Here is a 72,089-nt window from a genome sequence, read left to right on the forward strand (position 1 = left end):
ATTTATATGCAAATGAAGTAACTTTACCAATGTCCCATTTGGACATGAAGGGCAATGAAAAGACAAATTTGTATGCATACAAGCATAATTGTTATGTGCAGGCAAATAACTTCATTATTTTTAATGACAGGAATTATGGGGTAGAGAGAGGATCATGTACAGTTGGCTAAGATTTGAATTCAGAGGGTCAACAGGCCTAATAGAGCTAAGTGAAAATTAATAACCAGATCACCAGAAAATATAAATACAGAAGATCACCAGAAAATATAAATAAAGATTTACAAGTTACCTTGGGGACTTTTAGTCTTTCTGATACATCTGTTTTGGCCACAAGCACCAAGTCAGACTTGTTAATGCACTCATTAGAATAGAGTTGAGAAGGAAGAATAATACCTGTGAAAATTTACTTGGGATCAGTGGAGGATATAGGATGAGTCAGAGATGATAGGAAGGCAATAATGAAAAACTAAAACTGAGAAATTAAATACCCCCAGGGAAAGTAGCCCAACAGAATTCAACAGAGATATGACTAGTCAGTTCAACACATTATATAAAATGGATAAAAAGGGAAATCTTGAGAAATCACTTCTTTAAAGACAGGTGGGCAGTGCATGACTAAGCCTTTATGTACATTATTTCATTTAATCCTTATTTAACCCAAAGATCTCCTGAGGTACTTAGAGAAATGAGAGATTATGGCTATAGACTAGTGAATATCACACATATGACATATTGGGTGATTATGGTGAATTGCTCTCCCCTCGCCCTCTCTTTAGAATCTTCACATGCTAAGTGAAGGTTGGGGAGGAGAGGAAGGAAAGGAACAGCTTACTGGGATTATGAATGACATCTGGATCTTTAGTCAAGAAGGCATGAGTCTGAATCTTGCTTTGATCATTTCCTTGTTGTGTTACCCTGGGCAAAGAATTTAATCCTTCTTGTATTCATTTTTCTTATCTGTAAAATCAGGATGACCCTAATAAGACCTATCTCACAGGGTTATTGTGAGAATCAAATGAGATGATATATCTTAAAACACTATATAAAAGTTATTGTTGTTACTTGGAAATGAAGGCAATATAGCAAGATTCAATAAAATATATACATATGTATATATGTATATATATATAAATATAGACTCCTACTATATGTAAAGTACTTTATAAATATTTCTTTTGATTCTCACAATCTCTATTTTGCAGCTGAGGAAACTGAGGCAAATGGGACTAAATGACTTGCCATGGGGCAGACAGTAAGTGTCTGAGATCAATTTGAACTCAGGTCTATCCTGACTCCAGGCTGAGTGTTCTATCCATTGCTCCACCTACCTGTGAAAGAAACAGATGAAAAATTTGAGACCAAGAGAAGTGAGAAGATAAGCTGAGATTTAAATCCAAGTTTTTCATAATCATAGTTTAATGGAGAGTTTGTTAGATTAGGAGAGGATGGACCTGGGTTCAAATTATGTTGTTGTTTGTCCTTCATTCTCAAAGAAGACATAAAGGAAAGTGATGCCATAACTTAAAGAAAATCAAATTTAAGTAATGGAGAGCTGTGCAGTCTTTCTTTAATAATGATTAAACTGACTAATTTATTAATTGACTGCTAATATAATAGCAAAATAATAATTTCTCTCATCATCAAGCAACCTATTTTATTTGGAATTCCTAGCACTTTGTTGCTGAGAAGATGCTTACTATTACTTCTCTGGAGCCATCTGTCAGCGGACAGATATAGATCAGAATGACTGGAGATAGAACTGGACGCAATGGGAGACCTTCTGCTACTCACTAGCTAACTCATAATTGGACAAGACACTCAATGTCAATAACCTCAGTTTCCTCATCCTTAAAATGAGTAGTCCTGGGCTTTTCAAACTGATTTTCTTCTGATAACCACATTCCTTTCTCTTGGCACCTCCGTAAAATAACTATACCAGACTCTGAAGATATATGTACCTCATAACAGCTATCTACATATCTAAAAAAGACATACATGATTATTATAAAGCTAGGTAAGGGTGATAAGATGTTTCACTTGGGCTTCTCAGCATTGGATATCTTGGCAGAATTATTGTGATCCAGAATCTTTTGCCTCATTTGCCTCATTTCTAGATATCTTTATATTTAGTTCATCCAAAAGTGAGCAACTTTGATATAAATATTGATTCATAACACACAATGTTGATTCATAAACCAAAATTTCTTCTAGAAATTTACATTGCTAGATGAAATTATTTTGCTATTAAGTCAATTATTAAATTAGTCAGTTTAATCATTATTAAATTAAATTACTTTTTTCCTTATTCAAGAACCAGCCCCTATAGAACAGTCAGTCAATCTCTGAAGGAATGACTGATAGAAAAGATTGCTCTAATCCTTGGGGAATATGCTCCTCAATCTTGGGTAGGACTCCACCCAACTAGAACATCTTATTTCTGAATAGAATGTAAAAAGAATCTAATCAAGGTAATTTCTTGCCCTTAGGAAATAAGACCATGCCCTTATACTCCTTCATTGGAGTTTAAAATGACCCTGTTTATGGAGGAGAAAACAATTGGAATGGTCTGGGTGGAATTATATTCCTCTGTGTAAATTGTTGGAGGTTGCTGAGTAACCTGATCAAGCTACAGCTCTAAGCAGGAAGAGTTGAAGATATCACACCCACATCCTCATTAAGGTTGATTTTTTATTTATCAGGGTTGTCCCTTTTCCAAAAGTATATTGACTTTTTCCATGGTTTTGTCTTTGGATACTTAGAGAAATCATTGACCATAATTTGCTTATTAGCTATCTCAATTAATAAATTGATTATGATTACCCAGAAACCCTGTCTCTCAGGTTTTTCATTCATCATAGTTAACTTAAGCATCAAGGAATCAAAATATTATTAAGGGGTATTTTCATGAACATGATAGTCTGTATAGTGAAAATTTTTATTACCATGGTAAGATAGTAGGAATGAGTTTGTCAACTTAACATAACTGACATCATGTTGTTTTGTCTGAATTTTTTAATTGAGTTGTTCTGAGTATATTAGTTTTTCTATAAGTTACTTTATAAGATAAGAATTTGTGAATTCTGGTACAGTAAATTACATGCATGTGGTCTTAAGTGATAAACATATGTCAACTCTCTGATAGGAAAGACATTGAGAAAATATAAACAACTTTATCAGTATTTTGTGTGATAAACTACCAATCAGTGCTATCTTAGGGCAAGAGGACAAAAGAATGGGAAGGAGGAAAAAAAATTACAAAATAAACATTGAAAACCATTTTTACTTATAATCAGAAAAAATAATAAATAAAATAAACCACCAATTTGTTTATCAATTATGTGGTAAACAAAATAAGACCATCCATAGCTAAATTTTAAGAAATTCCCTTGAAACCTCAGTCATCAGCCCACTCCTATATTGTGAATAGGACAGGATTCCACATTTCTTGTACTTGGGGGGTCTAAAAGAGTTTACCTGAGAGCAGTGTGGACTTGCTACAGACCTTTTTCAGGGACAGCTAGCCTCCAGATGGCAGAGAAGTGCAGATGTCCTGATATGATACCAGGATTTCTAAGAAGCAGGATGGTGGTTTGTTCTTTAAACAGGGAGCTGAAGTTTGAATTATTTGTATGTATTGATTAATAAAATTGGATCACATGTGTTGAAAATGCTAGTCTAATTAGTGTTGCTAGTGCACTTGTTAGCATATGTAATCGTAAATTAATTATAAGCTTGCAGGGTGCATTACATCCTGCTGAAATGAAATGAACTCAGTAGGGAATTTTATGGGCTCTCAAAGACTAGCCTCAACCCAATAGCCAGTTTCTCTTTCCTTTTATTATTCTGACTTAACTTGTTCCTTATTGGCTGGTGCCCCTGGGCAACAAGAGTCTTTTGGTTCACTACCATAAGCAACTCCATGGTTGTCAAACTTTTGTTGACACATGGACCCATTAACATGCTCAAAGTGCACATTCTTCTAATAGATGTCTGTGTGTACACTAAAATAAATCCAATATCAATGTCATATTGAAATATATATGGGCATACTGAGCATTATTTAGAGGACAACTTATGGTCATGTAAAAGAGGCTAGATCTAAAGTGAGAAGATATGGGGTAAAATCCTTGTTCTGAAACTTAATAGATTTGTGAACAGGAGCAAGGCACCTTTTCTGGCCATCCTCATCTGTAAGATAAGAGAAGGGATCTGACAGGGTTTGTTGGGGATAAGGAGGTTAGATAGAGATGTAGGTGATCTCTGAGGGCTCTCCCTTTTAGTTTTAATGTTGTATGAGACTCCAACACTGTCATTCTTCACATCATTTTATATATTTAGTCATTTATGAAGTTAAATCAGATTCATACTGTAGTTTTAAAAATAATTTCCAGCAGACCCAAGATGGCAGTGCAAACACAGGAATTCCTGGAAACTTATTTCCCCCAAAACTCCAAAAGCCATCAAATTATGACTCTAGCCAGAATTTAGAGGGGCAGAACCCACAGAAAGACTGAGTGATACAATTTTCCAGTCCAAGACAACTTATAAGTTCCACAGGAAAGGTTTGTTTCATTTGGACAGGGGGTTGGAAAAAGCTGCTGCGAGTGCAGCCTGTTCAAGTAGCTAGATTCCTGGGGGCCCTGAGTCTATGGCAAAAGGGGGAAGTTTCCAGACTTCCTGGTCTCTGAATCACTGGGAAAAGCTTAAAGGTAGGTGAGAGAACTCTGCTGCACCAGAGTGAGTGTGGAGTGAGCGCTGGCCTCAGTGATGAGAACTTGCAGCGGGAATCAGAGAAGCAAGCCTGCACCTCCAGAGCACAGCCCACAGATGGTAAGGGGATCAGGGGAGACTGCAGAGGTCCCTCTGCTCTCCCTGGTGCAGGATTCAACTGTTTGCCCACACTGAGATCCAGGATACAGTTCGGGCTCCCATGCTCCTATAGACCAGGGACTGTCCTCCATGGCAGAGGGAGCACCTGAGATCATCTACATACTAAAGCACAGGCAAGAGAGCAGTCAAATCCTCTCATAAGACCTTGGAAAAATTAAAGTCCCGGAGGGGTGTCCCCAAATCCCCTCAAAGTCTTGGAAGTACAGTAAATCAGTCATAGGCTGAGGAAATGAGCAAACAAAAGAAAAAGAAGAATCTGACCATAGAAAATTACTTTGGTCTCATGGAAGATTCAGAAGATGACAAAATCAAAGCTTCTGTATACAAAACCTCCAAGAGAAATAGAAAATGGGCTTAGGCTATGGATAAGCTCAAAAGACTTTGAAAAGCAATTAAAGGAGATAGAAAACATTGGGAGGAGAAATGAGAGCAATACAGATAAATCATCAAAATAAAATCAGCAGCTTGGTGAAAGAAGCCCTCCCCCCCCAATACTGAAGAAAATAATATGTTAAAAACCAGTTTAGGCCAAATGGAAAAGGTAACACAAAAGGCAAATGAGGAGAAGAATGCCTTAAAAAGCAGAACTGGCCAACTGGAAAAGGAGATAAAAAAGCTCTCCAAAGAAAATAACTCCTCCAAATGGAGAATAGAACTAAAAGAAGCTGATGAATTTACAAGAAATAAGGAAGAAATAAAATTATTCCCCAAAACCTCTGAAAATTAGAAGAAAATGTGAAATATCTAATTGGAAAAATAACTGACCTCAAAAACAGATCCAGAAGAGATAATTTAAAAATTTTGGGGCTACATGAAAGTCACAACTAGGAAAAGAACCTAGACTTCATTATTCAAGAAATAATACAACAAAATTGGCCTGAGATCCTAGAAGCAGAGGGTAAAATAGAAATTGAAGGAATTCACTGATCACCTCCTGAAAGTGATCCCAAAAGAAAAACTTGGAATATTATAGCCAAATTCCAAAACTCCCCATTCAAAGAGAAAATACTAAATGCTGCCAGAAACAAGCAATTCAACTATCATGGCTCTATAGTCAGGATCACACAGGATCTAGTAGCATCTACATAAGGGTTGTAGGGCTTGGAATATGATATTCTAGAAGGCAAAAGATCTTAGTTTATAACCAAGAATCAACTACGCAGCAAAACTAATCATCATCATCATCATCTTTCAGGGGAAAAGATGGATTTTAAATGAAGCAGGGGTCTTCCAAACTTTACTATTGAAACAACAAGAGATGAACAGGAAATTTGATCTCCAAGTACAGGACTCAGGTGAGCCATAGAGGGGATGGACAAAGAAGACTATGAGCAACTTAATGATGTTGAACTGTCTATATTCCTGCATGGGAAGAAAATACTGATAACTTATATGAACTTTCTCATTTATAAGAGCAATTAGAAGGAGCATATACAGACAAGGCACAGGAAGAAGCTGAATATAATGATATAATATAGTAAAAAGATGGAGTCAGTGAGTGATAAAGGAAAGTACTTGGAGGAAGAGAAAAGAGGAAGGAGGAGATAAGATATTTCACATAAGAGTCAAGAAAAAGCTTTCTCAATGGAGTGGAATGGGAGAAGGTGAGGGGGGGAATGAATAAGCCTTCAGACTCATCAGAAATGGCTTAGAGAGGAAATAACATACACACTTCATAGGGTAAAGAAACCTATCTTACCCTAGAGAAAAATAAGAAGAAAGGGATGGGATAAGGAGGAATGGGGGAATAGGGGAGGGAAGTGGGGGTAGGTGATAGAAAAGAGGGAAGACTGTGGGAGAGGGTACTCAGACACAACACATTTTTGAACAGGGATAGGATGAAAGAAGAGAGAGAGTAGAGTAAATGAGAGTTGGAAGGAATAAAGTGGAGGGAATACAGCTAGTAATAGCAACTGTGGGGAAAAATATTGAAGCAACTTCTTTGGTGGACTTATGATAAAGAAGGCAGCTCATCCCAGAGACAGAGCCATTGGAATTTGAACTCAGACTGAAGTACATTTTTTCTCTCTCACTCTTGAGGTTTCTTATCTTTTGGGGGGAGGGAGGTGAGGTTTATGTTTACTCTCATAACAAGATTATTATAATATAAACCAAAAAATAATTTCAAAGCAAAAAACATAGGACCACTAGCCACTACAAAGCTCAAAGGTGTCTTCCTACAATTTATTTTATATCAGTGAATGAATCCAGATTCTTTCTTGGATCCTACATGTAATAAAAATGGCCTCCTCCAATTCTTCCCTGGTATCTCTATAATTTAACATTTCTCTGTGTAGCTATTAAAGTCTTTCATAATGTGGCCCTAATCTCTCCTCCTCCCTCATTGTATAATTTCCCTCTCCAACATCCTACAATTCAGCCAACCTACTCTAACACTCATCTCTCATCTTTCTGCCCTAACCCTAAATTTAGCACCAAGAGAAAATAAAAATGGCGTAAGTGAAAGGTATTTAAAAACAGCATAGTTAAGATACAAGCAGTTGAAAGGATCAGAAAATGTTTTATGTAGAAAGTGTTGCATGAGTTGACTTTTGAAGAAAGAGTGAGAATTTTTGAGACAGAGGTGATGAAGGAATTCGTTCTAATCATGCAAGTCAGCCAGCACAAAATCATGCAGATGGAAGATGGGATATTGTTTGTGTCAGGATTGTGCTGGAATCAGCCAAACCAGCTTAAGAGAGCTGATGGTTAAATTTTCAGGTGGGCATTTACACCTCAGAAATTAGTCAATGCTAGAACTCAAGACTAGATTTATGTTGACTATCTAGACTTAAGTGATGGAGAAAATGTTAATAGTACAGATTAAATTTACAAGAGTGAAAGCTCACCAGTTGCTAAACATTTACCAGCAAACCCTTGACTGGATTGTAATGTCTAGGAAAGTACTAGAAAAAAGTAGATTAAGGGCAGGGAATATAAGGCTTTTAAAAAACAGAATAATTTTATTTTATCAGAGACACAATAGGGAAATAATTGAGTTTGAGTAGAGGGATGACTTGGTGAGATCTATGATTAAGAAAAATCACTTTAGCAATAAGTAGTATTTTTCCTATTATGTTAACAACCAATTATTAAATTAGGATCCAGGTATTTTCCTCTTCTATTTCTTCATTGAGGCTCTATCCATTCTATCCACTATCCACTAGCTGTCCCTCACAATCTTATTTTTTTAAGGCTTTTGTAAGGCAAATGGGGTTAAGTGGCTTGCCCAAGGCCACACAGCTAGATAATTATTACAATCTTATTCTTTATTACAATCTTATTCTTAAGGAACAATACTGATTTTTGAAATTCCTCCATAGCTTGACTTCATTTTCATTTCCGTGATTGTAGTTGAATTGATTAATCAATTATATTGGTTATTCTAGTACTGCTTTTTTAAACTATGACCTTGATTTTTAAAAAGCTTCCAATTTTTAATTCCTTATGTTCAATGAAATAAATTTATTCCTTTTGTTAAACATTTTTGAATAATATCTTGTTTTTCCCAATTACATGTAAGAACAATTATTAATAATCATTTTTAAAAAATTGAGTTCCAAAATATCTCCTTCCCTTTCCTCCATTCTTCCTGAAACAGTAAACAATTTGATATAAGTTAAACATGTGCAATCATGCAAAATATTTCCATATTAGTCATGATGTGAAAGGAAACAGAGTAAAAGTAAAAGTAAAAAGTAAAAAGTAAAAGTAAAAAATAGTATTCTTTGATCTGCATTCAGAATTCTCATCAATGTTTTTTCTGGAAGTGAAAGGCATTTTTCATCACATGTCCCTTGGAACTGTCTTACTGAGAATAGCTAAATCATTCACAGTTGATCATTGTGCAATATTACTGTTACTGTGTACAATGTTCACTTGGTTTTGCTTACTTTGCTTTGTATCAACTGATCTGTCTTTCAGAAATCTTCCTGTTAATCATTTCTTAAAGCACAATAGTATTCCATTAGTTATGTACCATAACTTGTTCATTCATTCCATACTTGATGAATATTCCCGCAATTTCCAATTCTTTGCCACCATAAAAAGAACTGTTGTAACTTTTTATATGAATAGGTCCTTTTTCTCTTTTTTTGGTACTTTTCCTTTTTTTAAAAAAAATCTCTTTGTGATATAGCTCTAGTAGTGGTATTACTGGATCAAAAGGTATACAGTTTTATAATCCTTTGGGCATAGTAATAAACTAAATTTTAAAAGTTCAATTCTAGCTATTTGGGTTAGTTTACAGTATAATCAAATTATTTCATCTTTCTTTAAGAAGCAAGCATGAAAAAGATTCCTTTTACATGTGAAATGAAACCAAAGTTTATGGTTCTTGTTCCCAACATTTGTACCTTGTAGGAAGTCTACAGATGATCAAACAATTTCCTTGCAATAGTAATTTACAGTTCTCCCATGAGGACACTTAGTTTACCTGAAAGCATTTTTATTTTTCATGGTCCTCAATTTCAAGGTGAAGCATGACAGGCTTCAAGTCAATGATGTTAACAGTTAAATGATCTTATATTTTAGGTCACAGCTAACAAGATCACTGATATAGAGCAGGAAGAAAACTCATTTTACAGATAAGGAAACAAATTTTGGAAGGTTTACCCATATAGATCACTATAGTCATGAGAGATATAATTTTAACCCACATCATCTGCCTTGAATCAGTGTTCCTTCCCCCATTGTATCACTATTGCACAGGTTAAAGTAAAATTACCATATATAAAATGTATTCACATATATGTATGTACATATATATTTTTATATGTATGTATATATATATAATGGCTAATGTTACCAATGTTAGTAATTTTCAGTTATGTCTAACTCTTTATGACCCCTTTTGGGATTTTTCTTTGCAAAGATACTGGAGTGATTTGCCATTTCCTTCTCCAGTTCATTTTACAGAAGAAGAAACTGAGTAAACATTGTTAATTGACTTTGCTAGGTCAGCTTGTAAGAGTTTGAGGCTTCTATATATATTCCTGACTTCAGACCTTCCATTCTATTCACTGTCACTTAAGCAGCCATTATTATGTTTGTATTTCCCTAATTAAAAACAAGAAGCCTCAATATGACTTATAATTATTCCTGTTTCTCATTTTAGTCATTTTTAAAGTTTAGTAGCCATTTAAAAAATAAGTAAAGAAATTCAGAATTTTCATGTTCCTAGCTCATAGTGTGAAAAATTTGTTTCAACCATTATGACCAATCATTTTGCATATGTCTTTACCAGACTTCATTTTGAAATAACTTATTGTTCCCCAATACTGAAACAAAACAACATCAGATCTTTTGAATAGCACAACTGTGTTATATACTTGCAGGGGAGTTAGCAAAAGTTATTATTATGCAACAGTGATTGTACTCATTCTACAAACTGTACAAGATGTATCCCATTGTTGCTGACATGAGACTTTGACAGTGTTCTAAGGAGTTATTGATGAAACAAATAAAAAAGCCTATATCCAAGTTATACATGAGCTGTGGGCAGAAGCAGCTACATGATACAGAGAATACAGTGTTATACTTAGAGTCATGAATACCTGAATTCAAATCCTACCTCAGACCCTTACACTCTGTATGAACATATCAAGCCACTTAACCTCTGTGAGCCTCAGTTGCATCATTTGTAAAAGAGGATAATAAACACCTATCTCATAATAGGACTATTATGTGAAATAGCATATGGAAAGTACTTTGAAAATCATAAAGGTCCAAATAAATGCTAGCTGTTATTTGTAGAGATGTCTCAGAATAATGTGTTGGTAACTGTTTGGATTTAAAGGTTATAATAAAAAGAACAACTAAAAGTTACACAGCCCTTTACTATTTGCAAAATCTCTTAAAGGCATTGCCTTTAGCCACACATACCTTAAAAATGTCTCCTCCTTTATTCCAATCTTTGATGAAGATATTAACAGTGAGGACGACTCTTCTACTTGTGTTCTTTATCCCATCTCCAGTGACTTGTACTTCATCCCTATTGTCTAGTTTTGGTTTAATATAATAATACCATCCCTGGATGATCTCACTTAATTCTAGTGACATCTCTCTGTTGGTTTTCACATTTATTTTGTCTTTACTTTCCTTGCACAAAACTAATCACATGTCTCTATTAGACTGTGAGTTCCTTGAGACTGTATGCTGTCTTTTAGTTTTCATTGTATTCCCAGTTCTTGGCATATGATAAATGCTAAACAAACAAACAAAAAAGTTGTAGCCTGATGCTCACTAATTTTTAGTCTCCAAATCATCTGTGTACACTGCCCATGAAGAAAATAAAATGAAATATTGGTTAATTTTACATTACTTCCACTGTCTTCTTCCCTTTCACAGTTAAGTTTCTAGAAAAAAATCTGTCTTCATATGTTTCCTTTGATTCCGTAGCTACTATTTCCCAACAATCTTTTAATGGACAAATCTAAAGGCCTTGTCTCAATCTTCAGCCCTTTTATCTGCCTGTTGCATTTGACCCTGTTGATTATCTTCTAGATACTCTTTCCTTTCTCATTTTCCTGGGCCCTGATTCTCCCTATTTCTCTAGCTGATACTCAGTATCCCATCTTGCCTCACTTTGTTTGGGTATACATGAAGTAATGAATTAAACCCTTTCCCTTTCTCTCCTCTTTCTCTCTTCATTCTATCCTATTGTGCTCTCTTTCATCAGTTCTCATGGGATTCAATTATCATCTCTATGTTGATGATTCCCAGACACAGAGGTGGGTACACACAAACACACACATATTTATTTATTTATATACACATATTTATTTATATATACATATGCAAATGATGCCTATATGCATAAATTATGTGTATGCATATGCATATACATACCCATATGCACACAAACATATATCCTGAGTATCTCACCTGAGCTTCAGTCCAACATCATGAACTTTTCCATTAAATATTTCTAAATAGGCATCTCAGACTAATTAAGTCCAAAACAAAACTCCTCAACTTTCAGACAACACCCTTGTCTTTCTTCACGTCCCTCTTTCTGGTCAACTAAGTTGGGAACCTTATAATAATCCTCAGATTCCCTCTTCTTTATCCTCATATCCAGTCAAATACCAAGTTTTGTTTATTCTATTCCACAGCATCAAACCTTCATCACCTCTCACCTTGCTTACTACAATAGCTTTCTGTTATCTGTATCTTCAGTCTCTCCCCTAACTCCCTCTTGCTACAAAATGATGCTTCTAAAGCACAGACCTGGGCAAATTACTTTCCTGTTTAAGATCTTTCAATTGTCTATTATAAAACAGACACTTCTCTCTTTAGCATAAAGACCTGCACAGTCTGTCTCCAGTTTATCTTTCCAGATTTATTGCACATTAGACTATTTCAGTAAGATGAAGTATGATATGGGAAATAATTTTCAAAGTGTGGTCCACAGATCCCTGAGAGTTCCCAAGATCTTTCCAGGGAGTCCACAACATCAAAATATTAAGAAGTTATTTGTCTATTACAATACTCATCCCTTGTAGGGGTGAGGCCAGATTTTCTTCATATATTTCAATCAAAACAATATAACACAACAGATTGAATGCAGATACAAATATGAGAATCCAGCTGTCTTCTATTAAGCTAGACATTATAGAGACTTTTTAACAAAAAAAATATGTATAGCAATGCTACTCTTTTACTAATTGTTTTTTTGTTTTAGAAAATGTCATTTTTCATTGAAATATTTTATTTATATTAACATATAATGGGATATTATTTTAAGTGAATTAAAAATATTTTAAATGATCAATTTTAATTTCTTGTAGAATAAATATTCATGATTACAACCTAATAAACAAAAGCTCTTTGTTGTTCTCAATAATTTTTAAGAACATAAAGGGGTCTTGAAACCAAAATATTTGAGAATTATCCATCCTACTTCATGTACTCTACATTTTAATAAAAATTGTTGAATTTAATGTTCTTTTACCCACAACATTCCATCTCCCTTCTCTGTTTTAGCCTGGGTTACCTCCCATACTTAGAATGTACTTCCTCCCCTTCTCTTTAAACATTTTTTTCCTTGATATGTTTTGTTTTCATATGAATAACACTGAAAGATCACCCTTTGTGAGAAATCTCTTATAATTAACAATCCATTGACCTGGGGGAAGCTAGGTGACACAGTAAATAGAGTATTAGTCCTAGAATCAGAAGGAGCAGAATTCAAATTTATCCTTAGACACTTGACACCTACTAACTGTGTAACCCTGGACAAGTCACTTAACCCCAATTTCCTCAACAAAAGCAAATAGTAATCTAATGACTTCATCTAAAGGGCATGCAATATTTCACACCCTTAGTCCCATATATCTCTATTAAAAAAACTAAAACTAAGAAGTTTATTTTCTTTCCCTTCCACCTCCTGCTTGAAATAAATTTCTTGTAACAAAATCCTTCAAAGACTATATATAAAAATATGTGTCTCATTTCTGCAACTTAAATAATTCAAATCTCCAACTCATAAAATCATTAGCTTTCTTTAAGAATTAATTCAAGGGGCAGCTAGGTGGCATAGTGGATAAAGCACCAGCCTTGGAGTCAGGAGTACCTGGGTTCAAATCTGGTCTCAGACACTTAATAATTACCTAGCTGTGTGGCCTTGGGCAAGCCACTTAACCCCATTTGCCTTGCAAAAAACCTAAAAACAAACAAACAAAAAAAAGAATTAATTCAAATGCCTCCTCTTATTCAAAGCATATCCTGAACTGAGTTTTCCCTTCAGAAATTTTCATGTGTTTTGAATTTATCTGTGATGTTCTCCCTCAAAAAAAAATATTTCTTAAAGGCAAGGTTTGCATTGTTTTTCATCTTTTTATTTCTGTGCCTAGTTCAGTGACTGACTGATTTAGGTGTTAAATAAGTGATTATTCAATGAATGAATGAATTTTTAAGAACATGATCCTTGATCCTCACAACTTGATCCTCACTTAATCCTCACAACTGGAGATAACTGTATTTTATGTATTACTGTCCCCATGAAGAAACTGAAGCCTGAAGAAGTCAATCTTCTTGTTCATGGTTCCAAAGCTAGAAAGCATCAGAGGTAGAAATCAAAACCAAATCTCCCTGAACATTCCAGGACTTTTGCTAGTGTATTATCTTTCAGCACCTGCAAAACACCTTCAGAAATTATCTCACCCACTTGAGAACTACTTAGCATTGGAAAAGACTTATGTGGTGGAACACATTGAGCAAGGAAGTGCTTCACTCAACTTTACTGAACACAGGAAGTAGGGCAAAACAATTCCTCCTCTGGTTGCCTCCCTCCTCTTCCTTTGTACTGCATGGATATGAAAATAGTAATCTTGACATCAATAATCTCTGTAACCCTGAATACTAACAGTGGAACCAAGCAATACATATCATTGCCACTGGATCAATTGCTGCAGTAAAGTCTATAGAAGGAAAGTAAAGGGTAGAGCAAGGACTTAATTTTTTAAGAATGAGAGAAATAGACTTCCGGCCAAGATGGCGGAGAGAAGACAGGCACAGTTCTAAAGTCTCCTGATCTCTTCCCCATCTATCACATGAAACAGACCTCTTAAAAGAAATCTGACCCACAAAACCCAGAAAGAAAAGCCAGGAGAAAGAACATCTACTTCAGGATTTGTCTCCAGCAATTCGGGTGGGTGAGTCTGGTCTCAGAGGGAGGATCAGCCCTGGACCAGACAGATCAACATCTGAATTGGAACGAGGAATCAGAGGGCCCGAGAGCCTGACATGGTGGAGCAGCAGTGGGGCTGGATGCCAGGGGCTTGGGTCGGCGGGAGAGCAGAGGTGCTGATGTTGGTGCTGTCCCCCTGGAGCTTGGGGATGGGGCTAGGGGGAGAGTGTTGGTGGAGGAGAGCTGTGGACACCATCCCTGGGCTACTCTGTTCTGAGGAACTCTGAGTCCACGCCTCCATTGCAGCTGAGGCCTCTTCCCAAACAAACAAATGCAAACTACTTCTGCCTCAGGCCCAGGTGTGTGAGCAGAAGAACCAGCCCAGCTGAGGAATGACCTTAGGTCAGGGTAATGCCCACCATTGATTGAAGGCAAAAGAATTCAATAGCTCCAACCCCTCCCTTCAAGCAAAGGGAGAAGGCCTCAACCAAGGTCACAGACACTCCAGAGAAAGCAACCAACACCTCCTACTGGCCAGCCAGAGAAACTGCACTCAGTGAGTAAAGCCTTTAGCGATCCCAAGCCCCAGTGAACCAGCCCCCCCCCCCCCAACTCAAGGTCTTAGCAAAATGAAGGAGGGTCAGCAGAAAGGTGGATCCATAGAAAAATTCCTGGAAGGGAAAGACCCTAACTCAGAGAGACCTGGAACCTCTGAGGAGAATACAATCTGGTCTCCAGCACAGAAAGTCTTCCTTGAAGAAATAAGGTAGGAGTTTAAAAATTTGGGAGAGACAATTAATACCTTGCAACAAGAAAACAAAACTTTAGAAAGTACAATTGAACAAATACAAAAGGAGAATAAATTTCTCAGATCATCATTTGGACAATTACAAAATGAGAATAATTCTCTCAGATCCTCAAATGAGCAAATGCAAAAAGAAATTAATTCTCTCAAAAACCTCAATTGGTCAAATGGAAAGCTCTTTCAAAAGTAGAATTGACCAATTGGAAATGGAGTTGCAAAAGGATAATGAAGAAAACTCCTCCTCCAAAAAAAGAAAGGAGTCTACAGAAACTAATGACTCCATGAGACAATAAGAGTCAGTTCAACAAAATTAAAAAATGGAAAATAGAAAAAATAGCAGCAAATGTAAAATACCTCATCAACAAAACCACTGACCTCGAGAATAGATAAAGGAGGGCAACCTGAGAATTATAGGACTTCCTGAAAACACTGAAGAGAACAAAAAGCCTGGACTTAATATTACAGGATCTAGTGATGGAAAACTGCTCTGATATCATGGAATCGGAGGGCAAAGTAGTTATTGAAAGAGTACATCGATCCCCAACAGAAAAAGATTCTAAAATGAAAACACCAAGGAATGTTGTGGCCAAACTCTAGAACTATCAGATAAAAGAGAAAATCCTGCAAGCAGTCAGAAAGAAACAATTTAAATATCAAGGAGTCACAGTAAGGATCAGGCAGAACCTGGCTGCATCAACATTAAGGGATCGAAGGGCCTGGAACGAGATATTTTGAAGAGCAAGGGAGCTTGGAATGCAGCCAAGAATCCACTTTCCTGCAATGTTGAGCTTCTCTTCCAGGGAAAAAGATGGACATTTAATGAAATGGAAGAATTCCAAAAATTTCTGATGAAAAGACCAGAGCTAAACAGAAAATTTGGACATCAAACAGGAGGTTCAAGAGACACATGAAAAGGTTAAAAGGGGGGGGGGGCAGTAAAAGGAAAAAAATGCAATCTAGTAAGTTAAAACTGGCTATATCCCAGCATGGGGGGGGGGGGGGAGATTCTCATAAATCTTGAGAATTGTAACTCTAAAAGAGAGAATACACCTAGCCAGAAATGATGGACCTATCCATGAGACTGCTATCTAATGGAATATAACTGACTTTAACGCCACTTGGGAGAAAGACTCTAATAACTCTCAGGAATTTTGACTCCATTTGATAGAATATACTGAACTAGAAGGGACAGACACTCAGAATTTTCTATGACTTAGATAGAATGATTAAAAAAAACACTACTTCCTTAAAAAGGGGGACAGGAAAGAGACTGGAGGAGGGAGGAGATTGAATGGGGTAAATCTCATTACACTAAGAGGTACAAAAAACCTATGGTAATAGAGGGGAAGAAGGGAGCAGAGGAGAAACACCTGAATCTTCTTCTCATCAGACTTGGCTTAAAGTCAACCTACACATACTCAGTTAACTTATAAAACATCTAGCCTTTCAAGTATTAAAAGGGGAAAAGGGGATGGGGGGATGGAGAAAGGGAAGGAGAGTGGGGGAAATAAGGGAAAATAACAAAAGGAAGGGAAGGGAAAAGGAAAAAAGGAAAAGGGAAAGAAAGGGGAGGGTGTGATATAGGAGGGCAAACACACTGAAGGGGGTGGTATTCAGAAACAAAATACTGGGGAATATGGATAAGGGGGGGAAGAGGTAAAATACAAACAGAGGGAAGATAGCACAGAGGGCAATAAAAATTAGTAATCATAACCTTGAATGTGAATGGGATGAACTCTCCCTTAAAACGTAAGCGAATAGCAGAGTGGATTAAAAACCAGAATCCTACAATATGCTGCTTACAAGAAACTCATTTGAAGCAGAGAGATACATATAGAGTAAAGGTAAAAGGTTGGAGCAAAATATATTTTGCTTCAGCTGAAGTAAAAAAAGCAGGAGTAGCAATCCTTATCTCAGACAAAGCAGCAGCAAAAAAATAGCAGTAAAGGGGATAAGGAAGGAACCTTTGTCCTCCTAAAAGATACCATAGACAATAAAGTCATTTCAATATTGAATATATATGCACCCAGTGGGACAGCACCCAAATTCTTAGAGGAGAAGCTGAAAGATCTACAGGAACACATAGACAGCAAAACTCTACTAGTGGGAGACCTCAACCTCCAGCTCTCAGATCTAGATAAATCGAATCATAAAATAAAAAAGAAAGAAGTTAAGGAGGTGAATAGATTGTTAGAAAAATTAGATATGGTAGACTTGTGGAGGAAAATGAATGGGGATAGAAAGGAATACACCTTTTTCTCTGCAGTACATGGAGCTTATACAAAAATTGACCATGTACTAGGACATAAAAACCTATTGATCAACTGCAGAAAGTCAGAAATAGTGAATACATCTTTCTCAGATCACAATGCAATAGAAGTCATATGCAATACTGGGCCAAGGAGATATAGACCCAGAACAAATTGGAAACTGAATAACCTCATTTTAAAAAATGAGTGGACCAAAAAACAAATTATAGAAAGAATTAACCATTCTATCCTAGATAATGATAATAATGAAAAAATATACCAAAACCTATGGGATTCATTCAAAGTGACTCTCAGGGGATATATTATAGCTCTAAATGCTTACATGAATGAATTGGAGAAAGAGGAAATCAATGAACTAAACATGCAACTAAAAAAATTAGAGAAAGAACAAATCAAAAATTCCCAATTAAATACCAAATTAGAAATTCTAAAAATTAAAGGAGAAATTAATACAAAGAAAAGCAAAAAAACTATTGAATTAATAAATAAAACCAAAAGTTGGTATTATGAAAAAAACAATAAAATTGGTAAACCTCTGGTCAATTTGATTTAAAAAAAGAAAGAAGAACACCAAACTGCTAGCATCATAAATGTAAAAGGTGAACTCACCACCAATGAGGAGGAAATTAAAGTAATAATTTGAAATCATTTTGGCCAACTCTATGCCAATAAATTTGATAATCTAAGTGAAATGGATGAATATTTACAAAAATATAAGTTGCCCAGGTTAAATGAAGAAGAGATTAAATACCTAAACAGCCCTATCTCAGAAAAAGAAATTCAACAAGCCATTATTGAACTCCCTAAAAAAAATCTCTAGGGCCTTATGGATTCACAAGTGAATTCTACCAAACATTTAAGCAACAATTGGTTCCAATCCTATATAAACTCTTTGGAAAAATAGGGAAAGACGGAACTCTGCCTAAATCTTTCTATGAAACCAATATGGTACTGTTACCTAAACCAAGAAGAGTTAAAACAGAGAAAGCAAATTATAGACCTATTTCCCTGATGAATATAGATGCAAAAATCCTAAATAAAATCTTAGCAAAATGATTACAACAAGTCATCACTAGGATAATACATTATGATCAAGTAGGATTTATTCCAGGAATGCAGGGTTGGTTCAATATTAGGAAAACTATTAGTATGCTCAATTATATCAACAACAAACCTATCAGAAATCATATGAGCATATCAATAGATGCTGAAAAAGCTTTTGACAAAATACAGCATCCATTCCTATTAAAAACACTAGAGAGTGTAGGAATACACGGACTGTTCCTTAAAATAATTAGCAGTATCTATTTGAAACCATCAACAAGCATTATATTCAATGGGGAGAGGCTAGAGGCATTCCCAATAAGATCAGGGGTGAAACAAGGGTGCCCATTATCACCACTACTATTCAATATTGTATTAGAAATGTTAGCATCAGCAATTAGAGAAGAAAAAGAAATTGAAGGAATTAAAATTGGAAAGGAGGAGACAAAACTCTCACTCTGCAGATGACATGATGATTTACCTAGAGAATCCCAAGAAATCATCCAAAAAACTATTGGAAACAATTAGCAATTTTAGCAAAGTTGCAGGTTATAAAATAAACCCTCATAAAGCCTCAACTTTTCTATATATGTCTAGCAAGAAACAGCAGGAAGAGCTAGAAAGAGAAATCCCATTCAAAGTAACCTCAGACAATATAAAATACTTGGGAGTCTATTTGCCAAGACAGACTCAGAATCTTTTTCAAAACAATTATAAAACACTTCCTCACACAAATTAAATCAGATTTAAATAACTGGGCAAATATCAACTGCTCAGGGATAGGTAGAGCTAATATAATAAAAATGACAATTCTACCAAAACTAAACTGTTTAGTGCCCTACCAATCAAAATTCCAAAAAAATTTACTTTAATGAGTTAGAAAAAATTGTAAGTAAATTCATATGGAGAAATAAAAAGTCAAGAATTGCCAGGAGCTTAATGAAAAAAAGTGCAAAAGAAGGTGGTTTAGCCCTACCTGATCTAAAATTATATTATAAAGCATCAGTCATCAAAACTGTTTGGTATTGGCTAAGAAATAGAGTGGTAGACCAGTGGAATAGACTAGGTGTAAAAGCAGGAGATGATTATGGTAATCTGCTGTTTGATAAAAACCAAAGAATCTGGCCATTGGGATAAAAACTCCCTCTTTGATAAAAATTACTGGGATAATTGGAAGTTAGTATGGAAGAAACTTAGATTAGAGCAATACCTCATGCCCTTTACCAAGATAAGATCCAAATGCTTACAGGACTTAGACATAAAAAAAAATACTATAAGCAAATTAGAAGATCAAGGACTAGTTTACCTGTCAGATCTATGGAAAGGGGAGCAGTTTATGACTAAGGAAGAGTTGGAGAACATCACCAAAAACCAATTAGATAATTTCAATTACATCAAATTAAAAAGCTTTTGCACAGCTTTTGCACCAATATAACCAAGATCAAAAGAAATGTAGTAAATTGGGAAACAATCTTTACCACTAATGATTCTGACAAAGGACTCATTTCTAAAATATACAGAGAACTGAGTCATATTTTTAAAACAAAAAACCATTCCCCAATTTATAAATGGTCAAAGGATATGCAAAGGCAATTTACAGATGAGGAGATCAAAACAATATGTAGCCATATGGAAAAATGCTCTAAATATTAGAGAAATGCAAATTAAAGCTTCTCTAAGGTACCACCTCATACCTCTCAGATTGGCCAATATGACCAAGAAGGATAATGATCATTGTTGGAAGGGTTGTGGGAAATCTGGGACACTACTACATTGTTGGTGGAAGTGTGAACTCATCCAACCCTTCTGGAGAGCTATTTGGAACTATGCCCAAAGGGCAACAAAAATGTGCATACCCTTTGACCCAGCAATACCACTACTGGGTCTATACCCTGAAGAGATGATGAAAAAGGGTAAAAACATTACTTGTACAAAAATATTTATAGCAGCCCTGCTTGTGGTGGCAAAGAATTTTGAAATCAAGTAGATGTCCTTCAATTGGGGGATGGCTTAGGAAACTGTGGTATATGTATGTCATGGAACACTACTGTTCTATTAGAAACCAGGAGGGATGGGAATTCAGGGAAGCCTGGAGGGATTTGCATGAACTGATGCTGAGTGAGATGAGCAGAAGCAGAAAAACACTGTACACCCTAACAGCAACATGGGAGTGATGTTCAACCTTGAAGGACTTGCTCATTCCATCAGTGCAACAATCAGGGACACTTTGGGGCTGTCTGCAATGGAGAATACCATCTATATCCAGATAAAGAACCATGGAGTTTAAACAAAGTGCAAGGACTATTCCCTTTAATTTAGTAAAAAACAGATATCTTATTGTCTGATCTTGTTACCTCTTAGACTTCTCTTCTTTAAGGATATGATTTCTCTCTCATCACACCCAATTTGGATCAAGGTACAACATAGAAACAAAGTAAAGACTAACAGAGTGCTTTCTGTCGGGGTGGGGGAGGGAAGCAAGATTGGGGGGGGGGGGAGATTGTAAAACTCAAATAGTATCTTTAATAAAAATAAATTTAAACAAAAAATGAAAATAAAAATAAAAACAATGAAAAGCAAAAAATAAAAAGAATTAGTAAAACAGCACATAGATAGCTTAAAATGTCTAAAGTGGACCAGACTTCATCCAAGTTCATTAAACTAACCTGATAGTTACTCATCAAATCAAAGCATTTCTACTTAATTTCATTTAAGTAGTCTCACTTTACCCAGAAATGACAATATTTGATTTACCCCACAAAACTCTTTTCTCTGCAATTCTTGACAACAATTTATGCCCCAAAGTGCAAAAAAAATTCCAAAGTCCAGGCAAGTTAGTGTATTTATCTTTGTTGCTTGGTTGTGTTTTCTTTATTTAACAGGTACATTAAAATATCAAAAATAAGGCTTATATGTAATTAAAGATAAAATAAAATAACATTTAAAAAATAAATTAAAAATAGGGGAATGTAGATTAGGCCCCTAAGAGGATCACTGGTACATCAGAATACATCATCAGCAGTATTATAGTGCACATCAGACTCTACAACCCCAAAGACTTCATAACTTTGATTCATTTCATTTGATGCCATATTGTCCTTCCCAACACTCTTTTTTCTTTTCACTTGCCTTCCTGTTTCTATGGCAGAGTGCTGAAACACAGCAGAGTCTGTAGCATTAAATTCTTTAATGGGAGCATCATTCTTGTTCAGCTCTGCTGTGCTTGAAGGGATAATTGGTGGCAAAGGTCTGTCACTTCTCAGCCTTTTTTTCATTTCTTCACCTTTAACCTGCAGAATAGTTTTGAAGATAGGATAAATAAGTGAATAGCTCCTTCTAGAGTTTCAGCATATTGCCCTACCCATTCTGGCCCCTAATTAACATTACATTTTGAAGTGTCATAAAAAATATTTCATTTGCTTTCTAGCATTATATTTTAGAAAGGATGTTGACAAGCTAAAGAAATAAAGCAAAAAAGATGAACTGGTCATATAGTAAGAACAAAGGAATATCATTGGACAGTCTATGGGCTCCATTGAAATATTCACAATATAAAGACAAAATGAGGAAAGCCTCTAGCATTTTTAGCAGACTGCCTATTTCAAATTAATTGGAAGACCACAGACAAGAGTCATCAAAAAACGGACAACCATGGATGGATCACAGTTGATATCATTGGACACCTACATGAGATCACAGATCCATTTGAGTTTACGAGATAACAAAATAGAGAATTTCCAGAAGAGTATGATCAAGTAGGTTGGTGTTCAGCCTAGAGACTATTACATACATAAAATCCTTTGAAAGTTCTAAAATTAAACTGCAAAAAAGATAATATATGGGGCATATGAAGTTTGCCTTTGACCGAAAGGTTGCCATGTGGAAGGTGAATGAAACTTTTTCTGCTTGACCCCAACAGCAAACTAGACAGAAAATTTCAACTACTTAATAAGAAGACTTTCTAACAATAAATTGCAAAACAGTGGAATGGACTGGCTTAGAAAGTAGTGAGTCATTTTTCATTTAAAAAAAAATCCTGGGGCAGCTAGGTGGTGGCGGCGGCTAGGTGGTGCAGTGGATAAAGCACCAGCCCTGGAGTCAGGCGTACCTGGGTTCAAATCCGGCCTCAGACACTTAATAATTCCCTAGCTGTGTGGCCTTGGGCAAGCCACTTAACCCCATTTGCCTTGCAAAAACCTAAAAAAAATCCCAAATTGCATGGGATGCAGTGGTATGTGTTCGGTCAGATGGAAGTTAAACTAAATTACCTCTGAGGTCTCACACAATTGTGAGATTTTTGTGAGATAATTCCAGAACAAAATCTGTTTGGTTGCTAGTTTTGCTTTAGACCTTTAAAAACTTTTTTTTTTCTCTAGTAGAAATGGTGGTGGGAGTGAAAGAAAGTGGAGGTACTCCTTGAATGCAGTAGATTAGGGCTTTCCACATTTTATGGTTCAATGACTGAGTATACCACTCATTTTTTTTAACTTCAGTTTCCTTTACATAAAATGAGTGAAAGGGACTAAATCATCTTCCTCAAATAAATTTCTAGGGTTTTGAGAAGGGAGTGATGGCTCTTCTTAAAGAAGCATGCTTCTAAAACCATGATCCTGAGAGAGGCATCAAAGATCAGCTAATTCATTACTCAATGTAACTTGGAGATTATGAGTCTTTGGTATTGAAAACATTATTTTTATATTTTTATATTTTCACAGATCATTTTCATGTCCATGCAATTCTGGGTATCCGTTTGGTCTTTGATAAAGCTCCACTTGCAGTTCAGTTTATTTGTAGGGACATTTTAAGGTCTATATTTATACTAGGGGAAATTTTTCCTCTGTCAGTTTATGAAAGATAAGTTTATCATTGCAATTATCATCATCATCATCATCATCATCACTGTCATTGCTATCTTTATTATTCCAGGCTCAATCCTTGTCTGAACATTCATCCTAATCCATTTTCATTCTTTTCCTTCTTTGCCTCCTCTTTTTTCTTCTCCTCCTTTTCCTCTAATAGCTAACACTCCTTTCATTTAGTTCCCTAAGGACTTGAAAATTTAAGTCCAAGATAAATAGACCATATTCCTCAAAGTCAAACTTCTACTCATTTATGTTTTTCTCTTCTATTTACTTACACTAACTCTCTATTCTTCAAACAATCATAATGTTTCTTGGGGCAAGAGCCTAGAGTGAGAGGGAACCTGTCAAATGGAACAAATCCATTTCCTCTAGCAGTTCTCAAACTTTTTGGTATCAAAAACACCCCCCCTTTATGCTACTGAAAAATTAATTAGGACCCCAAAGAGCTTTTGTTTATGTCATATCTATCAATATCTACCATGTTAGAAATTAAACCATCTTAATATTATTATGAAAATAGTTTTGATGCTGAAAACCTCCTGAAATAGTCTCAGTGATTCCCAAGTGTCTGAAGACTTCACTTTAAGAATCTCTGTTATGACAGGTCCAATGTCTCAGAAATCTGGGTCATATATCCAGGCATAGAAGCCTCGGGAAGTTGTCCCTCTCTAGCCAAAATTGGAGATATATCTAACAAATATAAAGGAGTACAGTTTGAATGAAACTCAGATGATGACTAAACTTCCTTCTACTTATGAAATCTGGTATCATATAAATTTGTGCTCCTTCTCCAATTAGTCTCCTAATTAATACTTCACAGTACTGAGATTTCTCTCTTAATACTTCCACATAAAGAAAATTCTATTTTTGGATGGGAGAATGGAGGGAAGTTACATATCCTTAAGCTAAAAAGATAACAATTCCCCACCCCCATCAAATCCATGATTATATTGTCCTAGGGAAGTTCTGGTGAGGAAATTGCCAGGCATCAATGCAGATCAATAGCTGATAATAACAATTTATAATCTATAGCCTGGTAATTGAATGTTTTGTTTTATGAGGGGGTTGGGACCCAGATATTCCTGAATTCAAAGCCAATTCTCTATCTACTACACTACTTCTCTCAGGTAAAATGAATATAATCAACTTAAAATTGCTTCATGCTATTTTAAGTTTAAAAAAAAGTTAAGAAAGGAGAAATCTGTTAAAACACAAGCATTTTTATAATATTCAACCTAAAGTCGGAGATATCTCAAAAGGACAAAGTCCTACCAGAAAAGTTGGGAAGGACTGATTTTACTAGGCAGATTCCATGAACCTCTCTGATACATATGAGAATGAAGTTACCTTCTTCCTTTCATCTGCGACCTTCATCTTCTCTTCTATACTTTTTATTGTGAAACCATTTGTTTCCCTTTTGGTTTTAAGTTTTTCTAGTCTGGCAGGTGGTTTCCTGAGAGGCTTCTCATCCATGCTCACCTGGAGAAAGACAGTTTTTGAAATGAAAAATTGAAGAAAAAAACACATTTTGGTAGCAGGGGAAGAGAGGGGAAGATGACTGGCAGGTACCCAAGCTTTGCCCTTCTATATTCTTGAGGAACCCAAAAACTAACAGCTAAGATTATCTAGGAGTAAGAGCCTAAGAAATGAATGTTGCCAAGAATGAAAAGTCCTAAAGAGGAAGTTGAGAGAAAGCTTCCAGTCTTAAAATTACAAACTATATGTGAAAGGGAAAAAAAGACAAAAGGGAAAAGTTTTTCTGAAACTGGACTGGGAAGAATTCATATGAAAGTAGAAAGGAATCCTGAGAATAAGCATAAGATAGTGAAATGAGATGAGTTAGCATATGATTTATTATTGTTCAGTTTTATCCAACTCTTCGTAACCCCATTTTGGATTTTCTTAGCAAAGGTAGTGGAATGGTTTGCCATTTCCTTCTCAGCTCATTTTCACAGATGAGGAAACTGAGGCAAAAGACTTAAGTGACTTGTCCAGGGTCAAATAGCAAGTAAGTGTCTTGAGGCCAGAAATGAACTTGTCTATCTTCATGATTCCAATCTGGCACTCTATTCATTGTACCATAGCACATAGTCCTTTCCTTTGACCTCAATCAAGATGACTTTAGATCTTTAAATTGGTTTAGATCCATATGTTGATTCATCTAAGATGGATTATGGTCTTTTGGACTTTTAGACACCAATGCCTGCATATTCTCCAGAGGGACTTTCAATGTAGTCCTTAGTACCTCTTCCTGTAAGAAACCTTTATGGTCTTAGAGAAGCCAGATGATTCCCTGACCTCAATCTTTGGATGTCCAAGTTTGGTCAGTCTTTGGATTGATCTCTATAGCCTTATTTCTTGAGTCATTTCTACACCAGGAGTTAGACTCTTGGACTATGATTACTTGTAGGGAAAGTAGTGTACTGTAATAGTTTCATAGGCAGAAAATCTGTTTTATTTATTCTTTTCTTACATGACAAATTATCTAATTTTAACTACATCCTCTCTTCTTACCCTAGTAACCTCTCCTTTATGCTTTGTCCCTTTTCTAGAAGCCCACATATATCTGGAATTTTCCATTTGAAACTAGATAATCTAGTTTCCTAACTGACTGACATCCCCATGCAATCTCAAAGATGGGGAAGCAATGAAACCCATCTGAGAGGGATCCCTTTCCTCCCCTTTGATCCAAGAGCTTCCCTAAAGCATGGAATGAAGATATATCCAGGAATCTTTGGAAGAAATCTCTCCCAAGATCATTAGGGACTTGCTCATGATGCCATGGCCTTTTAACTAAAGTACACTGCTTGTGTCCATTCTGTACCCTTCCCAGTTTCACAGTGAAGGAATTCTAACACCATGTTAGGAGGCAGTAGGCTTGAAGGTATCTTGTTCTAGTTTGGAAAAAATCATGGAACTTGAGATATCAGTTTTAATCAGTAAAAATGTTGATTATAAGCACAATGATAAAATCACAGCTATACTATATTTGCCAAAAAAGGAAAAGTGAAAGTCAAAAGAAAGACATGGGAGCCAAGAGCCCTGGATTCCAATGGTGAATGACACATTTTGTGTGACTTTGAACAAATCTCTTATCTTTCTTGGATCTCAGTTTCAAAGTGATTGAATTACATGCTTTCCCAGGTCTTTTCAATATTTTAATTATTTCAGTAAAATTTTATGATTCTGTGAAAGTGGTTGTTTTTTTTTTTAATAAAGGAGAAAAATCCTATTGCTTTTTGGCTCAGTTACAGCTATTGGAGAGTTCATGTGGTGAGAATTTCTTCACCACATATAGACCGTGGGATGTGTTTGACAAACCAGGGTGTTTTCTGTTGTTGTTTTTTGTTGTTTTTTTCCTTTTTTTTCTTTAATAACAATTGGCACTTAGGCCTCCTGATGGTGAAAGCCATCTGCTGAAAAAGAAACTATTTGTTACTCTAACAATATGAGGGCTTAGAGAAATTACAATCTGTATTAGAATGAACTACAAAAAGAGACAAATTTGTAATTTTATTGACAAACTCCCCAAAAAGAAGATACTCTAAGATTTTGGATGATTTTAATTTAGCAACATGAATCTGGAAGGGGTGAGGAAAGCATACTTTGGATAAAATTTGGACTTTTTAACCTCATTGAACATAAAAATTTGATTCCATTCTGATGGATATGACATTTCACTTAATTCTTAGTTCATTCTTTCTAAGAGAAAGGCCCTCACATTCCTTCTATCTTGAGCTTACCTTTTAAAAGCCATTTCTGGAGTGTTTTTCTTTTCTGTTTGCATGCTATGCTAGTCCTTGTATTAATAGAACACAAATTAGTTTGGAGTCTAAGAATCTAGATTCAAACTTTACCTCTACTGATTACTATCTCTGTGATTACTATCATCTCCCTGGCCTCATTTTCCTCTTCTATAAAATGAGGGTTGTCTCTGTTGTCCTTTCAACTCTAAATATTTGATCTTATGTTGGTTTCTTTTCTTTTTTTCTTTTTCTTTCTTTCTTTCTTTCTTTCTTTCTTTCTTTCTTTCTTTCTTTCTTTCTTTTTTTTTTTTTTGGCTAGAACAATGGGGTTAAGCAACTCACCCAAGGTCACACAGCTAGGTAATTATTAAGCATCTGAGGTCACATTTGAACTCAAATCCTCCTGACTCCAGAGCCAGTCCTCTATCCATTGCACCACCTAGCTGCCCCGCTATGTTGGCATCTTAAAATAATTACCAAAAAAACTGGCTATCACCTATTTAAATACTTTTTAAAAAATTACTTTCAAAACCACCCCCAATTTATTAGTAGGGGTCATTTCTCATTTTTTTTTTGTATCACCTTGCATCTTGCACAGTACCTGCATTAGTAAATGCCTCTTGATTGATTAATGGATCAGTTTTTCAATAGTCCAACAACCTGGAATAACATTTGGTTTTTATTTCTCTAGTCAACTGAAATTTTACATGCCTCTTTCTGAATCTCCTAGGCATTGCTCAAAGGGCCTTCTAATTGACTATTGACCTAAGTCTGAACCTACCTTAATTCAAGGGCTTAACAGGAACCCCATGCACAAAATGGCAATGGGCCAGAGCTTCTCTTAAGAGGTTTTTAAATCATGTTCTGCTGCTCAAACTTTCTTGGGAAGGTCACTGGGCTTTAGTTGGCTTGATTCATTGTGGGTCCTGTTAAACTTCCTTCCTCTTAGAAATCTCCCTGTGAGATTCAGTAAAGATAAGTTGATACAAGGTCACTGAATTTAATCATGATTATGACAATTTAATTTATTTTGAGAGGGATTAATATTTTATCCTTTTCTTCCCTGACTCACAACATCCAGTAATTTTCGGCAGTCTACTCACTAATGAAAAAGACTAGTGATAATAACAGATCCAGAAAATAATTTGACATTTTTAACAGGGAGAGATGGCCTGGCATGGTGGATAGAGAGCTGCCCTTAGACTCATCAAAATTTTGGTTTGAGCACTGCCTCTGAAATATATTGGGTATGTTATAATGGACAGGCTAACCCCTTGGGCCTCTCAACCAGTCCTATAAAACTCTGAGTTATAGTTAAGTTACATGTCTGCCTCAGAGAAGTTTCTTTCCACTTCAGGAATTCCCCATACTCCTAGACCAAATTTTTAAAAATTAATTTTAATAAAACTTAAAATACTATGATTTTGTTTCTTAATTTACCTTGCTAATTATATTTTGAATACCTTAATATTCCTTTTTTCTTTTTTAGGTTTTTGCAAGGCAATGGGGTTAAGTGGCTTGCCCAAGGCCACACAGCTAGGTAATTTTTAAGTGTCTGAGGCTGGATTTGAACTCAGGTACTCCGGACTCCAGGGCCAGTGCTCTATCTACTGTGCCACCTAGTCACCCCAGTACCTTAATATTCTTAGTAATTTTCATTAAGTCAATTTTAACTGATGAAAGGTATCCATAAGGATAAGTGATCTCATTGTGTGCTAGGTGGCAGGGGAAATTCAGGAATAAAACATTTGTTATAAGTGAGCAGAAATTTATATATATACATATATATATAGATGTATCAAATTAGTTACCCTCTTCTTTCTTTCCAAGTATATCTAGCTAAAGCAAATCTATATCTTGACATATATTTTGATATATTTAAGTTGTCCATAGAGATATCTTCAGGATGCTTTAAAGTTGCTGGCAGATTTATATAGCATATTTTACATTTGTATTGCAGTTTTCATCTAGCACCTTTTACTTCTACCAGAATAATGCTGTGTGTTTTCTAATAGAGACAGACAGATGGATGGATGGATGGATGGATGGATGGATGGATGGATGGATGGATAGATGGATGGACACATGGATGGGTGAGATAGATTAGATAGACAGATAGATAGATAGACAGGTAAATAGAAGGGGAAGAAGGAACAGAGAGGAAAGAAGGAGAATGAGGGAGGGAGAGAGGGAGAAAAAGCATATATGTTGCTAATCTAGCAGGCAGAATAGAATTCCTTCAGTAATTAGCAACAAGCAAATAATCAAAGTGGAAACCAGACAAAAGGGAGTCCCTGTGGTGGGCACAGATGCTCCATGGCCCTCCTGAGATCAGTTGCACTCAGGGGATTCTCCCAATTCGGAGGATGGATGAAACTCATTTATCTGCTCACTCTAACTATCCTTAGATATAGATGACAAATGGAGCTTAAGATAGTGAGTTGGACTGGTGAGGGACAGACCTTTACAGCTTAATGATGTTACCTTATGAGTAGCTATATAAGCATCATTTTCTAAAGCTCTATCCTTTTTATTTTCTCATTTACTCTCATATTATTTTATTGAAACAAATTTTCTCAGTTGATAATTAAAAAAGATGTTTAAAAATACACTGAAGGCTACTTTTGTCATAATTTATTTTTCTATTTTTGTCTTGCTAATCTGATTCCATTAATTTTAATGCTATTCTTGAATAATTGCTACATTCATCTTCTCTTTCACCCTTTTTTTCTTTTCACTTGATCTGAATGGGGTTTTCCTCTCTCTCTAATTCCCTTGACTTAGAGGACTCAGTCATCTCTTTTTTAAGAAAAAAAAATCATATTTATTCTCTAAGAGGCATCATGGGAAATTAGATGGGGAATTAGCTTGGAGTCAGGAAGATCCTGGTTCAATTTCTCTAATGTATACGAACTTTGTGACTATGATTAAGTCACTTGTCCTCTTTCCATATCTAACAACTCTTTCAGATAACAAGTTGCCAACAGGAAAATTTCCTAGAAATTTTTTTATTGGAAGTTCCCTTATATCAGTACAATATCATTTACTGTTCAAGAAATAGAAATGTTCAGGAAAAATACATCTCTAATGTTATTACATAATAATTCAGTTTTCAGCACTAATGATCTCTACTTCTAACTCATTCTTACCTTTTTAAATACAGATATAACAATTCTTTATTTGGAATGTTAATGCAGTTTTAAGCCTTAATGGGTTATACATCTATTTTTAAGAGCATAAAACTGCCCTGGATTTTTGGAGCACCCTTTAAATTAGAGATACCAGATATCTATATATTGGGAAAGCTCTTGCTATTTATTCATCATTAAGTGATCTTCCATTTTAGATAAGATGTGTGATATGATGGTTAGAGAGTTGATCTCAGAAACAGGAAGACCCATGCTCAAGTTCTGTTTTTACAAGACTCTGGATAAGTCACTTACTCTCCCAGTGTCATAGTTCATGTTCTAAGATTGTAGTTGCTGAGAAAGTATTAGTAGAGGAATTTTTCTCATCTAAGTCATCTCAATGTTAATGAAACCACAGGTCCAATCCCTAATTTCCTCCATTTAGAAATTTTCCTAGGGACTATCTTGTTTTCCTAATCACTAGACTTCATGTTTCTGGCACTGCTGTATTATACTGTTGATCCTTCCTTTCTTCCTTACCACCTCCCCCTCTTTCTCTCTCTTTCTCTTTTTAAATCATCCAAGCTCTTATCAAATTGAGGACTTGGGAGGATTGGTTGGTGACGGGATTTCCCAGAACATGAGGACCTGTTAAGTCTGGTGAGTCTCCATCCTGCCTCATGACTGGTTTATCCTGGGTCACTCTGGCACTACATTAGAGTTCCTGATTGCTATTTTATTTTGGCTCTGCTCTGCCAGTCTGCCTTCACATTTATATCCCTCTGACAACATTTTAGTTGTGTGGCAACCATTCTATTTCTAAATAATATGTAAACAGTCTTTATCCTTGGCTGACTTAATGGTATTGCTGCAAAGTCAAGCCAGAAGTTCTTTCATATTTTTCCCCACAGATATATTTCTTCCAAAATACATCACATATTAATCTTATCCCCAACCCTTACTAAGCTTATAACACACTTTCATCTTTGACATCTGAATCACAGAAAAATATTTTAATTTTATTTCCCCTGGTTTCATAATTAAGATTCCTATGATGTCCCCTAGGTAGGCATTTGTCAACTCTAGTCATTTGTTGGCATTCATTGACCTACCACTTTCTCTCAGCAACTGCACAATGAGCTGTCTTCTTTCCTTTGTTGGCTTTACTTTTTCTGTTCTGGGGGACTCACCAGTACCAAAAGCATCCTTCCTCCTCTTCTCCCTGCTGTAGTACTTTCCTTTTCTTGTCATAATGTTCTGCACATGGTAGGTGCTTAATAAAGAGTTGCTCAATGAAGGAATAAAATTCTGATGCCACCATGTCCCTTTACACTACCTTTTTTGGTTCACATTGCATCCCCTTCCTACTCCAAGTCTGCTGAAGACACTTAGTAGGCTCTCTAAAATGTTTCATAGTTTACATCTGCACTAAAATTTTTGGAACACCCTATCTTAGCTTATGGTCAAATCATCTAACTTCAATTTCTCTCTAAAATAGAGATGTTAGTAGTTATTGTACTTATTTCACAGGCTCACTTTCTTTTTAAATGAAGAACAAAAGGAATAAGGCAGCACATTATCATGGTAAAAAGTACTGCCTCTTCAATCAGAAGCTCTGGGCTCAAATTCAAGTTCTTCCCTTTACTGTATGACCTTATACAAACCTCCACTGGTCCTTAGTGTTCTCACTTGTAAAATAATGATGTTGTTTTAGAGGACCTCTGAGGTAGGTATCTTACAACTTTAGATCTCTGAGGGGAAAATGAAATAAGTCATCATGGGGCAAGAGCTCTGGATTTAGAATTAAAGGAATTTGTTTCAAATCACAGCTCTGCTTCTTACTAAATGAATGTTGGTCAAAACACTTCACTTCCCTGAGTCTCCTCATATTAAAAATGTGGGTGTGAGTAAGACAAAGACTAGGGGCCTTTAGTTCTAGCATCCTCTGAAACAGTCTACAAGAAAGTGTTTTTTTTTTAATTTAAGGGATACATGTACATATATATTTATACATATATATATATGCCATAATTATTACAGACCAGGAAAAGTTGATGAACCTCTGTTATTGGTATCAACTGAGCACCATCTGATGCCTTTCTTGTTCAATGGCAATCATGGTTTTCTTAAAATCATGATGTATCTCTTTTCTTCCATTTCTTTTGTTTTCCCTTCTTTTCTTCATACCATCTTATTCTCTCATATCCCATTCTCCCTCCTCCCTCTTCCTTTTTTAATTTTTTTCTTTTTCCTTCTCCCCTGCCTATGGCTTAGACTCACCAGTGATGCCCACAAACATTGCTTTGTCCTCTCAGTGGCAGATTCTCTGGACTAGAGATACTTTTAGGAACTTAAAGTCTGTCTGTGGTGACTGTGGCATATTCTACTCATGGTAAAAGCAGTACAGTTATCCCTTCCACAGTGTGACTTTCCTCTTTGCAGTTTCACTATATCATGGGTTGGCATATGAATTAAGTGGAAATTTGGGGGAGCTTTGAGGAAGCTACAGATGACACATGAAGGCTAGCAGGTTAACACAGAGCCCATGACCAAATGCTTAAGTCAAATTTTACAATAAGACATTGTAAACACCCCATAAAAGAAAAAAAGATCAAACTTCACTGATACAAAGGGAGGGCCAAAAAAATTTATATAAATTTTTCATATTGCAGGGGCACCATACCCCCTAGCTTCCTCAATATGAAAGGGATAACTGTATCATAGTCAAGTGAGCCAGACAACCAATTGGCATGAGGTAAAACATAATCAACAATGGAGTACATTGCTACAGTTTCATCTTGATTAGGGTGTTGTTTGCAGTTTTTACCCTGAAAAAAATAAGCTTCAACTTCAAAATTGCCTTTGTTTACCTCAGAATCTAGAAGACTTCATAGGCACTTCAGTGACTCATGAATGGTTAGGGTAATCAAGTATTAATTGAAAATTTTGCATGCTAGGGCAGCAAGAATTCATGGGAGAATGGGGACTAACTCAAAAAGATACTTTGAGAAGTATACTTAGCATGCATTTCACTGGAGTTTATGCTTTCTGATCAACAATCATACACTGCTTTTACTTTTTAACTACATCTAAAGTTTATTATAAATTAGTTACTTGCCATGACATTATATGATTCTCCATTTCTAAATACTTTATTCTTGCTTTCTATTATTCCTTGAATGATAAGTTCCTCCAAGATATCGGATGACTTTGGCCTCTCTTGACTCTGGAGTCGTTGGGATGTACCAATTGATCCATTTATTATTGGTGCTTTAAAAAAAAGACAAACCAAGTATCAGAGCCCACCTCACAACGAATCACACTACTTCATTTCTTCACAGATCTGATACTGTGATCCACAGAATAAAATCTGTCATTCTCTGATCATATTTATGTCTTTAGCATTCCTACTAAGGGAGGGACCACAAGGAACAGGTTACCCTGTTTATTTGGGAGGTGGATTATTTGGAGAACCAAAAGCCTTTTCTCCCTGCTACCTGTTGTCACAACACTCATACACTTGGGTATGGCTACCTGTGTTGCTTGTCCTCAATACAAAGCCAGAGAGCAGGGAAGAATAAGAAATTCTTTGAGTAACTCTTTGCAGTTGCAGCTTGGTTTCTATGCTTTGGATACAAATGATAAACAGTGTGATGTTGCCAAGAGATTTCTGGTTCTGCAACCTTGAGTTTATAATTACACCATCTGCTAAATCTATATCAGTACAGCTAGGTCTTCTCTGAAAAGAGTCTTTGGACCATATCAGACTCAGTCATATAACATCAGCCAATCCTTTACAAAAGCTATTTTTAAAAATCAATATTGAAATAATTTATAGAAGGCTCTTTATCACTGGCACCAGGGATAGAGAAACCCCATTGCTAATCACCCAAATATACAAGTAAGCCAATAAACTTCATTTCTGTATTATGCAAATGGACTTTGCTGGTTTGTTTTGGGTAAATGCAATTCTAATTTGTTGTGTTTTGCTCTTCTGTCAGTAACAACACTTTGTATACTCCTCAGAAATATGCTTCCATCTATTCTTAAATAGTAGAAGCAATGTGGGATAAGAGATAGCTAGACTTAGGAGTCAAGAAAATCTGATTTCAAATCCCTGTCACATTTACAGGATAAGTGACTCTGGGCTGATCGTGTCTTCCTTTTGTGACTTAAGCAACTGCCAAAGGATTCTCTATCTATGTAGCTGGGTGGTGATAGACCCATATTGAATAGAGGTTCCCACACTGGGAATTCTTTAAGCATCTTACTAAAATAAAACATAAAAAAGCCTAGTTTCAGTGAAAAACAAGCTTGCCTTCATTCAGCTGGAGGAATTTCATGGAAATTCTTAACTCTGCAGGCTGGTGTGAATGTGAATAGATTGAATGAGTTTTTACTGTAAAGTTGTAGAATAAAACCTAATCAGATACACATATTCCAATGGACCTTGGAATTCACTTAGTCCAACTCTTTTAGTTTTACTTTAAGAAAGTGAGGACCTGAGAAGTTAACTGACTTCACTTAGGTCACACAAGAAACACAGGCTGAACTTGCATTTGAACTTGTGTGTGACTTTCAGAACCAGTGGTCATTTCACTATACTCTGAGGTTGCCATTTCCCTTCAACCATCAAGTAAATATTTTTAAAAGTCCACTCCTCTCCTTCAGTACTGCTTTTCAGTATGCCCCTAAGAATAATCTAATAAGAACACAGTAACAAATACATTAAAAATCTTGTTTCAAAGTGTTAAACCAAGGAGTTGGTTGGCTACACAGAGACTCAAATCTGATTTTTTTTTCTGTGCTCCTGTATCTTCAATTGTCATAAGAAGTGATTCCCAATGAAAGGACCCCTTTAGAACATAAAAGTGAGTATATTGTCAGAGAGGCTGATTTCTTAGATTGAAAAAATACACAAAGACAAAAACTCTACAAAAAATACACAAAGACAAAAACTCTACAAAAAAATACACAAAGACAAAAACTCTACAAATTCAGTCAAAAAAATTCAATGAATAACAACTAAATATATTTGAAACTCATTGTTTCACACTTTGTTGGAGCTAAAGATTGAGATGACAATGTTTGGAGTATATATGAATTAGAAGTTTAGAAGACTCCTTGAAATAGTGTAGTAGAGGCATATAGCCTGGGACTCACTGGGCTCTATATTTACCCAAGGAATTTTGTTCATATTTTGATCTCAACTTGTCCCAAACTGATTCCCCTTAGAAGTGGTTCACAAAATTGTCCCTAATTGAAAGAATTAAAATTACTAGTCCAAGGCAGATAAGTGGCACAATGGATAGAGAACCAAACTTGGAGACAGAAAGATTTCTCTTCCTGAGTTCAAATCTGGCCTCAGTAAGTAGTGCTTGTTTGACCCAGGGAGTAACCCTATTTTCCTCAATTCCTCCTCTGTAAAATAACCTGTAGGAGGAAATGGCAAACATTCCAGTATATTTGTCAAGAAAATTCCAAACAGGATAATGAAGAGCTGGACACTACTGAAATGATTATTATTCTAATTCCAAGGAGTAATTTAAGGAATGGGAAATTGAGTCAGAAATAAATGATAGTTTCCCAATAGCACAAACAGCAAAGCATAATTATTTATTTTATACTTGATTTTAGAAATTGTTCTACAATAATATGGTTCATTTTATTTTTTAAATTTTAAATCTTTCATATAGAAGGAGGTAAACATAGCCAAAGATTAAAGCAGTCAACCTCTATAATGACTGTTATCAAAAACATATAAACAAATAAATTTATTTGACATTTTAAACAACAACCTGTTGGCCAACACTTCTATGCTCTAAAACCCATGTTCAATTTTAATGTCTTGGTGATAAGGACCTCATCATCTATGGAAGGGATGGAGAACTTTTTTTCTGTCAACAACCATTTTGATATTTATAACATCATTTGAGGATTTTTGTTTGGCCAAATAATTAATTCACCCCTAAAAACCTACCAGATTTATTGAATTTTGAGTTCCAGTCTGCAGTTGCCTTGGCAATGCCAGACCAATATGGTCAGAGGGCCAGAGGTTCCCTGCCCCAAACTATGGTGCTGCATGTTTCACAAAACAAGATTCATGTACAACAATGTTGGAGGAAGCAGTGCTGTTTTGTAGAGATGAGGATTCTACTCCTGATTTTAACACTTACTATATGCATTACCTTGGAGAAGACATTTAGTGATTTAGACCTCAGAGAGCTCACTTTTAAAAGGAAAGAGCCATGTTAGATAATTGCGAAGTCCCTTCTATCATATCTTACAATAACTATCAGGTAACCTCTAAGGTTTCATTTTCAACGCTTTGTTCCTGAGTCCTACATTCTTTTTTTTGTTTGTTTGTTTCGGTTTTTGCAAGGCAAACAGGATTAAAGTGGCTTGCCCAAGGCCACACAGCTAGGTAATTATTAGGTGTCTGAGACCAGATTTGAACCCAGGTACTCCTGACTCCAGGGCCCATGCTTTATCCACTGTGCCACCTAGCTGCCCCTACCTACATTCTTTCTTAATGAACATCTAGAAGGAAAAGTTCCTCAAATGCCTCATTCAGATCCAGTCATATCAGCTCTGACCAACTGTTAAGTTGTTAGCAAATTGTTAAATTTTCAGGGTGAACATTCACACCTCAGAAATTGACAAATGGTTGTAAGGAATGATTCATTTGAACCCCTACTCTATTCCAATTAGTATTAATTATTTTACATAAATCTCATGGGGATAATTACACGAGATATGTTCTCATAGTGGGCATCAAACTCTAATGTAATGTTTATTTCTTGGTTACCAGTTAAGAAGCTCACTTGTTCAACAACAAGAATGCTGACAAAGATATCCTGTTTTGCTGAAATTCCATATCTAAGCCTCGCGTGGGTGAAATGACTTGATCCTTTGCAAAGTTCGCCAACTTATTTTTGTACCTCCGGAAACACTCTTATCCAACTTGAACAGGTGACCATCTTATGGAAATGCCCTATGCTTCTGTGACCCTGCTGTAAATATATATCTTTTTATGGTTGATACATCTTTTTGACTCTCAAGAGCAAGATCGATCTAGCAACCAATGAGATTCTGTATTTTACCATGCCTTTTTTGCATAATAAATCTTACAAAAACAATATCCTGAGGACTAAGGGCATCTCAGATTATGAAAAGGATTTGAAGTCCACTTCATTAAAGGGGGACCATGCACCCTTTAATAAAGTGCCATTGACTTGGAGCTCTATCTCAGTGGCATTTTCCTTTTTTTCCAGCTTGGACAATTTTGAACCCCCCACCTGTTATAAATCAGGACTTGATTTTTTTGTTGTTGATCTTTTAGACTTAATAAAGTAATGAATTAAATGTTAATGATATGAATGAAATTAAAAGTGTGATTTTATATATAAGTATACATACACCGATATACATTTTACATATATATTAGGTATACATGCACAAATGCACATATGTATATACATTTATATAAATACAAATCTACATATACATATATATGTATATATATATGTATATGTATATATATATATATATATATATACACACACACACACATATCCAGGGATATAACTACTAAGTTATTTTAAATTTATTGATATAATCTATGATTTGACTCAGTCATAGAATCTGATATTTTGAAGGGATCTAAGTTGGTACAATGCTCCAAATTCAGTTGGATTCTTTACCTTTATTTACTTCTTCATTTCTCGCATCAAGAGATGATGAAGTTTCTGGAATGGTTCCAGGTAAACTTCCCATAAAGGCATCATCTTCCAACCTCAATCCAGTATCCAAAGAACTTTTAAACTTTGCTGACCCATCCCAAGGCTCAGCATTTACAGGTATATGAGATTCACCAATATCAATCTGTGAAAAAAATAGAAGAAATAACTCTTCATTTTAAAAAGATAGGTTATTTGGAAAATGAAAGCAAAGTTTGAAACTCTATTTTGTAAGCACTCATTCAATTGTTCAATAAATATTTAATAAAAACCTTTCATATGTAATGATAATGTAATAAACCAGCAAAGTTTTGTATTATCCAGAATAGTCAAATTATTTACAAATTTAACATCAAACCAATCATGCCAAGCTTTTACTTTTAGATCTAGACAAAATAACAAATTCAATTGGAAGAAAAAAAATTTAGAATCTTATGGAATGTAATGAAGAAAATGTTGGAATTAAGGGATTTATATTATAAAGCAATCATCCACAAAACTATTTGATATTATTTAAGAAATTCAAGTAATAGAGCAATGGAGCAGATCAATTTAATAAGACCTAGAAGTAAGTCAATATATTACTCCAATGTTTGACAAATCCTTAAACCAAACCATGAAGAATGATTCTTTATTTAACAATGATTGCTGGAAAACTGAAAGGTTGTTTAGTAGAAATTATGTTTAAATGATCGTATAACAAAATATTCTAAAATAAGTTCCAAAAGGATACACAACTTTAATATGAAAGATCAAATCACTAAAAAATTCAAGCAAAACCAAAAGTGGTAATGTAACCTTTAAAACTATAGTGAGGGGGTGGCTAGGTGGCACAGTGGATAGAGCACCAGCCTTGAAGTAAGGAGTACCTGAGTTCAAATTCGATCTCAGACACTTGATAATTACCTAGCTGTGTGGCCTTGGGCAAGCCACTTAACCCCATTGCCTTGAAAAATCTAAAACAAAACAAAACCCAAACTATAGTGAGGACTTCCCGCCAAGATGGCAGAGAGAAGATAGGCACGGTTCTAAAATCTCCTGATCTTCCCCTCATATACAATATGAAACAAACCTCTTAACAGAAATTCGATCAACAAAACCCAGAAAGAAAATCCAGGAGAAAGAACATCCACCTCAGCATTTGTCTCCTCCAGTCCTGGGAGAGTCCAGGCACAGAGGGCAGACTCTGCTGGGAGCAAGGGACTGGGGAGAGAGTGTAAGAGTCTGAATTAGCCCCAAATTAGCCTGATTAATAGTGGGGCTCAGGAGGAGCCTGAGGGCCTGAGAACCAGACCAACTTGATCAGCGGTGGGGATAAAGCCTGGTTGACTGCCGGGGCTTGGGTCAACTACGGAGCAGAAGCATTGGTGTTGGCGCTGACCCTTGGGAGCTTGCTGGCAGGGGTAGAGGGAGAGTTCTGTGTGGGAGAGTTGCAGACATCATCCCTGGGCTCCTCTAGTCAGGAGGAACTCAGAGTCCTCACCTCCATTTCAGCTAACGCCTCTTCCCAGAACAAACACAATTACAGACTACCTCTTCCCCAGGCTAAGGCCAAGCAGCAGAACTACCTCAGCTGACAGTAGGGACAGTGATCACCTCACCCCAGGGTATAGCCCACTATTGATCAAAGACAAAAGTATTTAACAGCTTCAATTACTCCTTCCAGCCCAAGGGAGAGGGCCTCATCAAGGCTACAGACACTCCAGAGAAAGCAACCAGCACCCCCTACTGACCAGCTGGAGATATTACACTCAGTGACCAAAACCTCTTTCACCCCCTATTGGCCAGCTGGAGATATTACACTCAGTGAGCAAATCCTCTAGCACCCCTACTGGCTAGCTGGAGAAAATACATTCAGTGAGTAAAGCCTCTAGGGATCCCAACACCAAACCTCTGTGAACCTGCCCCTCCCCAACTCAAGGTCTTAGTAAAAGGAAGAAAAGTCAGCTCAAAGGAGAGTCCATAGAGAAATTCTCGGAAGGAAAAGACACTAACTAGAACCTCTGAAGAGAATATGATCTGGTCTCCAGCACAGAAAGACTTCCTTGCAGAAATAAGGAAGGAGTTTAAAAATCAATTGGAAAATTTGGGAAAAGGAACCCAAGAGAAGATTAACACCTTGCAACAAGAAAGCAAATCATTGGAAAATACAATTGGACAAATACAAAATGAGAATAATTCTCTCAGATCCTCAATTGGGCAAATGCAAAAAGAAAATAATTCTCTCAGAACCTCAATTGGTCAAATGGAAAGCTCTTTCAAAAACAGAATTGACCAATTGGAAAAGGAGTTGCAAGAGGTAAATGAAGAAAACAATTCTCTAAAAAAAAATGGAGTCTGTGGAAACTAATGACTTCATGAGACAGCAAGAGCCTGTTAAACAAAACCACAAAAATAGAAAAAATAGAAGAAACTATAAAATACCTCATCAGCAAAACCACTGACCTTGAGAATAGATCGAGGAGGGATAACCTGAGAATTATAGATCTTCCTGAAAAGATTGAAAAGAAAAAAAGCCCAGACTTAATATAACAGGATTTAGTGATGGAACATTGCCCTGATATCATGGAACAAGAGGGCAAAACGGTTATTGAAAGAATATATCACTCCCCTCTGGAAAGAGATCCTAAAATGAAAACACCAAGGAATGCTGGGGCCAAATTTCAGAACTATCAGATAAAAGAGAAAATCCTGCAAGCAGCCAGAAGGAAACAATTTAGATACCAAGGAGTTACAGTAAGGATTATGTAGGACCTGGCTGCATCAACATTAAAGGATCAAAGGGCCTGGAATGAGATATTCCAAAGAGCAAGGGAGCTTAGAATGCAACCAAGAATTCACTATCCAGAAAAGTTGAGTCTTCTCTTTCAGGGAAGACTTCAACAATTCCTGATGAAAAAACCATAGAAAATTTGGACATCTAACAAGAGGGTCAAGGGACATATGAAATGGTTAAAAAAAGGGGGGGAGGAAAAAAACTGCTATCTAATAAGATGAAACTGGCTATATCCCAGCATGGAAAAAAAGAGTCTCATAACTCTTAAGAATTGTAACTCTATCAGAGAGAATATACTTAGCTGGAAATGGTGGACACTCATGACTTATCCATGAGACTGCTACCCAATGGGATAAAACTGGCTATATCCTTACTTGGGAGAAAGATTCTAATAACTTTCAAGAATTGTAACTCTGTTGCAGAGGAATATACTTAACCAGTGGTGGATACTCAGGATTTTCTAGATAGAATGATTTAAAAACATTTGCTCTTTAAAAAGGGGGGACAAGAAGGAGATGGGAGAAGGGCGGGGATTGAATGGGGTAAATCTCATTACATTAAGAGGTATAAAAGACCTACAGTAATAGAAGGGAAGAAGGGAGGAGATGAGAAACACCTGAATCTTCCTCTCATCAGACTTGGCTTAAAGTTAACTTATACACACACACACACACACACACACACACACACACACACACACACACACACACTCAGTTAAATTTTAAAACAATCTTACCTTTCAAGTATTAGAAGGGGAAAAGGGGGAGGGGGGACGGAGACGGGGGGGGAGAAAAGGGGTAACTAAAAGAAGGAGGGGAAGGGAAAAGGGAAAAAGGGAAAGGGGAAAGAAAGGGGAAGATGGATATAGGAGGACAAATACACTGAAGGGGGGTGGTATTCAGAAACAAAATACTGGGGAATATGGATAAAGGGAAAAAAGGGGAAAAATAAGTTATTATGGAAGAAACTCGGATTAGAACAATACCTCACACCTTATACCAAGGTACGATCAAAATGTATACAGGCTTTAGACATAAAAACAATATTACAAGCAAACTAGAAGATCAAGAAGGAGTTTACCTGTCAGATCTCTGGAAAGGGATGCAGTTTATGACTAAGGAAGCAATGGATAACAAACTAGATGATTTTGATTATATTAAATTGTAAAGCTTTTGCACAGATAAAACTACTGTAACCAAGATCAAAAGAAATGTAGTAAACTGGGTAACAATCTTTACAACTAATGTTGTGACAAAGGACTCATTTCTAAAATATACAGAGAATTGAGTCAATTTTTTTTAGGTTTTTTGCAAGGCAAACGGGGTTAAGTGGCTTGCCCAAGGCCACACAGCTAGGTAATTATTAAGTGTCTGAGACCAGATCTGAACCCAGGTACTCCTGACTCCAAGGCTGGTGCTTTATCCACTACGCCACCTAGCCGCCCCATGAGTCAATTTTTTTTAAAAGCCATTTCCCCAATTGACAAATGTCAAAGGATATGCAAAGGCAATTTACAGATGAGGAGATCAAAGCAATCTATAGTCATATGAAAAATTGCTCTAAATCATTACTTATTAGAGAAATGCAAATTAAAGCTTCTCTGAGGTACCACCTCACACCTCTCAGACTGGTCAATATGACCAGAAATGACAATGATCTTTGTTGAAAGGGTTGTGGGAAATCTGAGACACTATTACATTGTTGGTGGAGCTGTGAACTCATCCAACCTTTCTGGAGAGTAATTTGGAACTATGCCCAAAGGGCAACAAAACTATGCATACCCTTTGATCCAGCAATACCACTACTGGGTCTATCCCAGGAAGATATGAAGGAAAAGGGTAAAAACGTCACTTTTACAAAGATATTCGTAGCAGCCCTGTTTGTGGTGGCAAAGAACTGGAAATCAAGTAAATGTCCTTCAATTGGGGAATGGCTTAGTAAACTGTGGTATATGTATGTCATGGAACACTATTGTTCTATTAGAAACTAGGAGGGATGGGAATTCAGGAATCTGGAGGGATTTGCATGAACTGATGTTGAGTGAGATGAGCAGAACCAGAAAAACATCGTACACACTAACAGCAACATTAGGGTGATGATCAAGCTTGATGGACTCGCTCATTTCATTAGTGCAACAATCAGGGACAATTTGGGGCTTTCTGCAATGGAGAATACCATCTGTATCCAGAGAAAGAACTGTGGAGTTTGAACAAAGACCAAGGACTATTACCTTAATTTAGGGAAAAAACCCTGATATCTTATTGTTTGATCTTACTATCTCTTATATTGTATGTTTCTTCCTTAAGGATATGATCTCTCTCTCATCACATTCAATTTGGATTAATGTATACCATGGAAACAATGTAAAGACTGGCAAATTGCTTTCTGTGGGGGGTGGGGGGAGGGAAGCAAGATTGGGGGAAAATTGTAAAACTCAAAATATATAAAATCTTTTTAATTCAAAAAACCTATAGTGAGGAAGAAAATTCTTAACCAAAGAATACAAATGATAATAAAAGATAAAATTCTTAACTGAACAAAAGATAGAAGTGATCATAAAAGATAGTCTATTTGATTGCATAAAATCAAAACAGCTTTTTCATGAAATCAGTACAGCTAGAATCAGAAAGGAAATTAAGATGGAAAACATTTTTGCATTAATTATCTGTAATAAAAGCCCACTAAAATGCCTATTTAGACTCTACCTTTTTCTATAAGGAATTATCATAAATACATAAGACTACATGCCATTTCCCAAATATTAAATTGTCAATGAATATTAACAGTTTTCAGAGGAAGAAAAAGAAGCAAGCATCAAAAATAGCTCCAAATTACTACTACTACTACTACTACTACTAATAATAATAATAATAATAATAATACCATTCAAACATCTTGAGATTTAACATCCACAAAATGGACAATTATGATAAAAAAAGAAACAGTTTATATTGAAGGCATTGCATAAAGATAAGCATATTAATATGGAGTCGTGGGACTCGGGTTCTAGTTCTGATTTTCCCACTTATTAGGCACATGACATAGGGCAAGACTTGTAACTCTCTATTACTCTGTTTTCTCATCTGAAGGGACTGATCTAGGTAAGGACTCTTCCATATCTCAAAATCTATGTTATCTGAAATATTTAAAAATTTCATAAACCAATAATATTTGTCAAAAACTTTCTAATGCATACATGATCTGAATATGAAAAAATACATAATAAATGAAGTAGAAGACAAAAGCAAAAATTATCTTTCATACTTATGGCCAGAAGAATTTACAATGAAATAAGCTATAAAAAAGGCTTTAAAAGACAAAAAGAACATTTTGATTATATTAATAAAACTAATGAAGATAGAAGGAGAGAAACTCTTGAGTGCAAATATAACTATAGCAAATATTGCCCATAAAGTCTGACTTCCAAGACATAAAGGGACATAGCACACTGTCTCCAGAACTTAAGACTTGTCTGCCACACAGTAGATAATTAGTAAAAGCTTGATGAATTAACTTGCTTATACAAATATGTAATACCACAAGGGGGAAGAGATTTCCAAGAGATAGACAATGAAAGGATAGCAGTTACTGAAAGAATTAAAAACTAAACATGACCATTTGAAAACATATTCCAAATAACAAATACAAAAAACACTATGAAGTTTTGCTCATATCCTCCCAATTTGTAAAGATGACAAAAATGGGAACAGTTCATGTTGGAGAGGCAGTGGCAAGATAGGTACATTAATGCATTGCTGGAGGAGCTATTCCTTGGTCCAATAAATTAAATCATTAAACCATTCTTTTACTGAGTGATTTTACTATTGTTTAAATACTTTAAGGAAGTAAAAATCTGATGTGTACCAAATTTTTATAGTAATTGTCTTTGTAGTAGTAAAGAATTGAAAACAAAAGAGGATCAATTCCCCATCAATTAAGGAGAAAAGGTCAAACTGTGGTATGTAAACATAACGGACAGCTAGATAGCACAATGGCTAGAGTACCAGGCCTGGAGTCAAGACTATTTCTCTTGCTAAGTTCAAATCAGACATTTACTAGTTGTGTGACCCTGCACAAGTCATTTAATCCTGGTCGCCTCAGTCTCCTCATCTATAAAATTAGCTGAAGGAAATGGCAAATAAAATCTTTTCTAAGAAAATGAGGTTACAAAGAGTTTGAAATGATTGAATAATAACAAAAATAGGAATGTAATAGAATTTTATGTAGTAAGAAATGACAAATATGGAGAATCAAGAGAAAGATTTGCATGAACTTATGGAAAGTATAAAAGAAGAACTAAAATAGCAATAGATGATGTTTGTCCTTTATTCTGGAAGAAGACCATGGCATCAGGGAAGTGATGCCTTGACAAGCATATTGGATTTGAGTGCTGTGCTAAATCACCAGTCTCATTTTGTTCTTGGGGAGTTATTGAGATCCAATGGACAACTGGAGATGGTCCTGGATGTGAGGCCACAGCTAGTCACACAGCTAGTATATGTTTGTGGCCACATTTGAACTCAAGTCCTACAGAGCTCAAGGCATGAGCTCTGCCTATTTCATCATCAAACTGACCTGCAATAGATACAACAATGAGAGTAACAAAGGAAAAGGCCACTAAGAAAAAGGTAAGTTCTGATTAATTAATTGAAAAACCAATGAAAGCCCATTGTGAAATATGCCTCCTTTCTCATGTCAGTAAGATAAGGAACTGCTAGGACAGTATTTCATTGTCAAATGTACTCACTGTAATTGGAATATTTGTGCTTGATTATTTTCACAAGGAAAATTTTATCTAGAGGATGATCAAGTATTTTCCCTCAGAAAAGACTGAGAAAAGGCATCAATACAATGCCTTTTTTATGAACCTAAGACAGAAAAGAGTTTTCATGTGCTTGGGTAGCTTTGTGACAGTGAATAGTGTGTCCAGTCTGAGGTCAGAAACACTCATCTTCCTGAGTTCAAATATGGTCTCATATATTCACTATCTATGTGATCCCAGGGAAGTTACTTAATTTTGTTTGCCTCAGTTTCCTCATAAGAAAAATGACCTGAAGAAGGAAAGGGAAAACTACTTCAGTACCTTTGCCAAGAAAATCCTAATTAAGGTTCTGAAGAGTTGGCCACTATTTCTTAATTTCTTATTGTTGACTTAACAATAAAAATGTTTAAGTTTAAGGACTACCAACCAGACTCCTAGAATTGACAATCCCCAAATCCTTGATTAGAAATGACATCATTCAGGCTAAAGTAATCTCCTTTATGGGTAGCTTTGTATTGGCTGGTGTTTAGTAAAAGTTACTCATGTGACTTTAGTCTGAAAAAGAATGTATATGACACAATGAAATCTTTAAAAGAATAGCTTCTCTTTATGATCTTGAAGGTGAATTGGTGTTGAATGTTGTTTGTTGTAACTTGTATATGTTAAGCCAGTTTCTGTGATGAGGGAGGTGACATAATCTAATGCAATTCCCTTTCATAGTAGACTCAAATTAGAAAGAAAGAAATGTTCACCATCTAGGCAAAGACTAAAGGAATGGAATAGATTATATTTTGCTGTAAGAAATGATAAATCAAGGACTTGGGGTGAGGCAATGGGGTTAAGTGACTTGTCTAAGGTGACACAGCTGGTGAATATCAAGTATCTGAGGCTGGATTTGAACTCAGATCCTCCTGACTCCAGGGCACTGAACTATCAAGCTCTCACCAGACACTTTCAGAGGAAACTGGGAGACCCTCTGTGAATTGATGCAGAGTAAAAGGAGAACTAGTAGGGAACAGGATGACCAGGCCAGACAAGAAGGTCCATGAGAAGCACAACACAGATAACATGATAAGGGATATGAAAACTTCCACCCAATTGGGTCCCCACTGGAATAAGATCATACAGAGAGAAATGATTCCTAATAACCAATAATTTGGGGAGATTCAAAGTTCTCCCTTTCTTCAAAAGTCCTGATTTTAAAAAGTAAAAAATTCAGTCTCTTGAAGGACATTACTGATAATGAAATTGAGTTAACTTTCCTCACTCTTGGTCAAACCCCAACCAATTTTTTTTATTATATAACCATTTTATTTGTTTTCCAATTACATACAATGGTTTCTGCCAATCATTTTTTGCAAGGTTAAGAATTTTACATCAAACTGACCTGCAATAGATATAACGAAAGTAACAAAGGAAAAGGCCACTAAGAAAAAGGTTAAGTTCTGATTAATTAATTGAAAAAACAATGAAAGTCCATCGTGAAATATGCCTCCTTTCTCATGTCAGAAAGATAAGGAACTGCTAGCACAGTATTTCATTTTCAAATGTACTCACTGTATTTGGAATATTTGTGCTTGATTATTCCCTTCCCCCTCCCCCCCAATAGAAGGCAATCTGATGTAGTCTTTACATTTGCTCCTTCCATAGTATGCACAGATTAAAAAATTGAATATGTTGAGAGAAGAAACAGATCCTAAAGGGAGAAAGAAAACATTAGATATAGAAAAACTATGTAATACTAAGACAACTTTTAAAAATTGAAGATAATAATCTTTGGTCTTCATTTAAACTCCATCGTTCCTTCTCTGGATACAGATGGTATTCTCCAACACAGATCCCCTAAAATTGTCCCTGACTATTTCATTGAGTGAATAAGTCATTAAGGTTGATAATCATCCCATGTTGTTGTTAAACTGTATAATATTCTTCTGATTCTGCTCATCTCACTCCAGGCTTTTCCTGTCCATCCCTCATGATTTCTTATAGAAAAATAGTGTTCCATCACAGATATATACCTCAATTTATTCAACTATTTTCCAATTGATGGGCATCCCCTCATTTTCCAATTCTTTGTCACTACAGAGTTATTATGAATATTTTTGTGCATGTGGGATTTTTACCCTTTTTCACGATCTGTTCAGGATACAGATTCAGTAGTATACCCCAACCAATCTAATAAGACATTGAATCTAAGCTGTAGAAGCCCATTTTGTCCTACTAGGGTATGGGTGGCATTCAATTATTTGATTAAATTAATAGGATTAGTCTGGGTATAGCAATAAGACTCTCTGTCCAAAGGTGACATGATGTCATTCTCAGCCCCTCCTTTAAATGTATCTCACTGTATTATCCAATCAGAGTTGACTGCCACTCCTCCTCCAAAAGTACGTATAAGCCCTAAGCCAGTCACCATAATTGTTTTTGGTCTAAGAGAGAAGACCAAATGACCATTATTTAATAAATAATGTGCTGAATTTATTATTAAAATGAACAATTTGTTTTGTGTTTTTCAAATCTTTTTAATAGTCACAGTATTGAAGAAATGGTGCAGTCTTCTAAGGACCATACTTCCCTGGGTAACTGAGATTCACAACAGAATGAATCCAAAACTTTTTTAAAAACCAATGTGGGGGGGGGCAGCTAGGTGGCACAGTGGATAAAGCACTGGCCCTGGAGTTAGGAATACCTGGGTTCAAATCCGGTCTCAGACATGTAATAATTACCTAGCTGTGTGGACTTGGGCAAGCCAACTTAACCCCATTTGCCTTGCAAAAACCTAAAAAAAAAAAAGAATAAAAAAATAAATAAAAAAAACCAATGTGGGCAGCAGGCTTGCCTACTCTGTAAGCTCCACCTCGACTTTTAAGGTCACATTAATAGAAATAATTTAAATACTAATACATATGTAAATACATACACATATAATGACAATATTTTAGAGAAAAATGACTGTGAAAAACTTTACTATCAATGCAATGATAAGCAATTCCAGAAGTCTGAAGAATAAACATGTCAACTATGTCTTGCCAGAAGTAACATGGTTTTAAAACACAGAATGAAAAATACATTTTTGGATATGACTCAAGTCAAGTGGAGATTTATGTGAAGACCCTTGTAAGTCAATGGGATGAGTTACAATATGGGGCACCTTTTCATGTCAGTTGCCTTTCCTCTCCCAACACCTGTCTTTCTGTAGTTGTCTGAGTTTCTGTATCTTTTCATTGTCCCTTTCCTTCTTTTTTTCCTCCCCAGTCCACAGGTATAAATACTGCCAGGGGTGTCCTGGAAACTGTTGAGCTAGTTCAAACTAGTTTGGAGCATATTAAATGTTCAGCTTGAGCATTTATCCTTCCATAATTGACAAACACTTTGAAGCTGAGCTTGATTTATTATTTTTTTGATCATCTATTCTGGATTTTAAAAAGTGAGAAAAAATAATGTAGATAAATGTTATTTAGTCTAATATGGGGTTTTCTTGACAAAAATAGTGGAGTGATTCACCATTTCCTTCTCTAGTAGATCGATCAGGCAAACAAGGGGAGTGACTTGACCAGAGTCACAGCTAGTGAGAATCTGAGATCACATTTGAACTCAGGTCTTCTGGACTCCAGACCCTGTGCTAAGCCATCTATCTCCCTCCAATATAGATTAATAGTGCAGATAAAATTTAAAAATATGACATATATACATCCCCCCACCCCAGAGAGTCAGTTGTTGAACATTTACCCACATATCCTTGAAAATTGGATGTTTCCTCTATTTCAAGACGTATATTTTGTAATTTAGAAAATATATACATATAATTTGGAAAAACCAAGGCAAATAAACAAACAAAAACCAAAGAGAACTCTTTCTAAGAGAAGTGGGGAGAGGTTAGGGTTGATTTTAAAATGAATGGAAATAGGGGTGGCTAGGTGGTGTAGTGGATAAAGCACCGGCCTTGGAGTCAGGAGTACCTGGGTTCAAATCCGGTCTCAGAAACTTAATAATTACCTAGCTGTGTGGCCTTGGGCAAGCCACTTAACCCCATTTGCCTTGCAAAAAAAACCCTTAAAAAATGAATGGAAATGAGAAACATAAGTATGCAATTCATCCCCTGCAGATATTCATAGTAAAAAAAAAGATTGAAAAGATTGTCACTGCCTCATTGGGGAGTCTGGGTAGAGGGGTTTTCATTAGCTTTTCAGACCTATCATTTTGTATACCTAGTAAAGCAAAACCTCCCTTAAGATCTAATTAGAAATCATGAAGTTTAGCATTTCTATGTGTGGAATGAAAAAAAAAAACTTAATTGAAAACCAAGACTTAATTAAAAGAATATATTCAAATTGAGAGCAAAAGAACACTTTAGGGCTAAAAAACCACATTTCTGAAACATATCAAAACCACCACTGAGAATTGACACTTTTCCCCCTCCTATTATGAAGTAATTCAAAATTACATCATAAATACTAAGCATTTATGACATCTTCATGCCATAAACTAGAATTCTTAGGATTATAGGATCATGGATTCTTAGCTAATTTTGCCAGCAAGTCTGAACATTCATTCACCTACTATCTGTCTCTGAGAGGTGTTAAAGGCAATAGCATCAAGTTTTAACAGATAGGGGAATTTCACCTTTGGTTAAGAATACATAAAAACATAAAGTTTCTTTAGCCAGAAGTCAGGTCTTCCTACTTTCAAATTTGGAATATGGAGAGCATCCCAGAAATGCCTTAACTCTTAACAATGCTTAAGGTAAGAATTAAAACTCTTTAAAAAAACTTATACTTCTAACATAAAGGGGCAAACATATTTCAAAGTATCAAGGAAACCTGGTATCCAAAAAGAGGGAGGTGATAATTCAGTGATCACTACCCTCAACAGTGTCTTAGAAGGATATTGGCAAACAGGGATATATTCAGATGAGTGTAGGCAGGATGCTGACTCTACTGAATCTCATTGCATATGAAGCTCAGTTGAAGGGACTTGGAAGTATGTGATCTGGAGAAGGGGTGGAGGAGCCTGCTTCTCTAAGCTATTTAAAGAGGTTTAACTTCCAGAAATAAGGATGTGATAGTCTCTTTTTCCCTTTCCAGACTGGATTAACAAATTCTGGATGCCAAATTTTAGAGGGTATTTAAATTAAGAAAATGTTTATTAACTGATTGATTTTTTGTTCTTAGAAACTGTAGGTCATCCAGAGCAGAGCAATGAGGATGGTGAAATTTTGTGTCACCCTGTGTTATATTATTGTTGCTGTTGTTTCTTCATTTGTTTCCAAAAGGACCAAGACATCAACAAAGTAATATTTTGACTTGTGTTAATTGGATTTGTACAATGTCATCAGAGTTTTCTAAGCAACCTAAAGCAAACTATTTCCTTAAGCTTGGGGAGCTGATTAGTCCTACCAAATTAAATAACAAAAAGGTAGTTTGTAACTGAATTTAGTAATAGCTGCAAAAATATACCTATGAGAGGGTAAATCTTGTGATTTAAAAAACGGTTTAATTTTAGGAAGTATATAGGTTCATAAATTCATCCAGAAATGAGTTCTTGGGCGCAAATAGATATTTAAAAGTAATTTAGTCCACCCCCTGCCAACACCAAAGGTTATTCTTATCAATGTTAGGGAAATTTATTAGGTTACCTTTGAATTATGCATGTAGGAAAAGTACAATTCTCCCACTGAGAAGAGGCTCAGATGCTTTACTGCACATCATACATTATTCTATTACAATTCCTTCTCATCACTTCAAACTTAGGCAGGAGTGAAGAGAAAGCATGTAAACAGGTCTTACTAAGTCTTATTTGGAATATTTTAAAATTGTACAGTTAAAAAAAAGAAACTTCATGCGAGGAAATATGTTCATATTGACTCATTTTTAAGGCACAGTTGAAATGCTGAATTTCTAATAAGTGTGCTTCTCTGGGGTTTATGCATTTAAGTAGGCAACTGAGGTATGGCAGAACTTTGCTAGCATACTAACGAGGCCTCTGCTGAAATATGATCCCAGATTGGAGCATTTGCCCCTCTCCAACTCCCACTCCCCACCTCAAAAAAATGTATATATATATATATATATATATATATACATATATATATATATATATATATGCACATGAATAGGCTAGAATATAGAAAAGAATTTGTAAGACCATTTAAAAATTAAAGTTTGGTCATTGTTATATACGTTGGCATCAGTTTTGTTTTGGGTCCTTAGTCTTATTGAATTTCTGGCTTCCTTCTCTCTTCTCAAATCCATCTTCCACAAATGCTACCAAAATAATTTTCCTAAAGCACAAATCTGACAGTGTCATTCCCTACTCAAGAAACTAACATGAACTCCCTCTAGCTCTGTAATAAAAATACCAATTTCTCAGCTTGACATTTAGAGCCTTGACAATAGGGTTCCAACCTTTCTTTACAAGCTAATTATAATTTCCATTTGTATACTTTTAAGTGACCTATTTGTTCTACCCCAATTTGCCTTCTGCCTCAGAGAATCCCTGTCTTCCTTTAAGGCTCAGCTAGTGTACTGATCTCCTATAGGAAGTCTTCCCTGGTTTCCTTTATGTTGGTACTCAGTATTTCTTCCTCAAATTATCATCTGTTAAATGTTGCATTCTCCCAGAAGAATATAAGAGAACAAGGGCTGTTAAGTTTTTTTTTTCCTTTTTATTCCCAGGAACTATGACAAAAGAACTTAACAAAGATTTGCAAAATTTTTAAAGTTTCTATTGTATCACTTCATTTTTGCCCACTATCAAGGTTCCAGGTATTCTCTATCAGAACACCATCATAAAGAGAATGGAAAAAAACTAGAGATACAGGAGAGAAGAACACAGCAAAGAAAACCAGAGACATTTACAAGGCTACTAATAGTGATCCTGCATAGTTTGGCAAAATCTAAATTAGATTCTATGATATTTTTGTTGATGAATTGTTTTCCTGTGTGTCTGACCCTTCATGACTCCATTTGGAATTTTCTTGGCAAAGTTGCTGGAGTGGTTTACTATTTCCTTCTCCAACTCATTTTATAGATGAGGAAACTGAGGCAAACCAAATCACACAGCTAGTGTCTGAGGTCAGATTTGCAACTCAGGCCTTCCTGACTTCCAGACCTAGCACTCTATCTACTCTATCTACAGATTCAATTATAAAAATTCTTAATTTTTTTAAAAATGCTGACACTATTTGTGTTGTTTCTGTCTCTTTAACTCAGTCTATGTGTACATTTTTAAAATTAGTGAATTAAAATTAATTTTTATGGGACCAATTGAGATCAGTCTAGTTCACTTAATTCTTTTATTTCCTTATCAATGTTCCTGGGAAATGAGAGTCATACTCAAAGAATATCAGTGCACAAAAGACTCAGACTTCAAACTAAGCTCAAATTCTTTGCCAGAGAAAAAAGGTGGGAACAAACTATCTCTACTTTGCATTGGAATCTGCCAGTAGGAAACACTTTTTTTTTTTTAGGTTTTTGTAAGGCTTAAATGGCTTGCCTAAGGCTACACAGCTAGGTAATTGTTAAGTGTCTAAAATCGGATTTGAACCCAGGTACTCCTGACTCCAGCGCCCGTGCTTTATCCACTACGCCACCTAACTGCCCCGAAACACTTCTTTTTAATCTGTATAGCATTTACCTTTGGAATTTACCCTGAGTATTATGAGTAGCCATTGATTGCTTTCTCTTTACTAAAGCCTAGGTTTCTGGCTACTAGCAGTTGTTTAAATGGGTATATTGTAGGGACACCAAAACATACTCTTTCCAAAAATAAATTCCTCATTGGTCACATTACACTTTCTTAACTTCCCTTATTACTTTCTCACCTAAGGCCAGTATTAGAGCATTTGAAGTCAAATGTCAAGTGGTAAAGAGTAAAATAATGGCCAGTCACTAATGCTTTAGCTCAGATAGATTTATTCAGATTAAGTTCAGTTATTTAGCAGGGTTTTAAGAGAAAGGTCTGGGTCAGGAAGACATTGGTAGAAAGAATCAGAAAGGGGCAGGCCTATTTTTCATTTTAGGGTAAAGGACCTTGGGCAGAATGACATACTCAGAGGGCACTCAAGAGTTTTTCCTGCACTAGATATCTGGTGGGGAGGGAGACCATCTTGAAAAAAGGATAATAAGATAGAATCATCTATTTGGAATTGTATGGTATACCAGGAATTCTTTAGCTCAATTACTTCATGTTACAGATAAAAATGAGACTGTAAAGTGAAATCTGGAGCAAATAAGGAGCAAAGCTGGGATTTTCAATTACTGTAGATCTAACTCCATTCAGTGATTCTTCACTACACCAGAGAATTTTAGCTAGGGCTGGTCCTGTGACCATTCTCTAGTGAACTGGAAAGGGTTCTGAGAATGTGAATCGGGATTGGGAGAGGTCAGGAAAATGTATTGACTTTTACCTGATTCTCTCGCCCCTCCCTCCATCCATCCCAATTTATCTAGCTTTTGTATTGTATAATGGAGAAAGCAATGAGTCCACTGTTCAAATCCCACCCTTGGGGCTTACCCACCTTTGTGACCTGAGGCAAGTCACAACCCCTTGGGACCTCAGTTTATTCATCTGTAAAATAAGACGGTTGGACTAGATACCCTCCGGAATCCATTCCAATTCCACATCTATGACCTGATCTAGAGAGATTTCTATGAAGAAAACGGTATTTTGCGAAGCTGCGGTTACTTTAATCACTGTAAAGCGGCAGGTGACAGCTCAGAGAGAGCTCACCTCTTCCATTTTCCGGGAAACTCCCTCTCTGCCTCTGGAGAGATGCCACAGGCGGGACCTAGCTTCAGCCGCCAGTTTTCCTATGGCTCGACCTCTGCTGCTGCTCTACCTGGCGCTCATTAAATCAGCGGACCCTTAGCTTGAAGTGAGACTGCAGCCGGTCCAAATCCTTTCAAAGTGAGATAGATGCCTTCCCTCCCTTCCACCGCTCCCCTCTTCCAACTGCGAGGCACTATATTCCCCAACGCTCCCTTGGCCCCCAGCAATCAGCAGAGGCCAAAGCCCCCTCCTACTCCCCTCAAAGGGGATCGAGGGAGGGAGAGGGTCGCAGTGGCCCCTACGGAGGGAAACGGCTTAGGAGAAGTCGATTTTTTTTTTCATTTTACCTCGCTCCCCTTTTCCCAGCCTTTCTTAGGCTCCGGGACTGGCCGCTGCTCTTCCTTGGGCTTAGAAGCCCCGCACCCCATCACTCTCGCTGCTCGCTTTGGCCTCCTTGGCCTCTGGCTCTCGGGCCACCCCCCCGCACCCCGACCCCTCTCGCCCCAGCAAGCTGCGCCTCCGGCCGCGCCTCCTTCACAGACTCAGCCGAGGAAGGAGCTGAGGATCGAGCGCAAGCGACGGGGAGCTGTTGCCACAATAAAAAGCGTCACGGAGTTCCGTGGGGAGTTCTGGACCCGCTACGGGGCTCGGGGCCCTGCTTTCTTTTGTAAGGAAGAACTCGAACGGGCAGACGCTGCAAGAAGTTAGAAACTTGAGGAGCCTTCCGAAGCCCCGCCAGCGTGGAGGGGCTCCGGACCGCGGGGGCGGGAGCCAGAGCCCATCAGATCAGTAAACATTTATAATGTTTACTAAAAAATCAGGAACTGAGATAAACACTGGGAATACCAAGGCAATACAGTTAAAGCAAATGAGTAAATAAATATGGAAGGAATAGGTAGGGAGTTAGGAGGCAGGTAGGCAGGCAGGTAGACAGGTAGATAGAAAAAACCGAATCCCACTACCCTCAACACACTCACATCGTAACGAGTAAACTGTATGCAGACAGCTATGTACATACAAGACATTGGGTAAATGGAGGTAATATCAGAGCATAGACCATGAGGGGAGGGATGAAGCGGAAAAGGGGAGTTCAAGAAAAGTCAATTACAGAAGGTGAGATTCTGAGTTGAATCTTAGAGGAAACCAGAGAGTGCAGGAGATGGGGTAGGGAGGGCAAGTGACCCATTCCAGACTTTGGGGGACTAAGGGACTGAGAAGGTCTAGTGTCTGGGGATGGAGTGAGGGATCCAAGAGTCTTCAAGAAGTGTACTGTAATCATAGAGGATGTGGATGGTAGTAAAAGGGTAAGAGGACTTGAATGGTAGGAAAGTATAGGCTGTGTGTATCTATTTCTCCTTTTTTGCCAGAGAAAAACCTGTTCAGAAGCTTGTCATTGTGTCCATGAAAACTATTTCATTTTCACCCAGAATGAGGGAGTCTGGGAATGGAAGAGTAATTCCCAAAAGGACCCATGAACAATGAGAGTAAGTCATATACAACAAGTGAGAAGCACCATGTAAGAGGTCATACTATGAACTAGTCATTATTTGAAAGAGAAACATGTGGAATCAAATAACCAATAAACATTTATTAAGCATCTAATAGGTAACCAAGCATTGTGGTGAAATTACAAAGGCAATAGAGTCCCTGCCATGCATGTTCATAATATTCCATTTCATTAAAGGAGAATCAGAGGCACATCCCCATAAATAATAGTTTCCATAAAGTGATGCAAATTATTGCTGTTGAAAGTCCAAAGAGAGCTAGATAGCATAAAATACCTAAGCCTCACCTCCAATTACTCAGCCAACGAGGCAGACCTAAGAGCATTCAATCAAATGAGCAATAGCCTGCTTCTCAGAACATAGTCTATTCCATAGCTGTTCTATTTTAAATGATATTTTGGGAAGCTTTTGTATTTCCTAGTGCTAGAATGCTAAAACTAGAAGAGACCTCGGAGATCATCCAGGTGAATGCTCTCATTTTAGAGATGAGATTATCCCTTCTACAGTCTTTTCTCCCCATAGTTTTGATAATCCAGTTCAGCTTAAGAAATTACTGTAAATGGAATTTTGGGGGAGTTTCCCAGAAGACACAGAAGACATGGGAAGGCCAGCAGAGAGGACACAGAAAAAGTTTAGAAACTCAAATGCTTTACCCAAATTTTACAATAAAGTATGGTAAACACTCCATAAAAGAAAGAAAAAAAAATCAGACTCCTTTTCTGATATGGAGGGCCAAAAAATTTTGCACATATTTTCCACATCATAGGCATAATATCCCTAGCCCCTGCAATGTGGCAGGGAGAACTGTACTGAGGCCCAGAGAGACAAAATAAATTGTCTAAGTTTACAATTAGTGGTGGGTCTGCAGCTAAAACTTAGATCTCCTATTCTGATTTTTTTTCTTTCCTACAATGGAAAATGATGGGAAAATGAAAACCACTTATTTTTAGAAACAAACATGGTAAACATCAAAACGAGTAAAATACATACTCTTCTTAGTAAATTACTTTGAAACTGATATAATACATGAGCACAGCTTTAATAAGATTATGGATAAGTTTATTTTTTTTTAAAATGACCAGTTCTATTTTTGAGGCTGATCATTATATCCATTATTCAGACCTCTTGTATTTCCTACTTTTCTTCCTTCTGAATATCTTGTTAATCATTAGCACTTTTATCAAAGTTAAGATAGAGTAAATAAGAGAAATACAAATCAAAGCCAATAACTACTTTATTAGTTCATCCTTTTCTGTTACATCTTTGTAGCTTTAGGACTTTGCACAGTACATAATACATATCATATGTTGACTAAATAATGTTGGATTAAATTACATTTTCTGAAGAAAGAATTTAAACTATTGGGTAAAATAATCTGGGGATTTTTTGGGAAGATTTTAAAGGGACATTTGAGAATTCCAACAATAATTTATTAGCTAGTAGGGTCCATAAAGGCAGGAGCTAAACCTTACCAAAATGTTTCATTTCCCACAAAGATGAATTCTGTACTCTGCATACAGCAAGGAATTAGGAAATGTACTTCTCTCTACTTCATTCTTCACACAAATGACAAAATAATGACTATGAATAAATGAATTCTGACGAATGATACTTCTCCTGTTCTTTAAAACTGTCACTAGCTCCTTACTTACAAAATCATGAAATACATACTCTTTAGTTTGATATTTAAGGACCTCTGCAATGTGGCTCCAAACTATTTTTTTGATCATATTTCACATGACTCCCCTTCAAAAACTCTTTGTTCCCGGGGCGACTAGGTGGCACAGTGGATAGATCACTGGCCTTGGAGTCAGGAGTACCTGAGTTCAAATCCAGCCTCAGACACTTAATAATTACCTAGCTGTGTGGCCTTGGGCAAGCCACTTAACCCCATTGCCTTGCAGAAACTAAAAAGCAAAGAAAAAGCCTCTTTGTTCCAGCCAAACTTGACCACTAAGTATTCCTTAGTTTCTTCCACCACTATACCCTCTTTATAATCACACAAGCCTGTCCTTTCCCTCTACATCACCACCTATAGAAATTTTTTTTTCCTTCATGGTAGGGTTCTTAACCCGAGGTCCTTTCCCTTGTTATTGTTTTTCAATCAATTATGATTTAATATAATTATTTTCTTTAGAAATACTGTGTATTTTATGTATTCTTATACTTATCATTAGGAGAAGGGATCCTTAAGTGTCACCAGAGTGCCAAAGGGGGGGGGGGTTATGAAACAAAAAAGTTTAGGAAGCACTGCTTTAAGGACAGCTTGGGTACTAATCTTCCTGGACACTTTTCCCTGATCCCCCCCCCCCCCCCCCGGGGCTAAAAGTGAGTCTTTCACTCTTCCAACTTTTGCAGAGAACTTTGGCTTCCCTCTATTGCAATTTACCTTATATTGTGGGAGGGAATTTTTTGCATATGAGTTATATCTTCTCCAGGAAAACACTTTAAAGTTCCCTGACAGAAGGGATTATATTTGTATGCATTTGTATATCTCTGTGTGTATGTGTTTTATCTTCAACATACTGAATAGCAAATGACTTGACATATGGGTTTAATAAATGTCTGTTGAATTGGTTTGAAAAGTGTGATAGAATACTTTGTTGGCCAATACCAGAAAAAACATACAATATCTATACTAGGTTGATACTTTTGTATAAGCTTACATATATATATATATATATATATATATATATACACATTTCTATAATATAATAAGTATATAGACTGTGATCATGATATTTATATCATGTATGTGTACATGTAAAACACACTCTGTGTATGTATAAATAGATCCAAACATATATATGCACACACACATATACACATATACCCATTATACATATACATGGCACTTTTCTGATGTTGACCAATAACCATTTATGTTCTCTATATTGACTAAAACCAATTCCCATCAACATATCAACAATCTATCTATAATATTCTTAAATCATACCAATAGGCCATGTCTATTCCCCTGATTGTCCCCCCCAAATACCCAAAAGTTTAGTGAAGCACATTTGTTATGTAAAGATTCTAAAGGCTTTGAGGGAAAAATTAAAATGTTTTTTAACCTTGGATTCAGGACTATCTGGAAAAGCTCATGATCTATGTCCTTCTTTTATTAACTGTATTTAATTTCCTCTGCTTCCTTCAATAATCACTCATTTTTCTTCCTTTTCATGACTTCAACTGATTTGAGTATATTTGCCAGTTTGTAACTGCAGTCACCATGCTCCCCTCCCCCCTTTTTGAAAACTTCATAGCTAGTGCACTGTTTCAAATGTATCTTGGGGTATCTGGCTGCTTCCAAGGCTTCTTTGCTGAATCATCATAGCTCTCTCTTATAGTCTAAGACTGGGGTTCTCCAGGATTTGTCCGGGGCTCTCTTTTCTATCTACTTTCTATACTCCTCCTTATTGGTCTCATCTGTTCCTCATAGGTTCCCTAGCACTCATCTCTTCTCTCTTGCCCTGATAACTCCCCTCATCTCTGGGATATCTCCCTAATAAAATACTCACACATTGTAGGTTTGAATCCAAAGAAGGCAGCTTTATTAGATTCAAGGTATTCCATGAATCTTCATTCCTAAAATTATAGCTCATGAACTCCACAAGTGTGTTTATCTTTAATAGATAACCAATAGATGCAATTAGCTCAAAATAAAAACATATACTTAGATGGCATAGAAATAACTCATTCCCTCCTCATAAAATACACATTTAATACACATTCCCTCCTACATATAATACAACTCAAGCTTCTAGGATTGCAGGATCCTGAGGTCCTTTCTCTTCTCGTGACTTCCCCTGTTCCTCTCCAAAGATCAACTTATAACTGTCAATGCTAATTCTGTCTAAATTCATAGCTGACTCTTTCCCCTGCTGCCAGTGGGTCAAGTTGCTTCTAATGAATATCTTTCTTGATCCCCTGGGCCTGGTCACTGCTGTGTGTGCTGTCTAACGCAGAAGCAAAATCCATTCCCTCCCAGGATCTGAGTTTTTCTTTCATAGATATCTTTCATTCAGGCTTGTTAGGAGTTGTACAGTAATGCCCTACATTGACTTTTCAGATTTGGTAAGCAAGTCAATCAAAAGTCATCTCTGTCTAATTATATTAAAGATAATTTACACCTTATAAAGGGGTAAAATAATATAGCTGGTTGTCCCTGTAATGTGCTCCTTTTGAAATTTTATCAACAGTTCTGAATCAGAAATAAACTGATCAGTGATGCCCTTACTAATTTCTACCTCCTTCTGCTCCATGCAAATGACTTATAAATAAAACTAAATTTTCTAAATTTCTCTGTTGATCTTTAGAACATCATTTTCCATTCCCTGGCATCAGAGGTTGGCATCTTAACATCCTTGGATTGAGGTGGGCAGGGACTCCCTGCTGTCTTCTCCCTCTGAAGTTTCTATCTGTATCCCAAATTCAATACATCAAAAACATATCTTATTTTCTCCCTCCTCCACTAAACATACCTTTTCATGCAAATTTTTCTATTTCTACTGGAGAGATGCCAATAACCCAGTAATGCCACTATCCCAGATGCCTGGTCATCCTTGACTCATCCTCTTATTGCCATTCAATTGCAAAGTCTTGCCAATCCTACATCCATATATTTCACATTTGTGGCCTTCTTTCCACTTACACAAACTTACACAAACACTCCCTGAGTTACAGTACGCTCATCATCTCCTTTGTAGACTATTATAAAAGCCTGATGCTCTCTTTTCTTCTAGGCTCTCTCCTCTCCAGTAAAACTTCTAAACAATTGTCAAATCCAAATAGAATTTGGGCTATCAAACCATTAATAAGGAACCCGGAGCCACTTTTGACTTAGAAAATCACACATTAACATTATCTTTATTGTATTATATTTTTATTTCTTTAAAAAAAGAATAGACATACATAAAGTAGGGGTATAATGTGTCTACTGAAAATATGGAAAAACATTCACTTGATTTCCTGGTTCAACAGAAATATAAATATGTTTAGCTTCAAAACTACCATCGTTGCTTTTCTTTTCATGTTTAGATAAGATTGAGGTCATGATGAAAAATGTGAACTGGTAAATTCCACACATTAGACTATTTGTAGCATTGACTGCTTGCCCTTTTGGGGACCTGATAATGGTGGGAAAATTATTGAATCGAAGATAAGAGATCTAGGTTTAGTTTTGGCTCTGTTATTAACTTACTGTGTGAAATTTAACAATAAACTCACTTAACCTCTCTGAATCTTATTTCCTTTATCTGTAATTGGGGGATTGGACTAGGTCTTCAAGATCCTTTCTGGACCTAAAATTCTGTGACTCTAAATTTATCCTTTCTTCACAGTCCTCTTCCTTCTCCTTCTCAGATATAAAAATGCTATATGTAGAGCTTCTGAACAGTATATAATCTGAAGAGAAAAGAAAGAAGAAAAGGTAAGGTATTGAGGGAAACTAGGTGGTGCAGTGGGTAGCATGCCTGAAATAAAAAAATATCTTCCTGAGTTCAAATCTGGCCTCAGACACTTATTAGCTTGTGTGATCCTGGGCAAATTACTTAAGCCTGTTTGCCTCAGTTTCCTCATTTTTAAAGTAAGCTAGAAAAGGAAATGGTAAACCTCTATAGCATCTTTGCCAAGAAAACTCCAAATGAGATCACAAAGAGTCAGATAAAATTGAAACAACTGAACAATAAGTGAGGATAGCACAGAAACATTCTTATGGCATATTTGAATGTCTTCTCTAGCACTTAGGACAGCATGTTATACAAAGCAGACATTTAATAAATGATTGTTGAAGTTTGATTATTGGATAATTGATGTGAAACATGCTCAATAAAGAGGAAACTTAACAATATCTTGTTTTTCTTATTTGTTCTCTTGAACCAGAGGAGTGAATGTTTAATTCCAACATTTTAGAAATCAGCAAGATAATGTGAGGATGATGTGGTTAGGTCAAATCAGGCCAATAAGTATCTGAATGTAGAGAGCTAAGCTATCTGTTTCACTTTAAATATCTACTATTCAAGTTGCTCTTCTAGGTGGTGGTGGGGAGCTACAAAGATTAAGGGAGAACAGTGCTTATTCTCAAGGAGCTTCCATTTTAATGGGAGCAGCAATAGGTACATATATTTGCATGTACAAATCAAGTACAAAATTCCCTTGGGAAGGAAGACACCAGGTGCTGGGGAGGGGGGGGGGGAAGGATTTTGGAAGCCTCGAGCAGAATTTTCTGTGAATATTGAGCTGAACTTTGAAGGAAGGTTTAAGCAAGGATGGAATGTAGAATGTGGAATGGAAAATAGCCAATGCAAACATCCTAAGAAAGTCATGTTCTTATATGAGGAAGAAAACAAGCTCTGTTTAACTAGACCAAATAACATGTAGAGGTTAGTATAATAAGGCAGGAAAATAGAATGATGTTGGGTTGTGAAGCACTTTACATGCTAAACTTAGGACAATTTATATGTGATTTGTAGCCTTGATTGGCTATGCTTTCTCCAGATGTTAACCATTGTGTTGCCCTCATTGCTATATGCCTGTGAAACCTGAACAGTCTACCAGCTCCATGTCAGAAAACTGAGTCACTTTCATTTAAATTGTCTTAGGAAGATTCTGAAGATCACCTGGCAGGAGAAATCCCCAGACACTGAGGTCCTTTTTTTAGCTAAACTGCCTAGCATTCCAATATTACTACAGAGAATGCAACTACAATGGGCTAGACACATTGTTAGAATGCCAGAGGTATGTTTGCCCAAAAAACTATTTTATGGAGAACTCACACAGGGCAGAAGAAGCAATACTGAAATATCCTGAAGGTCTAATTGAAGAACTTTATAATTGATTGTACAGCATGGGAGACACTGGCACAGGACCGCCCGGCATGGCATGCCCTCACCAGTGAGAGTGCTGTGCACTATGAGGAAGGAAGAATTGAAGTAGCTCAAAGTAAACGCGACATCTGTAAATTTAGAGCCACCCACCCCAGGTGTTCCCATGGACTATTCGTGCCCAACCTGTGATAGAGCATGCCAAGCTCATATTGTCTGATCAGCCACAGTTGGATACACTGTAATTTGTCTCAAAGATAATGATGTCATATTAGTCTTCTTCAAAAATGGACAAGAACCAACCAACTAGCTGATGCTGATGAAGACAATAGAGATGGACACCTGCTGTTTGATGTGGAAATCTCCAATATTCTCTCCCTTTCCTCAGAGAGTCTTACCCTGACTTTTGGATTAGCTTGTGGGGGAAGGGCTAGGAACACCTTTGAGTTTGTAGGAAAGAGGAGGAAGAAAATCAGAAGCACTAATAGAAGAAAATTGAGGTGCTGAAATGGTAGAGGGGTAATATGCACAAGCTGGCCAACATCACATTAGTAGATTGAACAGGCAGCAGGGGATAAATCTTGACATTGATAATCCATCTCCTACTTCATAGTATTCATAAAATATAGGTGTCATTGCTTCTAGAAAGTCTTCCATGCATCCTGTAGCTCAAGTGTGTCCAACCCATGGCCTTCAGGTCACATGTAACCCCTAAAGCCCATTCATGCAACATTATTAGTAATATTATTGGTAATAGGGTTACATTTTAGTCATAAATAAATATTAGAATCTATATGCAGCCCTTGGCAAGTATTTTTTTTTTGGTGGTGCATCCCAGAAGAGCCAAAAGGTTGACTACCCATGAAAGGTTTGTCTGCCTCATCTAATTTCCGCTGGTACTATGTCTGAGTTTCTCCTTTATTCCTTGCTTTGTTTATGCTTATCTGTGTCCATGTCATATCTCTCCCCTCTCCCTTCATCAGAATCTAAAATTCTTGAGAGCAGAGACTCATTATTTTTTTTTTTTTTGCAAATCATGTGCTTAGCATAGCCTTGTACATTCTTCATGGGCAATATTACATACTTAATAAATACCTGTTGGATTTAATTGAATTGAGGGAGAGTATAGTATTCCAAGGAAGGAAAAGGGCAGATGCAAAGATAGAACAACTCAATTTTGTTGATTGATTAACAAATTTTACTGGAGCAAAAGGTTCATGTGGTAATATAATGGTAGATAGGAATTATCATGAAACTAGACTGATGCTGGAAGCTTTATGACAAAGAAATGCTTGAGAACTTCCTGGAGATGTCAGATATGTGATTACCTCATTTTTTACTACCCATCACTTTTTGCTCTGACCAAAATTCTATTGATATCACTGTCCTTAGCAGCTTTAGTGGAGGTGAGTCTGCTTTTCTGTTTCTTTTGGCTAGAATACAGTATATGTGAAAAGGAATAACATGAAATGGAACTGGAAACATAGACTGAAACCACATATTTAAAAACAAGCTTAGAAATTTGTATTTTTAAAATAAATTTATTTATTTTTGAATTTTACAATTTATCCCCAAATCTTGCTTCCCTCCCCCCCACCCAGCACAGAAGGCAGTCTGTTAGTGTTTACATTGTTTCCATGCTATACATTGATCTAAATAGAATGTGTTGAGAGAGAAATCATATCCTTAAGAAAAAATATATGAAATAGCAAGATTACATATTAAGATAATGGCTTTTTTTAGGTTTCTACAAGGCAAACAGGGCTAAGTGCCTTGCCCAAGGCCACACAGCTAGGTAATTATTAAGTGTCTGAGACCAGATTTGAACCCAGGTACTCCTGACTCCAGGGCTGGTGCTTCATCCACTATGCCACCTAGCCACCCCTGATAATGGCTTTTTTAAAGAATTAAAGATAATAGTCTTGGGTCTTTCTTCAAATTCCACAATTCTTACTTTGGATACAGATGGTATTCTCCATCACAGATACCCTCAAATTGTCCCTGATTGTTGCACTTATGAAATGAGCAAGTCTATTAAAGATTCATCATCAACTACAAGTTGCTGTTATGGTGTACAATGTTCTTCTAGTTCTGCTCATCTCACTCAGCATCAGTTCATGCAAATCCCTCCAGGCTTCTCAGAATTCCCATTGCTCCTGGTTTCTAATAGGACAATAGTGTTCCATAGGGTACATATATGACAATTTGTTCAGCCATTCCCCAGTCGATGGACATTCACTCAATTTCCAATTATTTGCTACCACAAATAAAGATGCTATGAATATTTTTGTACTAGTGATGTTTTTACCTTTTTTCATGATCTCTTCAGGGTATAGACCCAGCAGTGGTATGGCTGGATCAAAGGCATGCACATTTTTATTGGCCTTTGGGTGTAATTCCAAAGTGTTCTGCAGAAATGTTAGATCAGTTCACAGTTCCACGAACAATGCATTAGTGTCCCAGATTTCCCACATAACTTTCCAATGTTTATCATTGTCCTTTCTGGTCATATTGGCCAGTCTGAGAAATGTGAGGTAGTACCTCAGAGATGCTTTAATTTGCATTTCTGTAATAGGTAATGATTTAGAGCTGTTTTTCATATGACTATGGATAGCTTTGATTTCTTAATCTGTCAATTGCCTCCTCATATTCTTTGACCTTGTGTCAATTGGTGGATGGCTATTTTTTTAAAATAAATTTGACTCCGTTCTCTATATATTTTAGAAATGAGTCCTTCGTCAGAAATGCTAGTTGTAAAAATCGTTTCCCAGTTTACTACATTTCTTTTGATCTTGGTAACAGTGATTTTGTCTGTGTAATACATTTTAATTTAATGTAATCAAAATTATCTAGTTTGTTTTCAATGATGTTCTCTGTATCTTCTTTGGTCATAGGAAATTTTGGTCATAAACTGCTTCTCTTTCCACAGATCTGATAGGTAAACTATTCCTTGATCTTCCAGTTTGCTTATAATATTGTCTTTTATGTCTAAATCCTGTATTCATTTTGATCTTATCTTGGTATAAGGTGCGATGTGTTGATCTAATCCAAGTTTCTGTCAAACTAACCTCCCATTTCCCCAACAGTTTTTATCTAAGAGAGAGTTTTTATCCTAAAAGCTGGACAAACAGCAGATTACTATAATCATTTCCTGCTATTGCACTTAGTCTGTTCCACTGATCCACCACTCTATTTCTTAGCCAGTACTAGACAGTTTTGATGATGGATGTTTTATAATATAATTTTAGATCTGGTAGGGCTAGGCCACCTTCTTTTGCACTTATTTCACTAAATCTCTGGAAATTCTTGACTTTTTATTTCTCCATATGAATTTACATACAATTTTTTCTAACTCATTAAAGAATTTTGATTGGTAGGGCACTAAAGAAGTAGTTTAATTTTAGTAGAAATGTCAGTTTTATTATATTAACTCAGCCTATCCATGAGCAGCTGATATTTGTCTAGTTATTGAAATCTGATTTTATTTATGAGAGAAGTGTTTTGTAGTTGTTTTCATAGAGTTTCTGAGTCTGCCATTGCAGGTAGACTCCCAAGTATTTTATATTGTCTGAAGTTATTTTATTTTATTTTTGTTTTTTTGCTTGTTTAGTTTTTTTTTTGCAAGGCAAATGGGGTTAAGTGGCTTGCCCAAGGCCACACAGCTAGGAAATTATTAAGTGTCTGAGGCCAGATTTGAAATCAGGTACTCCTGACTCCAGGGCTAGTGCTCTATCCACTGCACCACCTAGCTACCCCTTGAAGTTATTTTGAATGGGATTTCTCTTTTTAGCTCTTGCTGCTGTATATTGCTATTAATATATAGAAATACTGAGGATTTATTAGGGTTTATTTTATATCCTGTGACTTTGCTAAAGTTGCTAATTATTTTTTAGTAGTTTTTTAAGATGATTTTTTAGGATTCTCTAGGTATACTGTTATGTCATCTGCAAAAGAGTGAAATTATTATTTCTTCCTTCCCAATTCTAATTCCTTCAATTTCTTTCTCTTCTCTTATTGCTAAAGCTAACAATTCTAACATAATATTGAATAGTAGTGGTGATAACGGGCATCCTTGTTTTACCCCTGATCTTATTGGGAATGCCTCTAACTTATCCCCATTGCATATAATACTTGTTGATGGTTTCAGATCGATACTGCTTATCATTCTAAGGAACAATCCATTTATTCTAATGTTCACTAGTGTTTTTAGTAGGAATGGGTGTTGTATTTTGTCAAAGGCTTTTTCAGCATCTATTGATATAATCATATGATTTCTGATAGTTTATTATTGATATATCTAATTAAAGTTTGCCTAACATTGAACCAACCTTGCAGTCCTGGGATAAATCCTGCTTTGTCATGGTATAACTTGCTGTAATCACCTTGCTAAGATTTCCTTTAAGATTTTTACACCTATATTCATTAGGCAAATGGGTCTATAATTTTCTTTCTCTGTTTTGACTCTTCCTGGTTTAGGTATTAGCACCATATTGATGTCATAGAAAGAGTTAGAGTTTTGTCCTCACCTATTTTGCCAAATGTAGCTTTCTGGATCAGTGGAATACTGATTTAGTGGGATGAAGAACATATGATACCTGCCCTGAAAGTGCTTATAATCATCTGGAGGCTTAAATAAATTCTAAGATGAAAGAAAACTTATGGAATAGTGTAACAGGTAAGCAAAAGATCTTGTTCACCCACAACATTAGTAGCATGATTTGAGATGAGTAATGGGGAAAAGTCATTTTCTTCTGTTTCCCTGTTACTATGACAGTAATAGACTATTTTGTTTGTCCTTTTTCAGTTCTAAGCACAAGTAGTCAAGTCTATGGACCCAGGGGCTCAAGACATAGTAACCTTGGAGAACAGGATGCTGTTGCAGAAAAATCCTGAGCAACCAGGGTACCAGGATAAAAAAGCCCAGGGTAGAGAGGTTATGACTTGGAACTTGGTAGGAATTATATTAAACTATATTAAACATTGGCAACTGAGGGATGAGGAATGAGCAAAAGAATATAAGGATATGGAAGTATATTAGCCTTTGAGCAATGAGTTTAGGCAGAGTATTAGTGGAAGGAAAGAGGTCATTTGATCACACTGTTCCAGGTTAAGGGGGACAAAGTTTTGATCATATAAGATTATCTTATTGCACTACTAAGGCTCCTCTATATTAGAGGGGTCATATTTCTTAGGCATTACCCTGGAAAAAGCTTGATTATGACGCTCTTACACAGGACTGATGAGGAGAAAGTCAATTTAATAATTGACATGAAAAACAGATCTTCCAAGTGATCTGGATGTTGTGCTCAATACAATACAATTCACTTCAAAAGGCGAAAATTGGCACTGTCCTACTCTCCAGAAGTTTATAATCATACAGAGGAATAGACACATACAAAAAATGCACAAAATTATTATATAAATAACTTGATTACATATTGGAAAAAGATTGATTTCAAGGTACTTAGCACAGTGACTAGAACATAGAAGTCATTTAATAAATGATTTTTGGTTGAAACTTTGATAAATTTAGAGAGGTCAAAATGGGTTAATACATTTAGGTGAGAAAGATCATTTATAATAATAATATTAAATTTGAGGTAATAATTTTGTTGTTAAATCATTTCATTTGTGACTAGATCTTTGTGACTCCATTTGAGGTTTTATTGGCAGAGAGATACTGGAGTAGTTTTTCATTTCTTTCTCCAGATTTTACAGATGAGGAAACTGAGACAAGCTGAGTCAAATGACTTGCCCAGGGTCATACAGCTTGTAAGAGTCTAATGCAATAATATTCATTTGCAACTTGTAGCATAATAATTATACCAAAAAGATGATGATGGTGATGATGATAACTCAGAGGAGTTGTATTTTATTTTAAACATAATCAGAAGTAAGCTTTTTGAGCAGGAGAATAACATGGTCAAACCTGTTATTCAAGAATATGACTTTGATAGTGTTGTAGAGGATGAACATGGGAGATGTTACAGAAGTAGAAAGAATAACTTGACCATTGATTGAAAATATAGTGTAAGGGAGAAAGAAGAGTTGAGAATAGGTCCGAGTTGCAAACTTGGGTGACCAGAAGGCTGGTAGTATCCTTAACAAAAATAGAAGTTAGAATAAAGGGTAAGTTTGTGGAAGTAGGCACCAAGCTGTGTTTTAGACACGTTGAATTTGAGATGGTTATAGGATACCAAGAGAGAGGTGTTAGTAGGTAGTCATATGGGAGCAGAACTCAAAAGAAGGATAAGGATGGATATTTAGATTTTGGTGTCATCTACCTTGAGATGATAATTGAGTCTTTGGAGGGAGGGAGGAAGGGAGAGAAAGAGGCAGAGGGACAGAAACACAAAGAGAAGGGGAGGGGAGGCTTAGGATGTTGCAGCTGGTTTTAACAAATGCCTAAATCACCTAAGATTGAATCACCCACTTGGAAACACCAGGACCCTGCTCTTTATAGAAGATATTTTGTGCTCACCTACCACCTGATTGGAACAGCTTCTTTCCACTGGCTGCAGAGCTGTATTTTTAAAACCACAGACTTGGATAGTTTCTCTTCCTATCAGTCAAGGAAAAGTGAAGGTCTTGTTCACCCACAACATTAGTAACATGATTTGAGATGAGTAATGGGGAAAAGTCATTTTCTTCTGTTTCCCTGTTAGGCATCATGACAGTAATAGACTATTTTGTTTGTGCTTTTTCAGTTCTAAGCACAAGTAGTCGAGTCTATGGACCCAGGGGCTCAAGACATAGTAACCTTGGAGAACAGGATGCTGTTGCAGAAAAATCCTGAGCAACCAGGGTACCAGGATAAAAAAGCCCAGGGTAGAGAGGTTATGACTTGGAACTTGGTAGGAACCATATTAAACTGTGAACCTAATCCCTTTCCCCTCCCCAGAAAATGAGTTGGTAAGGGGGAGATGGGGGAATTATACCACTATTTATTGGGAGTATATTTAAATATTTGTTCCTATTTGACTTTGAGTTACTCACTTAAACTACCTTGACTGAGCCTGTTTCCTCATTTGTAAAACAAGGGGATTGGTTTAGATGGTCTCTGAGGTTCGCTTTAAATCTGAATCTGAGAGATGGGCAGAATGAGATATGTTGAAAAGATCACCTCCATAAAAAGCATAATCTTCCCCCCAGTGCAGGAAGATACTGGCTATAAATGGTTGTTCCAACTTTTAAGTGAGTAGTTCAAAGGAAAAGTGGTCATTGCTTTTCTAAATGGAAAAGAGTCCTCTACAGTTGAGTACCCTGAGTAGGGCATCAGGTGAGGTTTTTGAATCATGATCCAAGAGAAGAAATAGCACTACTTAATATGTAACCTATGAGTGACATAGACCTCTTTTCTGCTGTCTAGTGGGAACTAGGAGGTTTGCATTAAATATTTAAATCAGGAGGCTATGACCTGGGAGGGATAGAGGGGAATGAAGATGATTGCTATTTCTGAAATACAGGTGCTTAGATTTTATTACCCTTTTATCCAGTCTAATTAAACTTCTTACTTAGATAATGAAATCTTAATTTATTTGGTATACATAGAAAGAGGGAAGGACCTAGTAAGTACATAGGGGCTGAATCAGATGGGGTGACAGCTTATTTCTAACCTAAATAAGATAAATAACAGTGGAGGATATTGGAGAAATGGAGACTTTGAAAAAAACTCTAATTGCAAATATAAATTCTTTATTTGACTGCTTGTTAGCAGATAAAGCACCAGCTCCAGAATCCCTCACCTATTTTACCATTAATTTCTTAATAAAGGAAGTTAGGAAAAAGGAAAGAGATTTCTGAAGGAAAATCAGTCCAGTTTTGGATATGCTTAGTTTGAGATGCACGTGGGACATCTAGGTGATGTCCATCATGTAGTCAGAAATCCAAGTAAGACTGGAGCTCAGGAAAAAGTTTGGGGGTGGTTTGAGAAAATAGGATGAGAATGCTAAGGAAGAAAGTATAGAGATTAGGTTGAGGAAGAGATTCCAGTGAATTATAAGGATTGGTCATAAAGGTAGGAGGTTAACCAGAAAAGAGAGGCATCAAAGTGAAGGGAAGGGATATTTTCAAGGAGAGGGTTGTTTACAAATGTTATGCGAAGATAATTAGACTGAGAAATGAGGAGGATACTCCTTAACCTGGAATGATCATTTTCAATAGATTGAGGGAGAAGGAAACCAGAACATAAAAGTGTTAGGATAAGAAGTAGAGAAGGAATAGAGGAAGTCAGTGTTGGCTATTATTCCTAGAAATTTGGCAGTAAAAATGAGGACCGAAATAGATTAGGAGGGGGAGGAGGGGGGGGAGGAAGAAGGGATTTTTTTTTGTTTGGCTTGTTTTAGCATGGTGAAAAGCTGAACAAGCTTGTATGAATAAAAGGGGGCTAATACAGAAAACTTTAAAGATGATGGAAATGATCAGACAATGTGTATTGAAGTAGAAGGACTTCAGAGATCATTTAATTTCACAATCCCTTAATATTTACATGGGGAAACCTGAAATACAAAGAAAGTAACCTTTACAAGATCACTCAGGTAATAAACAGCAAAGATTCCAATTGATTCTTTGAGTCATATCCAGTACCATTTTCACTATCTTTTGTTGCCTGATGGAATAAAAGTTCAAAAGGAGACCCACTTCTTCTCTCAGAAGGAAAGGAAGGGCTTGGTGGGAGAATGGAAAAGTGTGGAGGAAAGGAAATAAAGGAATTCGTCGTTAAATGGTCTCAATCTTCTCAGGAAAGTAGGAGATGGTGTCATCTCCTACTGGAGATTTGGAAGGGGGAAGGAGAGATGAGAGGAGAGTTGAGCACTTGAGAAGAAATAATTTCTCTTACAACTATGGGAAACCAAATCAAAATAAGATTAATGAGAGTATGGAATTCAGACAAGGAAGGCACCATTTGGTGCAAACTTGCCCAAATTGCCAGTCTGATTAAGCTATTAGATGGTTTGAGCATCCTCTCTCCTATCACTATTGGAGACATCCTCCCCAAGTTTCTTTTCAAGCTCCTTTCCTGTTCTGATTTTATCAAGGTTTACATCAAAAGGTCCCTGATTGCTTCTGGCAAAGTACAAATAGGTACTAATCTCTCATTTATCACTCAGAGGTTCTGATTGCCCCCCAATCTAGAGGTATGTGACTCTGTCATAATCAACAATTGGCATCCTAAAGATAACATTTATTAAATGAATTAGAGTGACTCAAAAGAAAGAGTGATGAACACTTGGGAAAAAGATGAAAGTCTAGGGGGAAACGAACTAGGTGCTTCTCTTTATCTATTCCTCCATTTCTTCCAGACTCCCCATCTAATATACCATTCTTTTGTGCCTTTC

At 36.3% G+C, this 72,089-nt stretch overlaps 1 protein-coding gene across 1 annotated transcript; it reads right to left on the minus strand.

The window, feature by feature from the left end:
- Positions 1–21,375: 21,375 nt before the first annotated feature.
- STMND1 (stathmin domain containing 1) lies at positions 21,376–54,888 on the minus strand. Its single transcript, XM_074207240.1, has 5 exons — positions 54,770–54,888; positions 38,080–38,260; positions 33,495–33,646; positions 24,850–24,981; positions 21,376–21,930 (listed from the first exon to the last, which is right to left on the minus strand). Exons 1-5 carry the CDS (start codon positions 54,848–54,850, stop codon positions 21,643–21,645), a joined length of 834 nt encoding a protein of 277 aa, XP_074063341.1. The 5' UTR covers positions 54,851–54,888; the 3' UTR covers positions 21,376–21,642.
- Positions 54,889–72,089: the final 17,201 nt, after the last annotated feature.

Source organism: Macrotis lagotis, chromosome X (assembly GCF_037893015.1).
Source record: "Macrotis lagotis isolate mMagLag1 chromosome X, bilby.v1.9.chrom.fasta, whole genome shotgun sequence".
In the NCBI taxonomy this organism is placed as follows: Eukaryota; Metazoa; Chordata; class Mammalia; order Peramelemorphia; family Peramelidae; genus Macrotis; species Macrotis lagotis.

Bases quoted from the DNA above. Each gene is read 5' to 3' on its own strand.
- STMND1 (XM_074207240.1), bottom strand. From the start codon at position 54,850: ATGGGGTGCGGGGCTTCTAAGCCCAAGGAAGAGCAGCGGCCAGTCCCG. The intron at 33,647-38,079 runs GTAAAGAATCCA...TTTTTTTTAAAG, and splicing joins AAATGAAGAAGTAAATAAAG to CACCAATAATAAATGGATCA. The intron at 24,982-33,494 runs GCAAGTAACTAA...GTCTTTCTCCAG, and splicing joins GAGAATCATATAATGTCATG to GTGAGCATGGATGAGAAGCC.